Genomic DNA, 72,089 nt, shown 5'->3' with positions numbered 1-72,089 from the left:
TTTGAAACAGTCATATGAAAGCTTGATTTAAAACATTTTTGTACGCAGTACGATTTGAAGTTTCGTATCATGATTACTGAATCACAAAAGGCATCTCCTGGTTTTTAAAGTCATCTAGATAACATAAGCTTAGATGAGAACTGACTTCAGCTAGGAACTGTGTATAGATGGAGGGATGAAATACACGGAGCAATAAGGAAGGGCCTCTAGCTAATACACAGAACCAGAAAAACATTTCCTTGAGGCAGAGCCAGGGCTAAGTATCATACTGTACATAACAGTTATGAAACTGTAAACAAAAACATGTAAATAGGAGAATTTCAAAAGCACATCACACATGATTATGAAAAAAAGATTACACAGAGTATAATAACGTGTATAACTAGAATTTAAAAATTTAGCAGGGTATACTCCAAGGTCAGAAGGAAGGCATTCTATAATAAACTTGGACCAAAAGTGGTGCCACATTTTTCATGATTACTTCTTCAATGGCACCACAGAAAGGTGTTCTTCTAGTGGAAGTAACATCTAATATTAGATTTGGCCTAATCCGATTTTGTACAGGGAGCGATTTATTTAGGAATTTGTAAAACAACATATTGAGGGCTTATTTGTTGAACTTATGAAATAGTAGTATGATGTGAGTACAAAGCAACACGGAAGCATTAGCTGCAGAATTGCAGAAAATCTTAATTTGTAGGGCCAATTTTATATGTGCTGCATTCAGACGTGTACATGTCACAGATAAAAAATTAGAATTATTTCAATCAAAATTGTGCTTGATTACGGTAACCAGTTGCTACCCTATAATATTAACTAACAAAAAACTAATATCTTTCTTTACCAATACTTCCCTCCAAACTTCCCTCCAAGCTAAATAGAAGTTGGCCTCGCATTTTCCGCATGTCCACTGAAACCCCTCACACGCTGACTATCCTCAGTAACACTATTTTCTGTAGCTATAGCACACGACACTATTTTATTATTTATTTATTTGTTTATTTATACAATACTGCAGGCCCAAATGAGGGCCCAAGCAGGAGGGGCAGAATACATAAATATTTACATGTGTACGTATATATATACATACACACGCACACATGAAAAAGAAATACAAAAGCAATGCAACACTTGTAAATATCAGAAGAAAATATAAGAATAAAACTAAAATGAAAGCGATGACTAATAAAATTAAGAGGAGGTACACTGAAGGAAGACAACCCGACAAACATTAGAACAGTAGCACACGCATATATGAGCACTTGCAACCACTATCGAGAGATGAAAAGAAAATACCAAAAATTGAACGAGCGACCATTGCAAAATACTGAAAACAACAGAACAAGGGAGGTCAGGAAAGTATCAAGCGAAATTCACGTGTAAAAAAAGAAAGAAAAAGGAAACAGTAAGAAGGCTTGCCGACATGGCAATACCCCTAGTATTAAAGACACATGCGTTCAATAGAATCGGTGTTTATCGATTGTGATAATGGCAGGCTGTTCCAATCTGTTACAGTGCGTGGGAAGAAGGAAAACTTAAAGAGGTTAGTTCGGGTGTTATAAGGTGTTAAAGAATCAGCGTGACGATGCCGTCTTCGGCGCGCTGTAAGTGGCTTAACATAAGCCTGTGGGTCGAGAGACAAACAGTTGTTTTTAAGCAAGAAAAGAAACTTCAGTCGTTGTATTTTCCAGCGTAGTTGTAGCGTTTGAATATTATGTTGATTCATTAGGCTAGTAGGAGAGTCACTCAGTCGATATTTAGAAAAAATAAACCTGACAGCTTTGCGTTGGACCATCTCTAAAGCGTTAATGTTAATTTTTTTATAGGGATCCCACACAATGCATGCATATTCTAGTTTCGGTCGGATGAGTGAAGTGTAAGCCAGTAATCTAGTACCAGAGGGAGCGTGCTTTAGTTTGTGCCTGAGGAGACAAAGCTTCCTGAAAGACGAGTTACATACGTTAGAAATGTGGCTATTCCAGCTGAGGTCACTGGTTATTGTGATTCCAAGATATTTATACTGACTGACTTTGGTCAATGGTTCAGAGTCAAGTTGCTGTGCTATTCAAAATTTGCCTTTGCTTTGTACCCTCCATTTCCTGTGAAGGCACCAGCAGCAACACCAGAAGCTCGCTCGATGTGTGCGCTGGAGGGAAGGGCAGTGTTGTTGTGAATCAATACATTGCACGGAAGAATTTGGTTACTCAATGCATCACCATAGTTGCTGGGTTCGAATAAGGCACTCCCGATAGGGCCACTGAAAAAGTGAAAAACTTATATAGGCGATTCCCTGGTGTAAACGTTAGATGTGGACATTGCTCTTGAGCCATAGAATTACTGTTTCAATTAGTGAGGCAGCATTTCGTGGACCTCTTCCTGGCACCCTTCACTCCTTAGCCATTTAGATTTGAATGACTTATTTTAACGAATACATACAAACGTTTACGTTTCTTCAAAAGGTTGACAAATTTGTAAATTTATTTAAGATAAAATTGCACAATGTTTGGCCCTAAAAACACTTCTTCTGTATGATGATTGCATATATGGCTGTACATGAGTCACTTATCAGACACACAAAAGCATTAGCATCCAACGGCCAAAAACATTAACTTATGTCACAGAAGTCTGTATGGTTGAGTGAGCGAAGAGTTGAGCAGTAGTTCTGTGAGGTCGCTCAAAATCACATCTAAGAGATAGAGAAATGTATTATAAATTGCCTCCTACAGCTTGTTTTGTCAGTAATGTAATTGGTTACTTGAAGAATGTAACTGAAACATAGTGAGCATTATCAAGCAAAGGAAATGGTCGCTAAATTACCAAACCACCAGAAAATGGAATTTTATATGCATAATTGGTTTTGCACAAGACTGGCTAAAATGGGGCTAATTCACAGGGTGAGTGCTATCCTTTCAGGAGATTGAGTAATTAAAAGGAATGTGAATGAACGCGTAACAATGGAATGGAAGGGTTTTAAAAGAAATGTACAAGCTATGCCACTTGCTTATGTCGCTAGTAAGGCTATTTTGTATTGCAAATTTTAGGTGCATATCGAGCTTTACTCCTTGTAAAGCGTATTGCCAGAAGTAATTATGAAGTCATTGACAATGCGAACGGAAGGAGCCCCAGGAATATGTCCACTGTGTGAGGAAAAGATCATAAAAGCGTTGCCTCTTTTAATGAAGTTAAAAGCTTAATTTCATAACTATTTTCATGTTTCAAAATTTTATGCAGACATTTTTAAGTATGCCATAATGACTGTTCGGTGCCCAATTTGCAACGCTGCACAAAAAAACTAATACCCTAAGCACCGGCTGGGCACAAAACATGTGAACAGTATCTGCTGTGCGTTATAAACAGGGAGAAAGAGTACAAAGATATGTCCAAGTCGCATACTACCAATCCCTGTGTTGTTTTGTGTGTCTGAAGTAATGATGCTCTCCTCAGACAAATATAAAAATTAGTTTCTTGTCTGCACAGATAGCGATGCATACTCTATCCAATTGTCTTGATAAAGGCATTGCATAAGGAAAATATAGTTGCTGTCTCACAGCGATGTTACAAAAGCATATGTGTAACATCTACAAGGCTACAATGAAAGGGCACTTATGAACACCCTGCCTACATTGCAGATAAGAACTGCTATTCAAAATACAGAAGTAGTAACACATAATAGCAAACATGCAGTCACTCAGCTGACATGCAGTCACTCAGCTGAGTGTGGAAGTAAGAACTGAGTGAATCACAACACAGCCTATCACAGATGCATCACAACAGAGTCCACTACCTTCTCTGGTAAGGAATGGCAGTAGTTGCTTGAGTTTAAAGAAGGCAATCCTTTCCAGGTTTGAGCAATGTGATTTCATGTTCCCTCCGTATTGTTAAAATAAGCTTTTTTTCTGTTTCGTGTTTGCACCGTCCTGTGTGTGTGTACATGTGCGTGTGCAAACATGCAAATAAATTGAAGTCGTTAGGCAGCACTCACATCTCAGTTGCCTTTCAAATAGAGATTTACGAATATAGAAACATGCTAGATGGATGGAACATGAATAGTTCAGGAAATAACCCGTGATTATTGAATCAAATATTGATTATTTTATCACTTGTAAATGAAGTGAAACGTATACTGGTGCGACCGTTTCCGTCATGAGTGTGACTTTCAAAGAGAGGCTGGGTATTGCTACGGCATGAGCCGGGCGAGGAGAAGAGGAAGAAGAGGTTAGCTGGTGCAGCCTCGGGACGCCATCTTGATTTCAGCATCAATCTCGTCCATCATTAACCGTAACAGTTTTGTGGTGGAGGTGCTGGGTGCTTCGACCAAGACGACGGAGCTGCTGCAGCAAGTGCCATGCCGGAGCCGACGCCTCGCTCGACTGCCTCCAACACCGCTTGAGATCCCGATGTCCCACAGCGGCGACCAACAGCCTTCTCTGGCTGCTCCAGTGCGAACAACCGGCGCCGGGATTCATCAGATGGAGCCCCGCCCTTTCCCAGGAAAATTCGGTGAGGACGTGGAGGAATGGCTCACCCACTACAAGCGTGTGAGCAAGTACAACGGCTGGAACTCCACGGCTCAGCTCGACAATGTGGTTCTGTTCCTCACAGACACTGGGCTAGTGTGGTTCGAGAACCATGAAGATACCTGCACAACGTGGGACAGCTTCTTTACTCACCTCACAGAGTGCTTCGGCGATTCCATCACGAAAAGGAAGCGGGCGGAGCAGACATTGCTTAAGCGCGCTCAAGTACCAGGTGAGACTGTACTACGTACATAGAGGCAATCCTGAACCTTTGCAGAACGGTCAATCCTCGAATGTCCGAAGAGGACAAGGTTGGACACCTTCTCAAAGGCATAGCCGAGGATGTTTATAATTATTTAATCGGAAAGGAGAGTCTCGCCTCGGTCGCCGACCTCATCAAGCATTGCCGCACATTTGAGGCCTTGAAGCTGCGCCGTACACGCCAAAGTTCGGCAGGTTAGCAAATGTCACAACGGTGGCAAGCGTTGACGAAAGCGACAACTACGGTTTTCAATTTGACCTTGCGGCAACTATAAGGCAAATTGTCCGCGAAGAACTTGAACGACACACCAAAGGGGCGGATGTCGAACAGCTTGGTTGCGCTTGTAGCATGCGGACACAGCATGCATCTGCTGTGTCCGCATTGTCTGCCATGCCAGGCATTGCAGACTGTCGAGTCGATCAGCTGCGACAGCACCGACGTACCTTCCCCACGACATGACGCACAATCAACGAACTCGTCGAGCTACCACAACGAAGCAGAATTCGGAAGATCACGTTTATTATTCGCAGCGTCCCAGGGTTGACCCTCAGGCTTACAACGTCGGTCGTGCATCGCCTGTCTGTCACAGCTGTGGCGCCTCAGGACACATTGCTCGTTTTTGTCGCCGGCGCCGACAGACAACAACATATGGCCCACCACCAACTTGGCCAAATTTTGAACGTGACAGTTATGACGACCGCTGGCCGACAGACCCTGATACTGCCAACACCACAGGCGCGCCACCCCGGAATACCTTCCGTCAATATAGTAGAAGGAGTGGCTCGCCAGCTTCAGACCGCAGCCTGACGCCCCCAACCAGTCGCCAACGCCGTTCACCGTCACCACGGCGACGTGCTACGTATCCACCGCTGCCGGGAAACTAGCCGGCGCGGCCGATGGAGGTAAGGTCGCCGGACAGTCTGCGTCTCTGCGAAATACTCCTCTGCCTATTATGATGGTGAAGAACAAAGTGCGTGTGTTAATTGATAGTATACCTGCAACAGCATTAGTGGATACTGGTGCGACCGTTTCCGTCATGAGTGTGACTTTCAAAGAGAGGCTGGGTCGGAAAGTTATGTTCCCGTGGAATGATGGTGTGACGTTTCGTGGTGTCAGTGGAGAGTGCCTAGTCCCCCTTGGCATTTGTGTTGCAAGTGTTTTATTCGGAGGAGAAGATCTTAAAACAGAATTTCTCCTACTACCGCGGTGTACTCATGATGTGATTCTCGGGATTGACTTTCTTCAGGATTGCGGTGCATCCGTTAACTGTGGCACAGGCGAAATTAATTTGAATAGCGCGCTTCTCGCCACCCTTGCCGACACATCCTTACCAGTAAAAACTATTGTGTTGTTTCGAACGATTTGCTGCTACCGCCTTGGTCGCTGTCACTAATCCCTGTCAATTTCGCTGCTGCCGACCTTTCATCGTTTGACGCGCAAGTCCAGCCACTTACGTCGAGCTGCGCAAGGAAAGATGTACTTGTACCACGCTCTGTCGTGAGAGTAGTGAATGGCGCCTCAAATTTGTGGGCTTTCAATTGTTTATGCGTCCCTGCTGTTCTCCCGCGCGATATGAAGCTCGCCGAATACGACGAGATTACTTACAGCTCCATTACAGTTCTAAGCGAGGAGGAGCAGTCTCATACTAGCGATCCCCACCGAAGCACTTCTGAAGAGCAGATCCTACGGATGATCAACAAGGCGCTACCCTCACATGAGCGTCACGCTCTTGCACAAGTTTTGTGGGCACATCTTTCTGTGTTCGATTTTACACAAGGCGACAAGCAGGCTTCACTCCCGCATTCTCGAGCTCGCCACAGAATTGACACCGGATCTGCGCACCCCATTCGGCAAAAGCCTTACCGCGTTTCTTCAACAGAGAGGACAGTTATTTCTGAACAGGTGAAAGACATGCTGCGGAAAAGTGTTGTTCAAGAGCCCTCTAGTCCGTGGGCAGCACCCGTAATCTTAGTAAAGAAGAAGGATGGATCGTGGCATTTTTGCGTTGATTACAGCAAACTGAATGCGGTCACCAAAAAAGATGTGTATCCGCTTCCTAGAATTGATGATGTCATCGATTGTCTACATTCCGCTGCCTACTTTTCATCACTGGATTTGCGATCAGGGTATTGGCAGATACCCATGCACCCAGACGATAAGGAGAAAACCGCCTTCGTGACACCAGACGGTCTTCATGAATTTAACGTTATGCCGTTCGGCCTTTGTAACGGGCCAGCAACATTCGAACGATTCATGGATACTATCCTCCGAGGACTTAAACGGGAAATTTGTTTGTGCTACCTCGATGATGTGGTTATTTTTGGCAGCACATTGAGTGAGCATAACAGCCGTCTCAGTCTTGTTCTGGATTGTGTCAAACAAGCCGGCTTGATCCTAAATTCCAAGAAATGTCGTTTCGGGGAAACCGAGACGTTAGTACTTGGGCATTTGGTCGACAAAAACGGTGTGAGGCCAGATCCACGGAAGATTGAGACAGTCAGCTCCTTCGAAGCACCGAAGTCAGTGCGGGAGTTAAGGAGTTCCTTGGGCCTGTGCTCGTATTTTCGTCGCTTCGTCCCATGATTCACCGACGTGGTGTACCCCCTAACATGTCTTCTCCAAAACGCCGTCCCTTTCAACTGGACATCGGCTTGCGACGACGCGTTCCGCCAGCTAAAATTTCTGCGGACATCAGGGCCCATATTGCGTCACTTCGATGCATCTGCACCTACGGAAGTGCACGCTGATGCCAGTGGCATCGGCATTGGTTCTGTACTAGTGCAACGTCATTAAGGAGCTGAACACGTTGTGGCTTATGCTAGTCGCTCTTTGACCAAGGCGGAACGCAATTACACTGTGACCGAGCAAGAATGCTTGGCAGCTGTTTTCGCTGTCCACAAATTTCGGCCTTATATCTACGGACGCCCGTTCACTATCGTTACTGACCAGCACGCGTTATGCTGGTTGGTAAATCTCCGTGAGCCGAGTAGTCGACTGGCACGTTGGGCTCTTCGACTGCAGGAGTACGACTTCGTTATTTCCTACAAGTCCTGGCGTCGCCACGCAGATGCGGACTGTCTCTCCCGCCTTCCTCTGACGACGACGGAATGTGACGAAGACAATTTTGATGACTGTTTTGCTACCATTTCTTCTACATTCCCAGACTCGATGACTTTCAAAGCAGAACAGGAAAATGATATTAGTTTGGAACCTCTATTCGTAGCCGCATCGCGTCCTGGAGCCACTGGTCGATCTTGTGTCCGTGACGGCTTGCTTTACAAGACCAATTATTCGGCTAAAGGTGCACGCGTCCTTCTGGTGGTGCTGCAGAGTCTGCGAACGGATATACTGAGAGCCATGCACGGCGATGTGACCTCTGGCCATCTAGAATTCGTCAGAACTTTGAACCGGACACAGGAGCGTTCTTACTGGCCCAGAATGCGGGACACAGTCAAGCACTACGTCGCCAGCTGCGAACAATGTCAACGCTACAAGTGCCCTACGACTGCTCCGCCAGGTCTTCTCCGACCTCTGCCGCTGCCTCGCCTGCCATTTGAACAAGTGGGTATCGATCTTCTGGGCCCATTTCCCCGATCATCTAACGACAACCGATGGGTGATGGTATGTGTCGACCATCTGACCCGTTACGCGGAAACGGCGGCCGTACCTTCTTCAACAGCTGCGTCCGTTGCAATGTTTTTGCTTCGATTCATTATTCTTCGACATGGTCCCCCCCAGTGTCATCATTAGCGATCGCGGTCGTCAGTTCGTTGCGGACGCTGTAGAAGAACTGCTTCGTCTCTGCAGTTCGCAGTTCCGTCATTAAACGCCTTATCACCCTCAGACAAATGGGCTTGTAGAACGTACGAACAGAACTCTAACGAACATGCTGGCCATGTACGTATCTTTCGATCACAAGGACTGGGATGAGGTACTCCCCTTCATCACCTATGCTTATAATACTGCAAAGCATGAGACGACCGATTACAGTCCTTTTATCTCCTTTACGCACGTTCACCGCTAAACTGCATTGACACTATACTACCGTTTGACTTTCACAGCGAGTACTCTGTTGCCAAGATGCTTTATCTTGCCGAAGAAGCCCGGCGTATTGTTCGTCTTCGTACTGTGGCATCGCAACACCGATCGAAAGAGCGCTATGACAGCCGACACCAGTCCGTCTCGTACGCTAAAGGAGACTTGTGTGGTTGTGGACTCCGGAACGTAAACGTGGCTTATGCGAAAAGTTTTTACCCCAGTACACGGGCCCATTCGTCATTGTAGATCGCTTGAGTGACTTGACGTACGTGGTGGCACGCTTGACGTCCGCTGGTCGTCGATCTAGCCGGACCCAGTTAGTACATGTTGCCCGTCTTAAGTGGTTTCACCCCACGCTTTCCGAGTAATTTGGACTTGCCCAGCGGGCTTCGTCTGGCAACCGGGGGTTGCTACGGCATGAGCCGGGCGAGGAGAAGAGGAAGAAGAGGTTAGCTGGTGCAGCCTCGGGACGCCATCTTGACTTCACCATCAATCTCGTCCCTTAAATAAAGCCGGTTTAACGTTAACCGTAACAATATGAAGTCCTGTGGAGTATGTTTGCTACAAAAAGGTAATTACCATTTCATACGTTTAATACATTATGACCTGGATATTATCAGGTGGGAAAAATTTGTAAATGAGAGCATAAGAAATCCGAGCATAGATACTTCATTATGAAAGTGACAGTAAGTAACCAAAGAGCACATCAGCAGAAACTTACAGAACTCCATTTCTCGCTGAAGAAGCCAAGTGCACTACCACGCAGTTCTGAACATTGTCTTAAAGGTATACAAACATGCCGACAATGCCCAAGTAATAAGTTGATCTCCCTAAATGTGTACACAAAATTCGTATGACAGCATAGGAAAATGTGCGCCTGTAAAACAAGTGGACACTACTTGTATAGGTAATCTACTACATGCGTTCGGTCAGCAATTAGTTCAGCTATGCCACATCTGTGGTTCTTCTTTGGTGCAATCATACACAAGTCTTCAGATACATTAGCCTTTCTCTCAGTCAACTGCAGAAATGTTTCGGATCCTTGTTCTAAGAATGAAAGCACTACAGCAGGCTTCCATAAATTCAACCCTTGTGGGGCCGACAACACTCACTGAATTATTTGGCGGGTTCAACTGCGGAATTTGCACAATGAAACCATAAAACGCACAGCTGATTCTTTGGCAGTATGTTCCCTATAACATGCGCCCCCCCCCCCCAAAAAAAAGCACAGCCACAATTTCCGCCTGAAGCAGAACACCAACGTAAAAATTACATGAAAGCTCTCAAACAAAGTAGAAACCAAAAGCTTACTCACTTCCTTTACAGCAGGAAGAATATGCAAGGAACTATTGTGCGTTGTGCAATAATTTCTGGTTTTCTATTATCAGCTTTGCTACAACACATCCATGCTATACTGTAAAGCTTACGACTTCCGTGAAGGCGGTTTTGGTTTTGTGCCGACTTGCAACATGTACACATTTCTTGACGAAAGTTTCTAGAAAAAAAATATAGGCGTACGTTGGAATCCAGTAAATACTATAATGGGACACTGTGTGCTACTGTTACCGCTTGTAAATTTTCCTAGTGCAGTAGGCACTTTTTAGGAAAGATGATGTGTGTTCAACGCACTCACTGTCCCCTAAGCTCCTCTGATGCACAAAGTGCCACTAAAGGAGGCGCTACTGAGGGGACACCATAGGGGTTAGACGTGTGCATTCTTACTGGTGAAGTTCTAATTATCTGGCAAAGGTCAATTTTTGGATCAAAATAACCGAAGGTTGGCCCCAATAAAATGCAAGGTATCAGGCCGAGACCATTGGTCAGAATCATATTACCCGAGTCAAATGAACGCAAGTGTACTGTATTCCACAAGTGCCAAGAGTGAACTGCAGAAGCGAATAGTAAGGATAATTCAGTTCGCACATAGAATTTGTAATGTTTGCCCATGTGCACTTGAATAATGCTTTAGTGTTGCTAATGCGAAACCTCCAACTGCATTTTTTACTGAAGTTGTAGCTTGCATACTGGTCAGAGGTGTAATGACAAACATCTACCTTACAACTCACGCAGGTGCTACCGGCTGACTACATTGCAGCAGAAGAGGCCCCTACAGTAGTTATTCTAGCTGATACCTGCAACAACACTGAGACTCCATGCGAGCATGCAGAGGTAAGCATGAAATGTAAGAAAGGTGACAAGTGAGCTGATGTGTAATCTATTCTAATGCAGGTGCAGGGCATTGCATCAGGAAGCAGGCAGGCTAGGGATGACCAAGGTACAAGTGAAGACTATGCACCAGACCAAGGGCATCCAAATCCACAGGTTGTTGAAACCCTTAACAATCAGGACCACACATACTCCACAAAAGAAAGCCCTAGGACAAAGGCAAAGCGGCTGGGAGAGTCCCTTAAGGAAGCCAGAAAGAAGGTAAACGTGCTTGAAGCAAGACGAAACCGCTACTGTGAGCGAAGCCGTACCCTGCAGAGCATGATTGATGAAATGAGGAGCAAATCTTTGATTACAGAGGAGGCACAGACAAAGCTGGAACAATTCGGAAACCTACCAGTCGAAATATTGAGTAATTGGTGCAAAAATGCAACCGAGCAGCCTCGAGGCAGGAGGTATAGCATGGAAATGAAAAAATTTGCCACGACACTACATTATTACTCTCCTCGTGCATATGACTACATGAATTCATTGTTTGCGATGCCTAATGAGCAATCCATACTGTAGTGGCTCAGAGTTGTAGGAGGCTGGCCTGGCTTCACAGCTGAAGTGCTAACATCACTCAAAGAGCAGCACAAGAATGACACGAAAAGAGAGCGCCTGTGCTCCATCCTTCTTGATGGAATGAGCATAAAGAAAGCATGTGAACTAGACCATTCAAGCGGGCGGCTGATAGGGTTCGTGGATCTCGGAAATGGCCAGGAACCACACGAGGCAGACAATATCCCCCTTGCCATAGAGGCACTTGTATTCATGGTGGTAGGGTTGGCAGCACCGTGGAAGATGCCCTTTGGATACTTCCTGAATGCTGGACTTTCAGGAGAAGTTCTCAAGAATTTGCTGCTCGAAGCCATCCACTGCATAGATGAATGCGGACTGAAGGTGACAGCAATTGTATGTGACTGCCTTATGGCCAATGTGGCAACTGTGAAGCTTCTTGGGTGCCGGGTGCATGAGCTCACATATGAAAACTTAAGAACATCGTTCCCACACCCGCAGGATAAGGAAGAAGAAATTTTCGTGATATTTGATGCGTGCCACGCACTCAAACTACTCAGGAACCTTTTGGGTGACAAAAAAACTCTATGGAGTGCAACATATGGGGTAAGCGTTTTCATGCAACATAATAATTACGCTTATGGACTGTAATGTGACAGTGCCGCCATAGTAGAGGCATTAAAGGGAAGCTGAAGCGGTTTTCAATTTCCATGAATTGCTGGGGTTGGGAAGAACAGACGTATTCATTTACGGTTCTGAAATTTTTTTCTTTGTTTTGTTAATATAAGGGGCAGGAATAGCTTTCTAAATCCCCCCGCGGACACGCCCCCGTCGCTTCCCGGAGCGCCGGGTGAGGTGGTTGCCAGAGGAGAGAACCGGCGAGAGTGACGTCGCTCGCGGGGACCGTACTGCCGGAACGGCATGCTGGCATGTGCTGGCATGTTTCTTCCCGTCCTGCGCTTTACTAAACGACGCTACGAGAGATATGCCGCCGCTCACGTTTGTTTTCTTTTGCGATTGTCGTGAACTGTGCTTCCTTTCTGTGCTGCATGAGTGCCTACAGCCAAGGGCGCCCAGCATGCCCTCGCTCTGTGCAGCATTCGGCTGCGCGAACACAAGCGGGCGAGACGATGTGGTGCTTCACATGTTCCCGAAGGACAGGAAACTTGCAGCGCAGTGGGTCCGTGCGGTGAGGAGAGATAATTTCGTGCCGACGAAATCAACTGTGCTGTGCTCGGAGCATTTCCGCGACAGTGGTTATCATCGGAGCTTGACAACGATGCGGGCAATCGGTATTCCAATTAAATCGGCGCGACTGAAGCCCGGCGTTGTTCTGTCTATATTCTCCCACAAGACAAACACCTCGCCACCTCCAAGAGCGGCCTTCGCCAAGAGGAGAAAGAGTGAGGTAAGGGTTTTAATGTGCACGCGGGGAATTTTTTAAACGCATGATGGCCTGAGTATCGAACAAACGGCCTTACAGCGGCCTTTGACGAAGCGAGGTGGAGGCACAGCCGGGAATATGCACATGCGTGCAAAGTGCTTGCCGTTTTCATCCTGTTTTTCCCCTCCGCTGTGTCACGGAACACTGTACTACAGCTGTTTGTTCGGTGCTGTTTTGTTACGGTGAAATAACTGACCGGAGGTACGCTTGTGCAATACGTGGTATTAATATGCTATACGTCCTACCTCGCGGTGCCGCCCGCAGGTTTGGCTGTTCAGCATTCCTGTTCAAATCGCACGACATGAGGCGTTACGGTAATATTTTCATGCTCGCGATACACTAGTTGAACTCGGCGTGTAAAAACTTCGTTCCGTAGATTTCGCACTCGCAGCTTGCTACCAGCAGCGAAATGCCGCAAAAGCAAGCGTCGGCACAGCCGCGCCCGTGGCAAGGTGGACGGGCTCAAATAATGAAGTAACGTTGTGAGGTATTGAACTTGTCAGCGTTCGACGTCGTCTAGCCCAATACAGGCATCGCTGCTGCAAAAAAATGTTTTCTTGCCTTTGTACCTAGAGAACTAGCTATGTATAAGGCATGTCAAAATTATTATTTGAAAGTAAGTATATTACATTACTCATTACTTTCTTATTACAATCATCGATTTGAATTACATTACCGATTACCGCTTTCAAAAATCGTATTACTTTACGATTGCTTCCAAAAAGTTTTCATGCATACAAGAAGCAAAAAGCAAAGTTTAAAGGGACGCCAACCTTTCTTCAAGGTAACATACACTTGCCAACATTTCATGCCCTCCCCCCCATGTTCCTCCACGACACCTCACGACACTACCAACGTTCTGGCACCGTACACAACTTACTGGTGCATATTTAACGCAATTATCAAATTACTTCAGCCATGAAATTAGATACCAAATAATTCACATTGCTAAATCACTAGACAACTAATCCATCACGTAAATTACTGAAAAAGTATTTCAATTACTGGAAGTAATCCAACTGTTGTCATGTTTGCTGATATGCATGATATGCTGAAATTCATGACATCCATGCCTTCCACTCTTTCAGGTTCTAGCAGAGCACCTAGAGAACCGAGCCCCTGAAGAACCTGTTCCACAACCATCACCAATCGAAGAGTTTGAAGCAGCCAGTGTGACACAGGCAGATAATGTTGAAGAGCTTGAAGTTGCCAAACGCGGCACTTATGTTCGCGATCGTGTATCAACACGCAAAAAACCACGGAACTTTAGACAAGCAGCGGCAAGGTGTTTGACATCGCGTAATTGCACCCGTGTTTACAATCTAATGAGAAGTTAGTGCTTCGGCCTTCTTCCAGCAGCAAGTTCCCAGTGACACATTAGCGCATTTTTTCTCGAGTCATTGGAACGTGCAGCTACATGAAAAAAAAAACATACGTACCAGCTAAGATTTCCAACGCGCGAGAAGGTGCACACATCGCTCTCGCTGTTGGCACATCGTCGTTGCTGCCATCGTTTTCCGTATCGGCTGTCGGTTCGAACATGTTCGGCGAAAACACAAGCTGTCCAACACAACGAGAACGTTCCATAATGCTTACAGCTCAGCCATAGAATAAAGAACAACTTTGACTCAGCTATGAAGCCAGAACAGAACAGCGTGCTACGCTCTGAAACGGCGGCGCCGACCGGGGACTGCCGCGAATGTCGTCACAGCGGCCCCGACCAATCACGGGCAACAGCGGCGTTCGCGCGATGCCCTGAGGCGCTGGTGCGCGTTTTCTTGGAAAAACAGCCGCTTGCGTTTGTTTCCGCCCTTTTTGAACCAGATATTAGTGTTCAGGGGACTCAAAACTGTAGAATGCCGCAGAGAACTCATTTTTTTCGAAAAGTGTTTCAGCTCCCCTTTAAAGGCATGAAAGTATATAGGCACTCTCATTTTGATGCAGACATGTTAGCTATGAACTGAATACAAAATGGATGCACAATTCTTACACCTCATGATCGGGACCAACAGGAAATTGTTTTACGCTAAATGTGTAACCACCTTGTACAAAAAGCATCCTTTTTTGTGATCCACATACATATGAGGTAGCAACTACAATTAAAACTTGATCTAACGAAACCTGACTTTACAAAGTTCTTGATCTTATGAAGCAAGTTCCATTGTCCTGCAAGTCCCTGTACAGTTCAATGTTGTCATAAACCCGAAATAACGAATCCAACTTGGCTGAACTCGATTTAACCAACTTGTTTCTGAAGCTAATGAGTGAAAAAAGGAACAATGTCTTTCTAATATTCACACAGAGAGGTTTTGCTTCGAGGATGCACTCCAAATGTGTAGCGTTATAACAGGTAGGTACCCTAGTTGCGGCCCTTGCTCTGTTTTGGCCAGGCTGCACGCATGCATGGAGCAGCGGACTGAACACCGCCTTGGTATGGCGGCAGTGGTTGCTTTCATTATTCCATGGTTTATGCAACAGTTGGCTGGATTAGTGGCTAATGCAATTCGGCAGTAGCTTTTGCGTGGCGCTACGTTACAATTTCAAATTTCGAATGACCGGAAAATTCTTTTCTTGATTTTACAAACTTCCAGATTTAACGAAACAATTCAAGTGTCTTCACTACTTCGTTAAATCATGTTTGAACTGCATCCCATTTGACAAATAACTAAATCCTTTCATTGCAGCTGGAAATTGAACAGCCAGACAGTGTTTTCACCAGAAATCCCAATGCATGATTAACAAAGTGCCATAAACACTTGTGTAAGGACACAGCCTCAACTTGGCAGGCCAGAATTTGGAAAAAAGAAAAAAATTGCAAATGGAGAAGTTGTTGCGCTTTGTGAATTTTCGCGCGCTGCTTATTACTGCATGCCGCTGTTAGATGGTGAGAGCCAAGGTGTGCACAAGTCGCTGGCTGCGCTGGCAACAGTTTGACTAAAGGGTGTGATCCTGTGCTTGGGCTGTACCTCATGAAATTGTCGGGAAAAAAATGGGGCCCTTACACGACTGTATACGGTACGTACACACCTGAAAGGTTTCTTTAATTCACACATCATGAGCCAATGGCAAAGCTCAGGCGTAACGACACTGACTTAGGGCACACCAATTCTGTGGAAATGCTGATTGGTGACATAATTTCCAAGATATCTGTCCCCTCAAAGTGCAATGAAATACATAAACAGTTAATTTTTGATGTGCCCTGCAAAGCATGAGGGGGGCTTTCGGAAAAACGAGTGAAATGTCAATGTCTTTCATAGAACCTTTCAATGAGAAAATAATACTTTGAGGCTACAGCTAGTTTCTCTATACGTATAGTAGGCTGCAACTTTAACCAGCTTTAATTCTGCAACTGCAGTTCATACTCTAAAGGTATGAAATCAGAGTCAATTATTTTACAATAACTTTAACCATTATGGAATGCGCCTTGCCATTTCTCCTGCATGTGACATACCCATCTTCTTAAGTAATCTATTTGGGCAGGTTAAACTGCACCACCCTCAAAACAAAACTTTCGCGAAAAAAAAGGAGGAGCAAAGGTATTGCAATGTGTACAGATAAGAGACAAGGGATTATCAGTGCTTATCAAATGTCAGCTACTGATGTGTTCCTTCATTCTATCACAATACATTTATTTTAGGCAGTCATTGTGCGCACGACTTTGGCCCACAACTGCTAGGACTGTCAGTGTCGTGGCTAGGCAACTTCATTGTACCTCGTTTCCACGTACACCATTGTATTGCAGTTACCTCTCACTGTGTTTATGTTGATATCTACTGGCTTCCCAATGATTGCTATTTTTTACAACTTGTTTTTAATTGGTTGCAGAAAGTATTTCCCATAACATAAGACAATTCATGGTTCAAGATCATTTATAGTAAATAATAGAAGAGCGCTTTAAAACTGTCCCAATAAAACAGCCTCAAAGGCACGGTTTATTTGTGATAAAATTGACATGTGCACTGATGCTGCCAATTCCGTATGGAAAGCACCTTTTGTCGTAAGCTCATTTAACGTGAATAAAATTGACGCGGCAGACAAATTTTAGAAGGTGTACTTCAATAATTTTGGGCATCCTCCACACTCATAAGTCATTGCAAACATTTTTGTATTTTTGTGACATATTTGGCATCCACATTTATAAATAAAACAGTGCTGTGGAATGTAGCGTATGCACAAATGTGCGAGGAACCAGTTGCACATGTGAAAGGCAGCCTGTGAACTGACAGTTGACATTGCAGGGCTACTTAGTTGTGCAAGTTGACCTTCATCACGGCCACAATAACTGGATATAAGATCATGAAGACACCCAAGATAATTTCACATGACAAGTTCAGTGGCTTGCTAGCAGGATATCAGACACACTTGAATGTGAAAAGCTGGCCACAAATGGATGCACGTAGACATCTTAGTGAATTCAATTACAACCCGATGAATTTTTTCATTGCAGGCAATTGAATGGAAATACATTGTCCTTCTTCATGAGCTGCAAGAAAGAGAAGGTCTCCGAGCAGGCAACAAGCTGTCCCAGGCTCATGTGGAGTACTACAGGCAGGTAAGATATGCGTGCAATGTTAGTTGCTTATGATTTTGAAAAAAATAGATATGGTATGGAGTTCAAGAGTGGTGTGTCCATGTAGTACAGGTTTTTTTGTTGCTTCCAGATCATGAAAGTCAAGCTGGCAGCACAGACATTCAGTGCCTCAGTGAGCAAAGCGCTTGCTTTTGCTCTGGAACTTGGTGAACCTGGGTTTGATGCATGCCATGGAACTGCTGAGTTCATCAGCATGATTGATCGGTACGAACTTCATCTTTCCGTATCCGTACATTCTAATCAACTAAGCAATGAAGCACCTACTCTGTGTGATCCTATTTAGTCTGACGGTGTAATGGTAAAAAGATTGTGAGAATCAAACTAGGAAAATGAAATCATAATGGCAGTATAAACACATATTATAGGAACGCCAACCATAAAGCAGAACAGCTTCCATAAGGACAAATGAGTGTCTAAAACGTGGCTCTTTTTGCACGTTCAGTCTTACTTTACACTGTGAACCAAGTAGCCCCGCAACAAGTGTCCTTCTTTAACATACACTGCCTCTCTTTTCTTTTTTTGCAACCAGTCAACATGTATATTATGGAGGAAGGTTACCTACTACCCATTCTTTTCGGTTTGCTTACCTTTCTCAACCCAGACTATTGTGTACTGCCTAGGGCCTTGAGGGAATAAACGAATTAAACACCACTGAATACCAAAGTGTGCAATCATGACTAAATCGATTACTGTAGACAACCATCATGATGGCAAACCACCATGTATTTCATCCAGTGCATGCACTCAAGCTTGAATTTATCATGCATTGCTAGTTCAGGAGTAACTGATGCTTAAGAGATGAGTTCAGCTCTTCAACTTGTATAAATCTTATCCAAACGATGGTGTCCTACACTTCACGATGCTTTGAAATTCTGACGCAGCCAAGAAAAGCAACATTAGATTGCATGTGCAAAAGGAGACTGCTACTTCCCCCTATTCCATACATTGGATTTCACCATAAGAAGGACAGCACTGTGCCACCAAAGAAGATGCCATTAAATTTTAACAGTGCTCACAAACCTTTCCAGCAATGAGGGCCGACCAACGTAACAATTATCCCACTCCAGTGGCTGAGTACGCACTCGCACATTACTGGAGGACATTAATGCAAAATTTTCTCCAGGAAATCATTGAGCCCAAATTTTTATCAACCGTTTCATTGGATGGGGACTCTTGCCTTTCACTTAGGCAAGCTAAGAAAGAGCCCCGGGCAGAGGTACATTCGTGCGGTAGTATCTGATGATGTCTGAGGAGTGTGGGTGGAAACATTTGCCTTTTCCTTTTTGTCTTCATTTTCACTTCTGCACTGCTGGGAACTTCTACTGTCTACACAATCCTGTGCACACCACAAATTATACTCGAGTGCTAATTAACCTGTAAACATTTTCATTCATTAGAATATCATTCCATGTACATGTCATGCTGATTAAATCACTGTTCCAGAGAGATAGGCATAAATTTAAACAGCGTGACGAGCCACAGGTATAGACATCATTTGTTGTCAGCGTGCTCCATATATATAGCAGACTAAAGTATATGCCAAGTGCTTGCAACAGAAACTGGAAAAGTCATATACCCGCAATGACAAAAGACGGCTAATAAAAAAGGAACTCCTTCCTTCCCACTTGAAATGTGGTAATTTAGGTGCTTTTATGCTGGAACATTCAATTTGAAGGTGTATCATATATACATATACCATATATACATATACCATTATACATTATAGTTTATACAAATCAATACTGTTTTGAATGGAGATAAAGCAGAAGGAATTGCCGAGAGATTTCTTGAGATTAATTATGCCTAACCTCAAAGGAGCACCACTAGAGTCATGAATGAAATAGATGATCACGTATTTTTAGTACACACACTTAGAGTAAACAGAACATAAATATATGCTCCCAGCTTCTAACTTCTGCACGTTACATGCCGAGAGAAAAAATTATGCACATTTGCTGTCGTGAACATTACCTATAGCAATGCCCAAGCTAAAGCGGGGGGGGGGGGGAATTGTGGCTTTGCAGATGTGAAAACAGATAACCAGCCATAGTGCTAGGAGCATCTGTTTTTACTAACTGCAGTAGTCGCACAAGCAACCCTTACGTACTCCGCGCAATAATTGTCAGGTTGGGGAGCATGACCAAGGCCTCGTCATACTTAACTGTTTTGTTCGATCCACTTTTACGAGTAAGCAAGATGGTCAACCAATATGCCTAAACCTGGCTCTGGCTGTACAGTATTTCTCCAGTATTGCACTGTACTGCAAAGTAATGAATAAAGGCATTTGCACAGGCAGTGTTTAATAGCGACAAAGAAGACTGTTCACAAAACTTCGGCCAGTCTCAGATTGAACGAGTGCTCTTCAGGGAAAACTCCACGTGACAATAACGATTGCTCCTATGGGCAGTCAACAAGGGGAAAAAGTAAATGTACACTTGATATCAGTCAAATGCAAGCGTCAAACCTGAGCGTGTACAGATGTTTGAGACACAGTTAGAACTACGTAGAAATCTGATCAAAACATCCCAACTGAGGCGACCATGTCTTCACTGCTGCTGTCCGCTAATAGTTTGGTTGTCAAGTCAGCCAAAGCACAAATTTTTATTGTTTGTTCGGTGAAGTGCTTCGAGCGCTGGAGACCAGTTTTGACAGTACCTCTTGTGATATTATTACGATATCATCGAGCGATGCTCAAGGGACGAGCCACTGCGAGGACGACGACGAAGTGGGTCTGTGCCCTTGGCGCGAGCGAGTGTCGGCCTGGCGATCTGTCTCCAGTGTAAATAGCCTGTATATAGCCTCTTTAATCTGTGTCTTTCCACACGTAACATTCTGGTGGAGGTCGGCGATCCCCGTCCTCACCTCGGAACTCCGGAGTGGTCGGTACATCGAGCTTGTCACCATGCCTCCCGGTGACGAGACCGCCTCTGCAACGGCTTCGGCTTGTCCGACTGCTCCATTCATCACGGTTGCCCAACATCACGACCCTGGTGTGTTCTCTGGCCTGGAGGGAGAGGACGTTGACGAATGGATCAAGCTGTATGAACCCGCCAGTGCTAATAACAGGTGGGACCCAACGATCATGCTCGCCAATGTCATCTTTTATCTCGGCGGCACCCCACGCATGTGGCACCAAACGCATGATGACGAGATAAACAGTTGGGACAGTTTCAAAGAAAAGCTCATGGAACTGTTTGGCAACCCCATTGGGCGCAAGGCTGCCGTGAGAAAGGCTCTTGCGTCTCGTGTTCAGACATCTACAGAGCCGTACGTTTCATACATCCTCGACGTCTTGGCGCTCTGCCGCAAAGCTGACGATACTATGTCTGAAGCAGATAAAGTATCGCATGTGCTAAAAGGCATCGCCGACGATGCTTTCAATTTGCTTGTTTTCGGCCACATCTCGACTATCGACGCCATCATCAAAGAATGTCGTCGCCTTGAACAAGCTAAGAACCGCCATATCACACATCACATGACGCGGCTACCCAACACTGCTGCTACATTCACATATGAGGGTCGACCGCGTCAGACCACCCCCTGTGGTCTTGACCTTGCCGCCGGTGCAAGCGCGATGCCCATTTACAATCATCTTTCATCGCCACTATCACTGCTCCGTCGCGAATGTCTTGGTTACGTCGAGTCGGTCGATTCAACACGAATTGTCTCCGTCCTCGACGAAGTGCCTTCTACTGCCGCTCATGAACTGAGTGCCCTCGCCAAACCAGACTCAATATCGACTGGTGTGTTCAGCCCATTCATCGCTGAAGATCTGACGCCTTCGCAGCGATATCAACTTCTCGCAATCCTTCAGCACTTCCGCCGTTCTTTCGACATTGCGCAAACTTCTCTTGGCCGTGCATCGACAGTCGAGCATTACATCGACATTAGCGCTCACCCCTGTGACAAAAACCATATCTCGTGTCCGCTATGGAACGTCGCGTCATTGCAGACCAGGTCAATGACATGCTCCGTCGAGGCGTCATTCAACCTTCCCAAAGCCCATGGGCCTCTGCCATGGTCCTCGTCACAAAGAAAGACGGTTCCATCCGCTTCTGTGTTGACTTTCGACGGTTGAACAAGATCACGCTGAAGGACGTCTACCCATTACCACGCATCGATAATGCTCTGGACTCTTTGCTGGCAGCCGAGTTCTTTTCTTCACTGGATTTGAGGTCAGGCTACTGGCAGGTTCTGATGGCAAAGGCCGATCGCCCGAAAACTGCCTTTGTTACACCAGACGGCTTGTATGAATTCACCGTCATGCCTTTCAGACTTTGCAACGCACCTGCTACCTTCGAAAGAATGATGGATAATCTTCTGCGTGGCCTCAAATGGAAAATATGTCTGCTATATTGATGACATTGTGGTGGTCACCCCTGATTTCGCAACACATCAGCTCCGCCTCCAGCACGTACTCATTTGCTTGACCAACGCCGCGTTGCAACTTAACTTGAAGAAGTGCCGATTTGCTGCTCGTCAGCTAACAATTTTAGGCCATGTCGTGTCAAAGGAGGGCATTCGCCCGGATCCCGAGAAGCTACATGCTGTTACTGCGTTCCCAAAACCTACTACTATGAAAGAGCCACGCAGCTTTTTCGGCCTCTGCTCTTACTTCCGGCGATTCGTTCAAAACTTTGCGTCAATTATATCGCCTCTCATGCAGCTCCTTGGAGGCGCTAGAGATCTCTAATCATGGTCTCCAGAGTGTGACAACGCCATCACAACCTTGCGCCGTCTTCTCACGACGCCACCCATTCTTCGGCATTTTGACCCTCAAGTGCCAACCGAAATCCATACCGATGCAAGCGGTGTAGGCCTTGGCGCTGTGTTCACACAGCGTCAATCTGGCCACCCAGAATACGTCGTCGCATACGCGAGTCGCACGTTAACCAAGGCGAAGACCAATTACAGCGTTACAGAAAAGGAGTGTCTGGCCATTGTGTGGGCGCTTGGGAAAGTTCGGCCATATTTATACGTCCGATCTTTTGACGGAGTGAACGACCACCACGCACTATGTTGGCTGTCGACGCTCAAAGACCCATCTGGCCGCCTTGCCCGCTGGGCATTGCGAATCCAAGAATACGACATCCGCGTGGTGTACCGTTCCGGGCGAAAGCACTCCGACGCCGACGCGCTATCCCAATCACCACTTACCCCGAAGGCCAGTCACGACTCCTCCTGCGAGTGCACATTATCCTCTCTGGACGTTGACACTATCGCTACTGCACAACGTAATGATCCCTGGACTGCATCTCTGCTCGACCTTCTCTCGGATACGTCGAACGTTCCAGCGTCACGTACGCTTCGGCGCCAAGTGCCTCATTTTGCGATTCGAGACCAGCTACTATATCGACGCAACTATGCCCCAGAGGGACGCACCTGGTTACTCGTCATTCCGAGAATCTTGCGATCAGAGTTCTGCTCCTCGTTCCACGTCGACCCTCAGTGTGGCCATGAGGGAGTCTTCAAGACCTACGAAAGATTTCGACACCGCTATTACTGGCGGGGAGTGTATAATTTCGTTCGAAAGTTCGTCCGCTCTTGTCATGAGTGCCAACGCCGGAAAGCGCCACCGCACAACTCCGCCGGTGAGCTCCAGCCTTTACAATGCCCATCCCGACCCTTTGATCGCATAGCATAGAGATCTCTACGGGCCACTTCCGTTGACTCCTGCCGGCAACAGGTGGATAATCGTTGCGGTAGACCACTTAACCCGTTATGCGGAGACTGCTGCTCTACCAGATGCTACAGCGCAGGAGGTCGCCTATTTCCTACTTCGCCGTTTTCTCCTTCGTCATGGACGTCCACGTGAACTTTTAAGCGACAGAGACCGTGCCTTCTTATCTGAAGTCATCAAACAACAGCTTGCTGAATGCGCTATTGTTCATCGTAAATGCACTGCTTATAACCCACAGACTAACGGTACCACGGAACGCTTTAATCGAACTCTTATCGACAGGCTCGCCGTGTACGTCTCACCTGATCACTCTAATTGGGGCCTAGTTCTTACATTTGTCACCTACGCCTATAACACCGCGACTCAGGCCACTACCGGATTCTCACCCTTTTACCTTCTTTACGGCCGTCATCCTTCGCACACAATCGACACCATTCTGCCCTACCGACCGGACCCATCCGAATGCCTGCCGATCTCGGAAGCCACCAGAGAAGCTGAGGAATGTCGCCAGCTGGCCCCCCGATTCACCTCGGACGACCAGAACCGTCAAAGAGCCGTTCGCGATGCCCAGAACTTGACTCCCACTTTTCTCCCGGGCGCTCTCATCTAGTTGTTAGTGTCACACCGCACGCCTGGGCTCGCTTCAAAACTCCTTCCGAAGTACGACGGGCCGTACCGCGTTCTCGAGAGAACATCACCCGTTAATTACCTGGTCGAGCCGCTAACGCCGCCGTGCGACATGGGACGTCGTAACCGCGAAGTCGTTCACGTTCAACGTATCAAGCCGTATCACCATTCTACCGTACTTCCAGAAAACTAAGTAGCCAGGATGGCTCCATTATTTCCGCGGGGCCATTGTAAGGAAGATAACGAACGTGCACGCTGTCAGCAGCATCGGCAGCATCAAGCGCGCAGCAGAGGCTAGAGCTCGGGGACTGTGCATCCTAGAACCGGCTGTCGCTACGAACCCCAATAAATCTCCTTTATAATACGCTCGCTCTATTTCGGACCCACCTAGTTCCACATTAATCACCGTCCTTCAAATCCGATCAGAAGCACGCTGCCCGGTATATACTCTCTCATTACTCTCGCTTCGCCAGCCTTTTTTCAATGAAGGCGAATTTAGGTCTACGGACACTTTGGTCACGCCGCAAGTGCTTCCGCTTAAACCTCTATTGGAACATTTGTTGCACTAACCCAACACTTGAAAACGATCTTATCGTCCCTGCGGATTACCTGTCCTCTCGGATCGATCATAAACTAAAGGTTAAGATTAGTTTACGCAGCATTAACACTTGGCATGCCTCTATTTTGCAGCAAACAAGTAGTGACGGGAACAACCTTCCCGCCTCCACCACTGGAATCGAAGACCCTGCCGACTTTAAAGTTGCCATTAATAATTTATTGTTAGAACACTCCCCTCTGTAATATCCACGGTTCCTGGTAGTATGAAAGTAAATGGATAAATAAACCACCGTGCCTGCGGGGATCATATTGTTTCACACGGATTATCCGACCCGAAGTGGAACAGATGCCCAAACAATTTAGAGAAATCAGAGCGCTGCAGATAATCAAAATATATAATTCATGTTGTCTTGGAGCTGCAGATTATTCGCTCTCTCTGACACTTAGAAAAAGCCTACAAGCCGCCGCTTGCGGAGGTTAGATGTATCGACTTCATCAATAAAGCCTGGCGCCTCAGGCGCGCGCAATGTTTTAGGCACGACACGAAAGCAAATTTTGAATAACTTCCAACCCTCGTACTCTTGTGATTGAAATTTCGAAATTTGTAGCTCCACAACCTTCCCGCAGCATACCAAGGTTATGAGCGACTGATTTCGCATGTCATATAAACAGCTTTACTGGTAATTGTATCATTCCTTCTTTTCTTTTCTCGTTCAAGTGCAAAGTATCAATATAACTTCGCTACAGGAAAGGGTGATTAAACATTCTTTCTCTAGATTTATAAGCAGTAGCCCTATTTTTTCTTTGTCACCACCATATGGATCTGCAACCCAATGTTTTTCGCTCCGCTCAACAGTGCGGTTAGCTAAAACATGCTCGGCGCATTCTTGAAATGGTAAGGCTGGGCGGCAGCGCATAAGCTGAGTGGACTTGAAATACAGCCCGCTAGAATTCTCGATTACAGCATTTCCATTCGTGCAGAAAGAATCAGCAAGTAGAAAGCCACCTAGTCTGCTGCAAGGAAAGTGGAGTCTAACATTAGGCGCTGAACAGAGAAGAGCTTATGCGCTACATTTAAAGAAAGAAATTAAGGAGTCTCTTAGCCATGAATTCCAAGTCACGCTTGTCGTTCCGTGAGATTATGCACCGGTATTTAGGTGAATGCTGTACGCAGTTACTGCGTACGATATGGAAACCTTATTTAGTTTCCGAAAAAGTTTATGCTGCAGTGAATACCCTTATGCGTTAATGCTTTCTGATACAACGACTCCTGTTCAATTCCCAATGCATCATTGGGTACATCTGGCTGAGAGAGAAGGTGCCTTGGAAACCAAAGTACGAAACCACAGTTACAGCCACTCTGATTGCGTAACTTGTGTAGCCTTGTTGCTGCAGGCCACCGGCAATACCTGGAATTTGGAAATGTCCGCATGTGGCAGTGCACCGGGATTAGGCATCTTAGGCACCGGAGGCTGGCAGCCTGATACTGTCAGGTAGGTGACGGTGAACTGCTTGGCACGCAGGCAGACAGAAAAAGACAATGCATTGGCGGTAACCTTAAAAAAAAGAGAATTTATTGGGCGAACTTTATAGGGCCCTAAAGCGAGCGAACAACTCGGCGACGGCGAAAGCAGCAAGCGCGCCTAAGGCGTTCGTCAGACTGAGACAGCGTAAGCGGTAGTCCCGTATTCATACATTTCGCGTCCATGATCGAAACGCGTCAAGCGATGCCGCTTGCGTCGCAGCGACACCGGTCGCGTCACTACAAGCCGAAATAAACGCACCTAGCAATACGAAAGGCATGCAAAGAGCTTTAAAACAACTATTTACCGTGACCTGTCACCATGCACTTAACATTGCGAATTTACAAAGTTCAGAAGTCACAAGGTTCCTGCTAATGTTATACTATAGGAAGAGTTCGTTATAGACGTCCTCGAGACATTGTGAAAAACTCTAGTAGTAACAGGTCTCTTTCATTATTTTCTCGTTGAAGTGCAGAAAATATGCATTTGCATTACGAAAAGCCGAATTCAGTTTAAGAAACGCCTGAACGGACATTAAAGGACCAAGCACGTAGGCAGGGGGGGGGGTGACAGGGAGGTCGGCACCCACCCCCTACCCTAAATTTGTCCAGTCGGCCATTAACGCAAGAGAATAGAGGCACAAGTACAAGTAGTGGGGTGCGCAATTACCACTAATGAAAAACAAACGAGAGTCAAGGGCCACACTAAAAACAGCTATCCAAAAACCTTGATACGGAAACAACTTGAATTCCAAATGTACAGCTGCGCTCGCCGAGAAATTCAGCGTCCGCCCCCCAATCAACACCACAACAGAAACACTTCACTCTCCCATACATCCGTGGCGCTAGCGAAACCATCGCCCGTATTCTCAAAGAAGGAGGCGTCCGAGTGCCTCACAAGCCTACGAGCACATGTTCTCTACCTATCGCCAAAGACCGCCCACTGAGGGAGAGAGCCCAAGGCACTGTATACAAATATCTTCGCGCTGAATGCGACGCGAGCTACATCGGCGAAACTAAAAACCTCAAAGAAAGACTGCTATAGCAAAAGAATGACCACAATTCGCAACCCGATAGCCGAACATTCCCAGGACAGCGGCCACCGTATCAATCATCCTGACACAACGGTCATGCCAACTGAAACCAAGTGGGATCATCTCTTAGCTCGGTGACTCCGTTGAATGCAGCGCCACTGAGATAGTTCGCTCACTTGAAGAGTTCATGGACACGTTCCTAGACAAAACAACAGAGTCCACTGCTCATTGCCTCCATCAGCGAATCTGTTCACTTAACTTTCTTTTATGCCTCGCTCTTAGTAAAACATTCCTATAGGCCTCACACACCACTTGTCTGTGTATCGGCAGAGCCCATCTATTGACATGAGCATTGCCTTGTAGCAGGGTGACCTGGTGCTGACAAAACTCGAAGAGATGGCCACTAACGTGGAGGCAGAATTCCACAAAATATTTTCTCTATGTCAATATAGAGCGGCCGAGTTCGGCGGGAAGTGCGAGATTCCACAGGTGGTAGGGACACAGAGATACCGGGAAAACTACTCTTGTAGTTCTGCGGAAGAATACTACAGGCGAGCCACGTTCATTCCATACATAGATGACCTGAAAGCTTCCATCAGATGGCGGTTTGGAAACCACTCGAAAACACTGCAAATTTTGCCATTTGCATTGCGAAAGCACGCCTCCAAGCGCAAATTTGAATCTGTGCAGCGCCCTTTTATTTTTACCTCAGAGATATGACAACCGCGCGTATTCTTACACTAAACAGTGAATGAGAAATCTGGAAAACTATATGGCAAGCCATGCAAGAGGAAGAACATCCCCATTTTGCGACGAGCGCTTGAGCTGAACGCGACAAAGCCCTCTTTCCGAACGTTCACACGCTCCTCAAGAAATTGGCAACGCTCCCAGTGTGTACAGCTGCTGCAGAACGCAGCTTGTTGACACTGAAAAGAGTAAAAACATATTTGAGGAACCGCACGGCTGAAGAGCGGCTTAATGGCCTGGCTCTCATGTCCATTCGCCGGATGCAGGTTAATGTTGGCGAAGTTATCCCTGTGTTTATGGAGAAACCACGATGTATGAAAACCGCTCTTTTCGGCCAAGCTAGACGTTCGGTTTTTTTTTCTTTTGCATTGAATTTTACTATATTGTAAAACCATTCGGGATGCCATTCTTTAAGATTGTTTGCTGTAGAAACAAATGTTAGTGTTCTCCATCTTTTGTGTCGTGAAAGCATCCGAGTGTTGGTTCTTTGTTGTCCAATAAAATTTTTTCCCAAATATGCCTCTTTTTTGTTTTAGAATTGCTGTCATAAAATGGCTCACATTCTTCTCGAAGGCCTGTTGTTGAGACAGAGAGCCAGAAGTTGGGTAGAGAAAGCGTCCGACAATTTTTTTTATTTGCCACACATATCCGTAAGTGGACGCCTGATTCCTTTGCATTCCCCCTCCCATTTAGTTTGTCACTCCTCTTTTCGCCACTGACGCTGTGTGGCCCTATTTGCAGATATAATTTGGTTGAAAAGTACTCGTTCTGGTGCACACGCAATAGTTTTATTGTAGTGTTAAAAACTTACTTTCCATCTCGGATTAACTCGCCTCTTGTGCTGCATTCTCCTTTGTTTTCTTTCTCTTCTAAAAATTAAGCACCTTCTATATTCCCAGGCAATCTTTTTTTTCTCCTTTTTTTCGCCATGAAAACAGATTCTTTCGAACAATTAGACCTTGCCCCCCCCCCCTAAAAAAATCTTGGCTACGTGCCTGAAAGGGACATAAGCTAGCTTGGTAGATTGCATGCATCTCCAGAAGTCAATGGCCTGAAGTTCGCGGTGATGCGAGGAATGGTCGCACAGAAATGAGGCAAAAGGACTAGTAGTTTCTTTGGAGATGCAATGTTTTGGCAACAATGGTTCTTCTTTATATATAATTTGTACAATTTGCCATTACTGAAACATATATTTTTTTGTTATTTTTGGCCATTTCCGACTGTTATGCGATAGACGAAACTTCAAGCAAGGTCTGGTGACAGATCCTTTAACAAAATATCACAGTGGAATGTTTTTTCCCGCTTGTTAGGTTTGCCATGCAAAACGTAACAGTCGTCATGACGGGTTCAGATAGCTGTGAGCTTTGCGATCAAAAAAGAAAGCGAATTAAAGCATGGCGTCAAAGGCTCATTTTCTGAAGTGGTCGCTTCGTGAGTGACATCTGCGGCCTTCGGCTGGCGAGATTGACTTCCCGCCAACGAATCAATGGTCATGATATATCATGATGATTGCTAATGACAAACTCTTTGAATCGGGCCGACGAGAAACATAGCTGCATGAGCTAAGTAGTGTTACTAAATCTATTGCAATCAGCGCCATTCTGTGTATCTCTGCTTTATCTGGCAAAAGCTTAATCACGGCCTGTAACAAACCACGTAATTACCGTGTCTCCTCTGGTTTTAGTTTTTACACCCATATTCCGACCTTTGTGTTGCTGATCTTATGCGTCGTGCTTGCAGCGCCACACACTCCATGCGGGTGGCCTTCGTGCTGTGCTCTTCGCTGGTCACCGTCACCGCAAGCCAGTGAAGCGCCATCACCATCCCCTTCAAGGAAGCGCTCTTCGCGAACCGCATCGTGTTCACAAAGGCATATATGGGCCACAGTGGCGACCACCATAGTCTGGATATGGCAAATCAGTTCTGCGCAATCCCGCAAGGGTTGGGGAGAAAAGTTCATGAAAGGGAAAATTGTCATCCATCCGAATGTATAGCATGAAGCTACAAAGGAAATTAAACCCATGCGGTTATGTCCTGCTCAAATAAAATGATAACACTTTTTTGTTTTTGACGTAGTAGTTCCGCGGTAACCCGCAAGGTGGAGAGAAGTAATTACTAAAGCGAAACCAAACATCCACGCGTTCGTAGCAATTGCTACAAAGGAAACCCATACGGGGTCCTCGAAAGAAAAGCCTCAGAGTTGAAAAAAAATTCGTACTGGTCCGGGACACGAAACCGGGACCACCGCCTTTCCGGGGCAGCCGCTCTACCATCTGAGCTAACCACGCGGCTAGTAGATGGCAGGGCGAAGGCAAATTTGCCGACAACACACGGAGAACTACTAGGTCAGACACTTGCCTTTGCTTCATGTGTTGTCGACAAATTCGACTTCGCCCTGCCATCTGCTAGCCGCGTGGTTAGCTCAGATGATAGAGCGCCTGCCCCGGAAAGGCGGTGGTCTCGGGTTCGAGTCCCGGACCAGGCCGAATTTTCCTTCAACTCTGAGGCTTTTCTTCCGAGAGCCCCGTATGGGTTTCCTTTGTAGAAATTGCTACGAACGGGTGGATGTCTGATCTCCCTTTAAGTTTTTGTTTTTCTGTTTGGAATGCTTGTAACGGAATTTCCGAGCGGCAGTAGAAAGAGTGCTTCGCTTGACTGCACAGGGAAAACCTGACACCAGTGCGATGTCTTGGTGGGCGAGCGATTGCTGGAACCCCATGTACCGCATGGTCTGTTGGAGTGGAGCGGCACAAGACTTCCCCTGGCCCGTGGTCATCGTGCACAGCGCCGTCCAGGTCATCGCGCGCATCGTCTAGGTGTGCTCCTCGTGACAGAAGTAAAAGGCGCAGCGTAGCCTATAATCGTTGTGCGACTTTTTCACTCCCTAAATGTTTCCGAGAAAACCGCGAAAAACTTTCACGCTTCTTCTTCTTCCCTCGAGGTTTCACACGCAACTTTCTCATACAAAATATTGAGCTCTATTCTTTGTAATTGTTGTTTATCAACTTCACATCGAATGGAAGGTAGGCAAAATTGAAGCCGGTTTCAGACACACAGTCGAGAAATGCGCATGTACATGCCACAAACACACAAACTAAATCTGCAAAAGAAAAATAATCGTAAACACGAGAAAACATACTAAACCAGAAAAAGCGACCCATAGGCCCCCTCGGTAATAAGAGTTCACATACACGGTACAATGAAAACATTATGCGCACATCTCACGAATTATGATGCTCAATAAAGACATCGAATAAAGCTTCTTGTTTTGATAAAGGCGGTTTGTCTCGCAATATGTAAACGTTTTCAATAATATTGACACAATGATGTGGAACTCCCGCACCACGGGACGGCGAGCGCAATGACCGGTGCCATGAAAGACGATGAAGTACGTAAGCTGCACGCTCTTCGTCTGCCCAGCTATTAAAGAGAAGCGTCTATTTTGTAAGACTCGTCTTCAATCTACGTTACATTTTTCTGATGGAGATGCTGGGTACATGCTACCACTCCCAGATCGAATACCAACTACAAGCCCAGTATGATTTACGGTCGCGCTGACTCCTGTTCACGTACGGACAAGCCGACGACTTCAAGAACAGCCACCTGAGCACGAGCATCTACCCAATCGAGTCGGAAAGATGAGTACATCAGTTCCGTCTTCTTCCTAAACGGCACCGAACGAGGTCGTCGTTAACCAGCCGCGAATCCTCACATCCTTCCATGGGGACACCTTCGAGGATGTTGATGACTGGCTCGACTACTTTGAGCGTGTCGCAGAATTCAACGGCTGGACTCCAGAGCGCAAGCTACGCAACGCTTACTTTGCCCTCGAGTACTATGCGCAGACATGGCTTGAGAACCGTGAGGCGGCCTTATCGACCGTCATCATACACAGGGAAGACAAACAGTGTCGTCTTTTCCTGTTTGTCTTCCTTGTGTCCGTGTCAGTGCGCGGCTTCACCAGCAAGGTATGATGATCACTCACCAACTAGCCCAACTTTCCACTTTACTGGCCTTATCGACATGGGCCGAATGCCCACGCCAGCTAATCAGCACATACGCCAGCCTCGATCGCAAGGAGCGAGCTTAATCTGCAATTCAGGGGAGAGTACAGCGGCCGAACTAAAGCATCGCAATGTTCGTAGAAGATATGTGCCGACTTTTCCGACACATGGATCCATCCATGCCGGAAGAAAAGAAGGTCAGGAACTTGATGCGTTGTGTCAAGCAAGAGTTATTCGGTGGCCCTATATGCCTTTTTTACCCTGGATGGAGTGTACGAATTTAAAGTACTTCCATTCGGCCTGTGTTCTGCAACGGCCACATTTCAGCGAATGATGGACACTGTTCTGACGGGTCTGAAGTGTTACAGCTGTTTAGTATACTGAGATGACATCGTCGTGTTTGCGGCGACCTTCGAAGAACATCTGACGCGTTTAGAGGCGGTACTTGAGGCGCTCCGCTCCGCTAATCTCACACTAAAGGCAGAAAAGGGTCACTTCGGTTACGAAGAGCTGAAGTTTCTTGGCCATGGTCGAGAACGCCGATGGCGTCCAACATGACCCAGACAAAACATCTGCTGTTGCTGCTTTTCCGACTCCCCGTGACAAGAAAGCAGTACGCCGCTTTCTCGGTCTGTGTGCGTACTATCGTCGCTTCATCGCTAATTTCTCGCGCATCGCCGAACCACTCATACGCCTCACGCGAGAAGACACACCCTTCGTTCGGACGGATGAGCAGGACGCAGCTTTCACCGAGTTACGGCAGCGCGTGCAGGAATCACCCGTGCTCGCTCACGTTGACGAGGACGCTGACACCAAGGTGCATACCGATGCAAGCAACATTGGTCTTGGCGCTGTACTCGTTCAACACCAGGAAGGCGTCGAGCGAGTCATCGCTTACGCCAGTCGCACTCTTTCACGCGCCGAAATCAGCTACTCCACCTCCGAGAAAGAGTGTATAGCGGTTGTGTGGGCAACCATGAAATTTCGGCCTTATCTCTACGGTCGCCCTTTCAAGGTGGTGACAGACCACCATTCTCTGTGTTGGTTAGCCAACTTAGGAGGCCCATCCGGGCGACTTGCTCGATGGAGTCTCCGTCTGCAGGAGTTCGATGTTACCATCGTCTACAAATCGGGCCGCAAACACGAAGATGCCGACGCGTTGTCGCGCGCTCCCGTCAAAAATTGTGATAAGGACATGGACGAAGACGGCGCATTTCTTGGGGCCCTCACCGCATCTGACTTGATCATACAGCAGCGCGAGGAAGCCGAAATACGCCCTGTCATCGATAACCTGGAAGGCAAGAATGCTACAATCCCGCGACACCTTTCTGGCAGTCTTTCGACCTTCTCCCTGTGAAATGGTGTTCTGTACAAGAAAAACTCGAGTGCGAGCGACAAAGAGTATCTATTGATTGTACCTGCCGCCCTTGGTGATGACATTCTCTTAGCCTGCCAGGATGATCCTACGTCTGGACACTTGGGATTTTCACGCACTCTTGCAAGAATACGCCAGACGTACTACTGGTCCAGACTTTCTACCATGGTGAAGCGTTACGTACAAAGCTGCCGTGAGTGTCAACGAAGGAAGTCGCCGTCTTTGAAGCCTGGTGGGTTACTCCAACCCATCGCACCACCTAGCGCGCCGTTTGATCAAATCGGCGTGGATCTTCTGGGACCCTTTGCCTGGCCAGCCAGCGGAAACAAGTGGATTATAGTCGCCACGGACTACCTAACACGCTACGCCGAGACGAAAGCTGTACAGTGTGCCACGGCCTACAAAGTTGCCAAGTTCTTTATCGATCACATAGTCCTCAGACATGGTGCCCCATCACATGTCGTCACGGACAGAGGCACGGCCTTTACAGCTCAACTCGTAGAGGACATATTCGAGCTGAGCTGTACACAGCATCGCAAGGCGACTGCCTATCATCCGCAGACCAACGGACTGACGGAACGACTAAACAAAACCATTGCTGACATGCTGTCTATATATGTGGACGTCCAGCATAAAACATGGGATCAAGTCCTGCCGTACGTTACATTCGCGTACAACACCACCATGCAGGAAACCACACGATTTACACCGTTCCGTCTTGTCTACGGGCGCGAGGTCCAGACAACGCTAGACGCTATGCTCCCGCACGACACCGACGCATCACTTACTGCTGACGCCGAGCAACTTACTCAACACGCAGAGGAAGCTCGTCAACCTGCGCGCATACATATCGCGAAGCAGCAGAGTACAGACGCACGACGCTACAGCCTTGGACATCGGCAAGTCGAGTACCAGCCAGGTGACCAAGTCTGGGTGTGGACTCCAGTCCGTAGCCAGGGGTTGTCTGAGAAGCTGCTTAGTAGATACTTTGGACCCTACAAAGTGATACGCCGCGTTAGTGAAGTGAACTATGAGGCCATTCCCGACGGTGCCGCGTCGCCTTGGCGTCGACAGCACCACTCAGAGATAGTGCATGTCATTCGCCTCAAACCGTATTTCCCGCGTTAAGGCGACGTCAATCCGATCTCATAAGACTTCCACACTTCCTTTTCTAGTTTAATAAGCATCGGGTCGATGCCTTTCTTTTGGTGGGGGAATAATGCCGCGAGGTGTCACGAGCCAGCGCTGAAAAAGAAGTTGGGACTGGAACGCGCGCTCAGCAAGAGACGGGCACTGGAGTAGAAGTAGAAGCTGAGGACGCCGGCTTGAATTTATTGCATGCCATCTTGTACAACCATCTGCCTCGACGACGCCAGGCACATCTTACATTGTCTTTTCGTGACAATATGAATGTTTCATTTATTGGTACGACATACACCAGAGCCGTGACCGACAATATGAAAAACACCGGCTCAGCAATGGGAGGTGTAGCTTTCACAATTTTCATTGCACATATGTGAATGAGGATCCACTCGGCCAGACAGCCTTTCGAGGTTATTCTTGTCGTGCATCGACATCCATGCATTTGGGTCGATTACTGTGAAATCTACACCGGTGGGAATGCTGCACATGAATGCCATAAAACGTCGCGGAATTCCGGCAGGGAAAGTGCGGAGTAGCTCAGATCTGTATGCGCTGACAACCTATAGACTGGGTGGTGCGGAGGGCCTTTGGAGGAAGGTAAGGGAAGGACGATAACTCAAGACATTCTCATAAACGTTACTAAATAGCTTTGATTGAGTTAAAAAAAATTGCTGTGGCTTAGCTAAGGTTAAGCCCAGGATGCGAAGCATACTAGCCTTTATTTTAGCTGTTGAACCACTGTTTAGCCTGGTGAACTGTTGTTGCTTGGCTATATTTGGTTCGGCTAGACGAAGAAACAACTCATGCGTTACTCTGCTTCGCCTTCAAGAGTGGAACGCGACAGCGTTCCCGTCGACCCGCCAAGGGGTGTAAGACAATGGGCTACGGCGCAGCGACTACGCGCCCCGCATTGGACGCCGTGAGCGTCGAGCAACGCAGCGTTCGGCGCGGCAACGAAATGTGCGCCTGAGCAAGCGACGCACGCCTGAGCCTTAGAAACAGCTCGTTTCCAAGGCAACACCGCATTCACTAGAGGCGCTTTTGTACCGCTTTGACGCATCGTACTCGTGGCTCAGTGGTAGCGTCTCCGTCTCACACTCCGGAGACCCTGGTTCGATTCCCACCCAGCCCATCTTGCAAGAGTTGAGCCAAAGCCACCTAGAAACAAGCGCAGCTGCTTATATACCGCCGCGAGCGACGGCGCGAGTTGGAGCCCCGTTTCTCCTCTGTCGTGACGTCACGGTGTCACGTGGTATTGAAGGCGACACCGCCGCGCCTGAGGAGCTGGGTTGAGCTCTACTAATATGCTTCACATAAAAGAAAGAGAGCAGTAGCGCCCTTCTGACAATGGCTGTGAAATGTCACCATAATGAATCTGACGCGTGAAACCGTGACGCGTTTTGCCGCCGTGAAAACGAGTTATCTGTGAAGTTCACTGCAGCAGCATTACTCTTTCATGCTTCCCTAAGAATGCCTGGCGCCATCTGGCGACACCGCACAGAAGCCTGCGCGTGGCCGCCGTAGCGCATGGCGCGTCGATGCCTGCCAACGCTGAGAAACGCGTCACGCGGCAGCCAGGCTCCTCTCTCGCGCTCCTTTCTGGACACGCTGCGCCATATTGTGGCACTGCCGAGAATTCCTCACGTGAGCTCCGAGTCGAGAACCGTGGCGATGTAGGGCGTTTGCGGCATTGACAAGGCACGAAAGAGGCGATATACTTGGCCACGGTGGAGGAGCCAGGCTAACAGAACCGGCTTCGGATAGGCTCGTACGTCTTGATATCCAACGTGCGCTGCCGTTGTATCGTCGTGAAAAGCTTGTAGAACGTCGCTTTTAAAAAAACGGGGAATGACGAGGACCCATTTGTTGCCATATGGGTGATAAATTTTGCGGCATAGGGCGCCGTTCTGCACGCTGTTGCGCAATAAGAACGTCATGAGGATCACCTTGCCACACTGTTGCTATTTGTAAAGGGGATGAAGAGGGCTCGCGATACGGGCTATTTTGTGGAGGCGTAGGCGATGATGCGAGAGCGGAAGCGGGCAACGGGAGAGAGCGTCGGTGTCTTGGTGCTTCTCCCCAGACCTGTACATTTTGTAGAGGCCACGACGACCCGGTAACTTCTACAGTGAGGAGAGCCGGCACAACGCGTGGTCTGTAACGACCGTGAAACGCCGGCAGTGTAAATCATCATCATCATCATCATCATCGTCAGCCTGGTTACGCCCACTAAACTTCCTAATCTCATCTGCCCACCTAACTTTCAGAAATGTCGCCCCCTGCTACGCTTCCCTTTCATAGGAATGCACTCCATAACCCTTAATGACCATCGGTTATCTTTCCTCCTCATTACATGTCCGGCCCATGCCCATTTCTTTTTGTTGATTTCAATTAAAATGTCATTAACGCGCGTTTGTTCCCTCACCCATTCTGCTCTTTTCTTATCCCTTAACGTCACACCTATCATTCTTCTTTCCATAGCTCGTTGAGTCATCCTCAATTTAAGTAGAACCCTTGTAGTAAGCATCCAGGTTTCTGCCCCGTACGTGAGTACTGGTAAGACACAGCTGTTATACACTTTTCTCTTGAGGGATAATGGCAACCTGCTGTTCAAGATCTGCGAATGCCTGCCAAACGCACCCCAGCCCATTCTCATTCTTCTGATTATTTCACTCTCATGATCCGGATCAGCAGTCACTACCTGTCCTAAGTAGGTGTATTCCTTCAGCACTTCCAGTGCCTCGCTACCTATCGTAAACTGATGTTCCCTTCTGAGACTGTTAAACATTACTTTAGTTTTCTGCAGATTAATTTTTAGCACCACGCTTCTGCTCTGCCTCTCCAGGTCATGAGCATGCATTGTAGTCGGTCCCCTGAGTGAATAAGCAAGGCAATATCATCAGTGAAGCGCAAGTTACTAAGGTATTCTCCATTCACTCTTATCCCCAATTCTTCCCAATCCAGGTCTCTGAATACTTCCTGTAAACACGCTGTGAATAGCATTGGAGAGATCGTATCTCCCTGCCTGACGCCTTTTTTTATTGGGATTTTGTTGCTTTCTTTATGGAGGACTACCGTGGCTGTGGAGGTGCTATAGATATCTTTCAGAATATTTACGTACGGCTCGTCTACACCTTGATTCCTCAATGCCTCCATGACTGCTGAGGTTTCGACAGAATCAAACGGTTTCTCGTAATCAATGAAAGCTATATATAATGGGTGGTTATATTCCGCACATTTCTCTATCACCTGATTGATAGTGTGAATATAATCTATTGTTGAGTAGCCTTTACGGAATCCCGCCTGATCTTTTGGTTGACGGAAGTCTAAGGTGTTCCTGATTCTATTTGCAATTACCTTAGTGAATACTTTGTAGGCAACGGACAGTAAGCTGATCGGTCTATAATTTTTCAAGTCTTTGGCGTCCCCTTTCTTATGGATTAGGATTATGTTAGCGTTCTGCCAAGATTCCGGTACGCTCGAAGTCATGAGGCATTGTGTTTACAGGGTGGCCAGTTTTTCTAGAGCAATCTGCCCACCGTCCTTCAACAAATCTGCTGTTAACTGATCCTCCCCAGCTGCCTTCCCGCTTTGCATAGCTCCCAAGGCTTTCCTTACTTCTTCCGGCGTTACTTGTGGGATTTCGAATACCTCTAGACTATTCTCTCTTCCATCATCATCGTGAGTGCCACTCGTACTGTACAAATCTCTATAGAACTTCTCAGCCACTTGGGCTATCTCATCCATATTAGTAATGATATTGCCGGCTTTGTCTCTTAACGCATACATCTGATTCGTGCCAATTCCTAGTTTCTTCTTCACTGTTTTTAGGCTTCCTCCGTTCCTGAGAGCATGTTCGAATCTATCCATATTATACTTCCTTATGTCAGCTGTCTTACGCTAGTTGATTAACTTCGAAAGTTCTGCCAGTTCTATTCTAGCTGTAGGGTTAGAGGCTTTCATACATTGGTGTTTCTTGATGAGATCTTTCGTCTCCTGCGATAGTTTACTGGTATCCTGTCTAACGGAGTTACTTACCGCCGACTTCTATTGAACACTCCTTAATGATGACCACAAGATTGTCGTTCATTGCTTCAACACAAAGGTCCTCTTCCCGAGTTAAAGCCGAATACCTGTTCTGTAGCTTGATCTGGAATTCCTCTGTTTTCCCTCTTACCGCTAACTCATTGATCGGCTTCTTATGTACCAGTTTCTTCCGTTCCCTCCTCAGGTCTAGGCTAATTCGAGTTCTTACCATCCTGTGGTCACTGCAGCGCAGCTTACCGAGCACGTCCACATCTTGTATGATGCCAGGGTTAGCGCAGAGTATGAAGTCTATTTCATTTCTAGTCTCGCCGTTCGGGCTCCTCCATGTCCACATTCGGCTATCCCGCTTGCGGAAGAAGGTATTCCTTATCCGCATATTATTCTGTTCCGCAAACTCTACTAATGACTCTCCCCTGCTATTCCTAGTGCCTATGCCATATATCCCCACTGCCTTGTCTCCAGCCTGCTTCTTACCTACCTTGGCATTGAAATCGCCCATCAGTATAGTGTATTTTGGTTTCACTCTACCCATCGCCGATTCCACGTCTTCATAGAAGCTTTCGACTTCCTGGTAATCATAACTGGATGTAGGGGCGTAGACCTGTACAACCTTCATTTTGTACCTCTTATTAAGTTTCACAACAAGACATGCCACCATCTCGTTAATGCTATAGAATTCCTGTATGTTACCAGCTATATCCTTGTTAATCAGGAATCCGACTCCTAGTTCTCGTCGCTCCGCTTAGCCCCGGTAGCACAGGACGTGCCCGCTTCTTAGCACTGTATATGCTTATTGTGGCCTCCTAACTTCACTGAGCCCTATTATATCCAATATACTGCCCTCTAATTCTTCCAATAGCACTGCTAGACTCGCCTCACTAGATAACGTTCTAGCGTTAAACGCTGCCAGGTTCATACTGCATTGTCGGCCTGTCCGGAGCCAGGGATTCTTAGCACCCTCTGCTGTGTCGCAGGTCTCACCGCCGCCGTGGGCAGTTGATTCGCAGCTGCTGGGGACTGAGGGCCGGGGTTTGATTGTTGTGTTCATGCAGTGTAAATACGGGTGGAATTTTCGCACAGCCAAAACAACAGCGAGGCATTCCTTTTCAGTAATTGTATAATTTTTCTCTGCTGTCGACAGGCAACGCCTGGCACAGGGCAATCACGTTGCAATAAAACAGCGCCTGTGCCATGACCGCTAGCGTCCTTGGGGACGATGGTAGGTGCAGCCGTTTCAAAATGGCATAATACCGGCTCGGCACCAAGAACCTTTCCTGGCACCGATGACACTGATGTTGAAGACTGGCTTCAACTATATGAGTAGATGAGCGCTAGCAACGATTGGGACCAATGCTCGCGAATCTGATATTTTACCTCGCGGGCACGGCACGCATCTGAGTTCAGACCCACGACGAAAAACTTACCAGCTGGCACATTTGTAAACAGAAGCTCAAAGATTTGTTTGGCAAACATGTTGGACGTCAGCGCGGCCCAGAAAGACCTCGCTTCGCGTGTCCAGACGTGCAAATCCTACCTCACGTACTGCCAGTGCATGCTCACTCTGTGCCGCAAAGTGGATCAGAAGATGTCTGAACCTGATAAAGTTGCACATGTCATTAAGGGCATAGCAGATAATACCTTACATCTCCTTGTGCAAGCAATTCTTGCATTGTGCAAGCCATTATTACCGAATACCGGTGGTTTGAAGAAGCCAAGAGTCGCCGCAATGCCCAGCCATTTCCCCGCCTTCACATCACGGCTGCTACGTCCACCTGCAAAGATCTCCGCAGTCCGCCCACGCCCAATCGCTCTGATGACATCCTACAGATCATGCGACGTAAAATAGAAGCCGCATCTCCTGTCATGACCCCAACCCATGGCCCCGACAATTGCCAGGTGCCCGTCTCATTGATCCAGCCCGTCGTTCGCCAAGAATTCGCCAACGTTGGCTTGACCAACGTCTGCTCAGTTAATCGGCCTGACTACACTCCATGCAGTAATGTACTAACGCACCCGCAGCCTGAATGCCCCAACGCGGTATCGCAACCCGGCCCAATGGCATACTCCAGATGACAGGCGTATATGCTTCACTTGTAGCCGTATCGGCCATATTTCACGTCACTGCCGGTCTTCGTGGAATTCGACCCCCTGGTCCTACCTCCCATCCCACGGCACATATGGGTTCCCCCCGCAGACGCAACCAGTAAATTATGGCGACGCTTCTCTTTCTACGCACTCTAGCCGATCTCCTTCGCCACGTCACCGCTTCTGATCGCCCCTATCCCGTCGACTACCGTCCCCTAGCTCCTTCCGGCACACCCTTCCGCAAAACCGACGGGCGCAGCACCTGGAGGCGATGCTGGCAAACGAACCCGACGCAAAAATCCTCTTTTGATCTTGCCCACACATCGGAACCTCATTAAAGTGAACGTGGATGGTGTACTTGTTACGGCTCTTATTGACACAGGCGCGCACGTATCTGTGATGAATGCTCAGCTTCGGAATCGTCTCAACAAAATCTGCACTCCTTCCCCGTCACCTGTGGTCCAAGTCGCGACGGTGGATCACCAGCTTTTATTAGCATGTGTCCGGCTCGCGTGAGTGTCGCCGGACATGATATATCTAGTTTATTTTATGTTCTAAAACACTGGGGGCCCTCACGACCTCTTCCTGGGCCTTGACTTTCTGTCTACACATTCCGATTTGATAGACTGTTCTGCTGGTGTTGCGCAACTCACTCTACCTGCTGCTCTATAGGGAGGGTACCTACTGCTACCCTCCCTATAGTGCTACGATACGGCTATGTTTCAGAGAGCATATTCGTTCCCCTCACCATGCCGTTAGCTACATAGATGTCTCCCCTGTTCCACCTGTACTAGACGATGACTACATCGTATCCCTTAATCCGGATGTGCTGCTCTCACATTACGTCGCTTTTCCTCACACCGTCATTACCATTTCGGACAACACGTCCTGCCTTCTGCTTGTGAACTTTGGACTTTGTACATAAGTACTCCCGCGCGGAATATCTCTGGCGCAAATAACCCCAGCCAGAGACTACCACATTTCGGATTTAACTTGTGACAGCTCCTCGTGTTCAACTCTTGCTTCGCCCCCGGTCCCTTCACACTTGAATGCCCTAACAAAAATGATTGCTCCCGACCTTCCGCCCCATTGTGCTGAAGGACTACGTTGCTCCTTGCCTCACACTGGGACATATTCAACCTTGGAGAGCGCCCTCTAGGACAAACACCTGTCATATAAAACATCGAATAAACACTGCTGATGCGAGCCCGATCCATCGGCGACCTTATCGCGTCTCGCCTACTCAGCGTCATATCACCCAACCTTAAGTTGAGAAGATGCTTTCTCGAGAAATCATCGAGCCTTCTTGCAGCCCATGGGCATCCCCTGTTGTACTAGTTAAAAAGAAGGACAACAGTTGGTGATTTTGCGTCGATTATCGACACCTCAACAAGGTAACAAAGAAAGACCTCTATCCGCTACCAGGCATTGACGACGCCCTGGATTGCCTGCATGGAGCACAATATTTTTCGTCCACCGACCTTCGCTCCGGCTACTGGCAAATTGCCGTCGATGACATGGACCGCGAAAAGACAGCTTTTATTACTCCCGATCGCCTGTATCAGTTCAAGGGGATGCCCTTGAGTTTATGTATTGCTCCGCCACATTTCAACGATTGATAGACGCCCTCCTACACGTTTTCAAGTGGTGCATCTGCCTCTGTTAGCTGGACGACATCATAGTTTTTTCTCCCACTTTTGCGACCCACCTCGAACGCCTATCGATGATCCTCTCTGTTTTCCGTCAGGCGGGGCTACAACTAAATTCGTGCAAGTGTCACTTCGGTCGTCGTGAAATTTTTGTGCTCGGGCGTCTCGTCGATTCTTCTGGTGTACGCCCAGATCACCATAAAATAGGGGCAGTGAAAGACTTTCCCATGCCAACATGTGCCAAGGATGTTCGCAGCTTCTTGGGCCTTTGCTCCTAGTTCCGTCGGTTTGCCAGCAAATTTGCGAACGTTGCGCGCCCTCTCAGTCAGCTCCTCAACAGAGACGCTGCATTCATTTGGGGCCCTGAGCAAGCTGGTGCTTTCATCAAGTTGATTGGGCTGCTTACGTGGCCGCCAGTTATAGTGCACATTGATGCGTCTGCTCCAACAAAAGTCCGTACCGATTCCAGTGACCACGGTATCGGAGCGCTATGCGTTTTCCCTGATCCTGATAACATTTATTGGTACTTAGCGTGCGTGCTCTCTCTTCGAAGGTGTCACAGAGTGGTCGCAAGGAGTGAGCAAAGCCTTCTAGAGAGCTCAGCAAGTCTACAGCAGTTGAAATGTCTAGGCCTGGTTTCTGAACTGCTACGCTCATTTTGTCGAAGCGCTCCAAGATTCCACTCCAGGAAATCGCCATGAATGCAGTCTCTAGTTTTGTAATTTTCTTGAAGAGAGAGTGCGTTTTGTTCCTAGTGTCACCGTTTTCTTCCTCGTTCTTGGATATAGCTCCAAGGCAACACAAGACTCCTCTGAACTTTTTCAGAATGGTCTTACATGGTTCAGCGTGTCTTGACCACCTGGTCTCAGAGAGACTTTTCAAAACAACCTGCTGGCCACTTCCGCCCATGCTGTCCAAAAGTACCTCCATCGCTTTGGTGAGGCAGCAAATAACACATACAGTATTTGAACTACAGTGAAAATTTTGACTGCCTCAAGGCAACTGTCAACGCTACAAGCGCCGAATAAGTCCAGTGAATGACCAGCACACAAGGGACGTAGACTGCCAACTCGTTCAGGTGTTTGATTTGAGCTTGCAGTCCTTTGTATTTTTCTGACATAGTACTCGCATTATCACAAGCTTGGCCCCTACAATCATCAATTGAGATGCCCTTGGTCGTCAAGAGGGAGATCACGGTATCAAAGAGATACAAGCCGGTATGCAGTTGAATTGGAACAAATTCAAGAAAGCATTCGTACATTTTCCAATTACAATAGTATCGTAAGACAACTGACAGCTGATCAACGCGAGTAAAGTCTGGAGTCGAATCAACAATTAAAGTATTTTGCACGTTTCACTTCCTCAACGAGACGTTCCTTGAGAGCCTTTGCCATATGCTCGATAAATTTATCACAAATCGTTTTTGACAGATACGATGGGTGACCTTTCCCTTTGTTCCCGTAGCGTTTGATGTGCTCCTCTAGAAAGGGATCAAACTTGGCAATAGCCTCAAGCACTCCCATATAATTGCCATTTCTCTGTGAACAAAAATCTCCTGACTGCCCCTAAACGCTAGGTTGCGCTCAGGTAGAAGCTTAACTACAACGACTACGTGCTGCAACACCTCTGTCTAGTAAGCGGTCTGAGTGATAAGCTGCTTAACCAGCTCCTTGTCAATTGTGCTGCTCGAGTTAGTGCGGGCGAGCCATGCTGCCACGTAGTTCCGGTGCTCGCCGCTACTTTTATGTGCGCAAACCCTTTTTCTGCTTTTCTTCCAATCAGAATAGCCGTGCGTGGTGAAAGCACTGGGTTTGCTTGAAATCGAAAATAGTTCGCACATGAAACAATAAACGGTAACTTTGGACTCCGAGTACAGTAACCAGTGTCGCTCATACGCCTTCCCATTTACAGCCTTTTGCACGAAAAGATGAGGTGACATATAGCATTTCTGACTTTCGCATTGCCTTTCGGTAGACGGAAAATTTCCTGCCCAATTTTGAAGATACAATGGCCCTTTGTCTAGGCATACACTCCTAAAGCTGTCGGTAATAACGTCCGGCCACATACTTAGCAGGGTCAGTTCAGAGAATCTCGCAACGTACCTCTTGCTACGGGGGTGTCGGTACATCTCTGTTGGCGCAACGAGAAGCCGTCACATTCCTCCTCTCGAGGCGCACTTTGTGGGTGGGCACGTTGTTATTTGAAGCCAAACTAACCGGAAACAAGTGAGTCAGTTCTGGGAGTGTTGTTTCCTTACGCTCGTCAGTAGAAGGAGGCTCATCGGGGAGGTTTGGCACCTGTTGATCAGCAGTAGTAGAAATCGGGCGTGGCGGACCGGGCATCTGGAGCTCTGTGGCAGGGACCCGGCCGAGTAGCATATACGTTGCTGACTGAGGAACAGGACAGGGCTCCGTTAGCGTCGGTCGCTCAGAAATGTGGACCAGCGAGGTTGGCACCGTTTTCACAGGATCCAGACAACGAAGATTAGTCTAACCATGCTTGCGCGAGAGAAAATCTGGGGGCCTTTGCTCCTTGAATATCTGTCTCAGCCTAGGCGCTATGGTGGAGGAGTACTTTGCGCGTGTTGCAAGCGTTTTCCCTAGGCATGCCGGCATTTCGTAGTAAGGTCGAGTTTACGCTCGGACGCTGCCTGTCGGCGCGGTGAACCACGTGAAGCAGCGGGCACTGATGCCCCATTTCGAGATCGCTGAGTGTGAAGGTGCGTCGGATGTACTTCCTCACGCGTTGGGTGCTGGTGCTGAGTCAGTCATGCCGGATTACAACTTCATCGCGGCTTACGGCACTCTAACTTCAAAATAAAGAAACCCACGGATTTTTCCGGGGGAGTGCTAGGGGCAGTAAGAGAGGCCGGGACTGCTCACCTGGAATTTTCAAGAGCATTTATTTATGAGTGAAATAAATGTATAGCGCCTTAGCAACTCATGGAATATATACGTTGGACATGCAATTAAGAACGCTAATCGCATGCTTGGATTTCAACGCCGATATGTTTACTCCATTCCCTCCGATTTAAAGAGTACATTTCACGCAACTATAGTTAGATAAATATAAAATACGCTCGCTCTATTTGGGACCAACCTAGTTTCAAATTAATCACCGCCCTTCAAATCCGTTGAGAAGCACGCTGCCCGCTATGTTCTCTCACATTACACTCGCTTCGCCAACCTTTTTTCAATGAAGGCGAATTTAGGTCTACCGACAATTTGGTCACTCCGCAAGTGCTTCCGCCTTGTTGAAAACCAGGAAGCGGAGCCGAAGTAGAGAACGTCTTCTTTATTCGACGCTTGCAAAAACAACTCTAAAAAAAATGCAGGTGCACTCGGCTCCACGCTCGTTTCTCACTTCGTCTTCTTCTCTTCTTCGGAGCATAATATTCAACAGCTCCCGGCCGAACAATCTGCGTATGCTTGTTTCTTTTCAAGACGGAGCTTGTCCAGCAGATTCTAGGTGGTACCGCATCTGTGCCGGTCTCCGCAACGTGTTACCACTAGAAGTGCGCACTTTGCATGAGCGAACTTTGCCGTCGGCAAAGCCGTCGGCACCATGAGCACTTTGCTGTGCTTGTGGTGGAACCATTGCTGGTATGTGTCTTCCTGATGGGCGAAGGTGCCGCAGTGGAAGTCATCGCAGCCACCATTGCTGACGTGCTGCTGGTGCATGCGTCGGGTGTTATGTGACTGGCCTGCCCTGGCCCCGGACCAGACAGCATTCCTAGCCTTCCAGGGGTTAAAGGTGGTGGCTGCTGGGGTGAAGGTAATTCCTTTTCAAGGCCTGGCGAGCTGTTGTGGGCGGCCATGGCTTGAGGCTGTCGTGGAAGTGGCATTCGCTCCACCTGGCCAACGGGGGCCAGCGTGTGGTTGCTGCGTTTTAGCCTTTTCACCCCACTGCTGTGCCTCGCTGACAGTGAGGACCCAGATGAAGCCTTTGCTGTTGACGACGGGCGCCCGGCAAGCCCGCTCGAGTGTCGCAGGGCGGAAGACGATAACGTTGAAGACGACGATGAGGACGACGATGACAAGGAGCTGTGCCCCGAGGACTTCCCTCCACCCGCCGGTTGGAGCACGAACGTGTCAGCAGTGTCGTCACCCCTACCAAAGGTGTCGTTGCTCCCATGCCGCAGCTCCAAGTCATTTCGCAGAGCGTGTGGTTTTGTGACTTGGTTGCATATTTCACACACAACTAAATAGAAATCATTCCACGCTAGACAAAATCCGAAAAGTCCCATATCCTCTTTTCTTAATTTCATGGCATCGCTTTCTCTTTTCTCTGTCTCTGGCTCTGTATCGGCTTCTTCGTTTCCTGGACTCCTGAAGCAGATAGTTTCGGCCCAAGAATTCCATGACTGTCCTTGAGTAGCCGACGCACTATTGGTGGCCGCCTTTCTTTGAAGACCTTTCAATAGTTTGGCAGTAGAAGGACATTTGTCTTCTACCAATTGGAAGTGGCGTCGCAGAGATGCAGCAAGGAGGAAGGGACTGCTGCAGGCACAAAAAGGAACCCTTGTCATGCGCAGTTCTTCAATATTGGAAGACCCTTCTTTAAACCAGAAGTAACGAAACGCGTCTCGGTCTTGTTCAGCCCGCGATAGTTGAAGAAACGCTTTTTCGATATCGGCGGAAATTATAATCTTGAAGCTGCGAAACTTCAGCCGTAAGTCGATGATGTTGGGGTTCAAATTCGGTCCTGTCCACAAGACGTCGTTGAGTGAAGGTGACTCCGGAGCATGAGAAGAGGCGTCGGATGCCACTCGTACTTCAGTCGTAGTTCTGTCGCGTAGCACTACTGCTCGGTGTGGCATATAGCACGTGATATGTTCACTCGTACTGTCCATTGCGACCTTCTCAGCGTAGTCTTTGCTATAGTAGCTCCTAATGGCAGTGTCATATTCCTTCTGAAACTCTGGTACTCGATGTAGCGTTCTCTGCAAAGACTCCAGCCTCTTTAACGCAACATCGCGGTTATCTTTAAGCTGGGAACAATTGCTGCGCCACGGCAGTTCAACTTGATAGCGACCATTGTTTCTAACAGTTGTTTCCACGAAGTTCTTCAGGATGTGTTCGTCATCTTTCGAAAGTCTGTCTTCGTTAGTCAGCCCCAGATGTTCTACTTCCCAGAAAGACCTCAGTTGCTGGGAAACGTTGGCTTCCGTTAAGCATATATTGAAGTTCCTTATGGTTTCCCGCTTGTAGAACTTAGGTGGACTTCTCGTATCTCCATGAAATGTCCATCCTATGATAGTTTCGATGGCTGTCAAGGAGTCGTCCAGTCGATGAATTCTTCCGCTGACAAGCTGCCAGTAATAGTCTGCACCTATAAGGACGCTTATTCCAGGCTCAGGTGAGACCTGAACTGCGTTGACGTCAGCCAAACGGTAGTTTTTGCTTTTCAACTTTACAAGTACATTTGTCTCTGTTAATGCTGACAAGTCATTGCATATTTCGGGAACTTCTATAGCCTCTACTTCAAGTGAGTTTGAGTCGTACTGGCTATGTAGCCTGACTCGTACTCTCCTATAATATTTCTGCGGTGCTGAAACGTTTCCAAATCCCGAGATTGTGAGCTGCTCTTCGGCTAACACAGTGGCTTTAAGCTTCCTAGATAATTCTTCCGTGATGAAGCTGCGTTGACTGCCACCATCAATCAACATTCTCACAAAGCATTTGCTTCCAGTGCCCAGAGCCCAAACTTGGGCGGTCTGCAGAACTGTGCACGTTGGCGAATCTGTTGACGAACTGGAAACAGTTGTCTGCGTTTCCTTATTCTTCTGCTTCCATTTCGGGTCGCACATTGTGGTGATATGTCGCCCTTTGCATTTCGCACAGCTTAGTCTCTTCCAGTTTCGGCATTCCTTAGCTTTGTGAAATTGTCTAGCGCAGCGGAAACAGCACCCTAATTTGCGTAGTTTGTTTTTCTTTTCGTCTAAAGTTAGTTCCGTTGTGCAAACATCCACCGAGTGATTTTTGTCTCCGCATAATATACAACTCTCTGGAGTCAGTTTCACGGTTAGCATAGATGCAGAACCTTGGAAATGCTCATTAGATTGTCGTCTTGCTGTTGAGGCTTGTTCTCTCTTGTCAGAAGTCATCATTATAGTCTGTTCCCGGCTTCTTACTTCAAGACTCAAGAAGTCTAGAAGGACCGACATTTCATTTAGCCTGTCACTAGTAACGCCTGCATTTGTCGAAGACAAGATGCGCTCATTATAACGGAGTACCATTTCTTGCGGAAGATATTGTATTATAGCAGTTTTCAGAAGAACTCCATATTCCTTTTCTTCGACGCCAAGGTTATGGAGAGATCTCACGCGCGTCTGCACTTCTTCGTGCAACCTTTGAAGCCCTTCGAAATCTTCGCAAGAACGTACTTTACGTAGGTTTAGAAGACGACGCATGTGGTCGTTAACAATCAGTGACTTCTGACCGAATCTTTCTTTGAAAAGTTCTATAGCTGTGCTATAGCTCTCGTTAGTTGTCGACAGGCCGCTGATGACACCTTCCGCTTTACCCATCAAGTAGCTCCGAAGATATTTCAATTTGTCTACGTCGGTAATATATCGGTTCTCGTGAACAGTAGACTCAAATTGATCCCATAATTCTGGCCATTTAATTGGGTCACAATGAAACTTCGGTACATCGAGCTTCGGTAGCTTAACGTGTGCGCGTGCTTGACGAAAGTCATCGTGAGATTCGCGCGTAGTCGTTGTTTGCTGATCGGATAAAATGCGTTCAGCGCGGGATTTCGCGAGGACGATAGATTCTTGATACTGTCCGACGCTTTGAAGCTCATCCCCTAGGTTATCATCGGTAACCTGCTCTTCTACTTGGTTATCAAGGTCCGTAAGCATAGTTTCCTTTATCTTCAATAGGTTAAGATGGTCGGTCAGCTCACCATATGGCGTTGGTTCCGTCTGCATAAGAGTTGTCATGTCGTTGATGATCCTGGTGACCGCCGCTCGCACGGTAGCACGCTTCCGTCGTAGTCTTTCCATGTCGTCACGTCGGGAATGGTAGGCCTCGTGATGACGTGGATCGTTCTCCGATTCTGTCGCAGCGTCGTCGCGTTGATCGCGTCGGTCGGTCGTCCTCTTCAGGTAGCTCGCTTCATCGTCAGGGGTCTTCAACTGTAGATCTGATATCCTGGTCACGGCACCATATGTTGAAAACCAGGAAGCGGAGCCGAAGTAGAGAACGTCTTCTTTATTCGACGCTTGCAAAAACAACTCTAAAAAAAAAATGCAGGTGCGCTCGGCTCCACGCTCGTTTCTCACTTCGTCTTCTTCTCTTCTTCTTCGGAGCATAATATTCAACACGCCTAAACCTCTATCACAAAATTTTTTACACTAACCCAACACGTGAAAACGATCTTATCCTCCCTGCAGATTACCTGTCCTCTCGGATGGATCATAAACACAAGGTTAAGATTCGTTTACGCAGCATTAACACTTGCCATGCCTCTTTTTTGCCGCAGACAAGTAGTGACGGGAACGACCTTCCCGCCTCCATCGCTGGAATCGAAGACCCTGCCGACTTTAAAGTTGCGATTAATAATTTATTGTTAGAACAGACCCCTTTGTAATACCCACGGTTCCTGGTAGTATGAAAGTAAATGGATAAATAAACCACCGTGCCAGCGGGGATCATATTGTTTCACTCGGATTATCCGACCCGAAATGCAACAGATGCCCAAACGATTTAGAGAAATCAGAGCGCTGCAGAAAATCAAAATATATAATTTATGTTCTCGTGGAGCTGCAGATTATTCGCTCTCTCTGACACTTAGAAAAAGCCTACAAGCCGCCGTATGCGGAGGTTAGATGTAACAACTTCATCAATAAAGCCTGGCGCCTCAGGCGCGCGCAGTGTTTTAGGCACGGCACGAAAGCCAATTTTGAATAGCTTCCGACCGTCGTACTCTTGTGATTGAAATTTCGAAATTTGTAGCTCCACAACCTTCCCGCAGCATACCAAGGTTATGAGCGACTGATTTCACATGTCATATAAACAGCTTTACTGGTAATTGTATCATTCCTTCTTTTCTTTTCTCGTTCAAGTGCAAAGTATCTATATAACTTCGCTACAGGAAAGGGTGATTAAACATTCTTTCTCTAGATTTATAAGCAGTAGCCCTATTTTTTCTTTGTCACCACCATATGGATCTGCAACCCAATGTTTTTCGCTCCGCCAAACAGTGCGGTTAGCTAAAACATGCTCGGCGCATTCTTGAAATGGTAAGGTTGAGCGGCAGCGCATAAGCTGAGTGGAATTGAAATACGGCCCGCTAAAATTCTCGAATATAGCATTTCCATTCATGCAGAAAGAGTAAGCAAGTAGAAAGCAACCTAGTCTGCTGCAAGGAATGTGGGGTCTAACATTAGGCGCTCAACAGAGAAGAGCTTATGCGCTACATTTAAAGAAAGAAATTAAGAAGTATCTTAGCCATGAACTCCAAGTCACTATGTCGTTCCGTGAGATTATGTACCGGTATATAGGTGAATGCTGTACGCAGTTACTGCGTGCTATATGTAAACCTTATTTAGTTTCCGAAAAAGTTTATGCTGCAGTGTATACCCTTATGCGTTAACGCTTTCTGATACAACGACTCCTGTTCAAATCTCAATGCATCATTGGGTACATCTGACTGAGAGAGAAGGTGCAATGAAAACCAAAGTGCGAAACCACAGTTACAGCCACTCTGATTGCGTAACTTGTGTAGCCTTGCTGCTGCAGGCCACCGGCAATACCTGAAATATGGAAATGTCCACATGTGGCAGTGCACCGGGATTAGGCATCTGCTTCTCACTATATGGAGGTTATCACCGGAGGCCGGCAGCCTGATACTGTCACGTAGGTGACGGTGAACTGCCTGGCACGCAGGCAGCCAGAAAGGGACAATGCATCGACGGTAAACCTAAAAAAATAGAGTTTATTGGGCGAACTTTATTGGGCCCTAAAGCGAGCGAACACCTCTGCAACGGTGAAAACAGCAAGCGCGCCTAGGACGTTCGTCGGACTTAGACAGCGTAAGCGGTGCTCCCGTATTTATACATTTCGCGTTCATGATCGAAACGCGTCAAGCGATGCCGCTTGCGTCGCAGCGACACCGGTCGCGTCACTACAAGCCGAAATAAACGCACCTAGCAATACGAAAGGCATGCAAAGAGCTTTAAAACAACTATTTACCGTGACCTGTCACCATGCACTTAGCATTGCGAATTTACGAAGTTCAGATGCCACAAGGTTCCTGCTAATGTTATACTATAGGAAGAGTTCGTTATAGACGTCCCCGATACATTGTGAAAAACTCTAGTAGTAACAGGTCTCTTTCATTATTTTCTCTTTGAAGTGCAGAAAATATGCATTTGCATTACGAAAAGCCGAATTAAGTTTAAGAAACGCCTAAACGGACATTAAAGGACCAGGCACGTAGGCAGGGGAGGGGGGGCAGGGAGTTCGGCATCCACCCCCTACCCTAAATTTGTCCAGTCAGCCATTAACGCAAGAGAATAGAGGCACAAGTACAACTAGTGGGGTGCGCAATTACCACTAATGAAAAACAAACGAGAGTCAACGGCCACACTAAAAACAGCTATCCAAAAACCTTGATACGGAAAGAACTTGAATTCCAAATGTACAGCTGCGCTCGCCGAGAAATTCAGCGTCCACCCCCCAATCAACACCACAACAGAAACACTTCACTCTCCCATACATCCGTGGCGCTAGCGAAACCATCGCCCGTATTCTCAAAGAAGGAGGCGTCCGAGTGCCTCACAAGCCTACGAGCACATGTTCTCTACCTATCGCCAAAGACCGCCCACTGAGGGAGAGAGCCCAAGGCACTGTATACAAATATCTTCGCGCTGAATGCGACGCGAGCTACATCGGCGAAACTAAAAACCTCAAAGAAAGACTGCTATAGCAAAAGAATGACCACAATTCGCAACCCGATAGCCGAACATTCCCAGGACAGTGGCCACCGTATCAATCATCCTGACACAACGGTCATGCCAACTGAAAACAAGTGGGATCATCTCTTAGCTCGGTGACTCCGTTGAATGCAGCGCCACTGAGATAGTTCGCTCACTTGAAGAGTTCATGGACACGTTCCCAGACAAAACAACAGAGTCCACTGCTCATTGCCTCCGTCAGCGAATCTGTTCACTTAACTTTCTTTTATGCCTCGCTCTTAGTAAAACATTCCTATAGTCTTGTCCTATAACCACTTGTCTGTGTATCAGCAGAGCCCATCTATTGACATGAGCATTGCCTTGTAGCAGGGTGACCTGGTGCTGACAAAACTCGAAGAGATGGCCACTAACGTGGAGGCAGAATTCCACAAAATATTTTCTCTATGTCAATATAGAGCGGCCGAGTTCGGCGGGAAGTGCGAGATTCCACAGGTGGTAGGGACACAGAGATACCGGGAAAACTACTCTTGTAGTTCTGCGGAAGAATACTACAGGCGAGCCACGTTCATTCCATACATAGATGACCTGAAAGCTTCCATCAAATGGCGGTTTGGAAACCACTGGAAAACACTGCAAGTTTTGCCATTTGCATTGCGAAAGCACGCCTCCAAGCGCAAATTTGAATCTGTGCAGCGCCCTTTTATTTTTACCTCAGAGATATGACAACCGCGCATATTCTTACACTAAACAGTGAATGAGAAATCTGGAAAACTATATGGCAAGCCATGCAAGAGGAAGAACTTCCCCATTTTGCTACGGGCGCTTGAGCTGAACGCGACAAAGCCCTCTTTCCGAACGTTCACACGCTCCTCAAGAAATTGGCAACGCTCCCAGTGTGTACAGCTGCTGCAGAACGCAGCTTCTTGACACTGAAAAGAGTAAAAACATATTTGAGGAACCGCACGGCTGAAGAGCGGCTTAATGGCCTGGCTCTCATGTCCATTCGCCGGATGCAGGTTAATGTTGGCGAAGTTATCCCTGTGTTTATGGAGAAACCACGATGTATGAAAACCGCTCTTTTCGGCCAAGCTAGACGTTCGGTTTTTTTTTCTTTTGCATTGAATTTTACTATATTGTAAAACCATCCGGGATGCCATTCTTTAAGATTGCTTGCTGTAGAAACAAATGTTAGTGTTCTCCATCTTTTGTGTCGTGAAAGCATCCGAGTGTTGGTTCTTTGTTGTCCAATAAAATGTTTTTCCCAAATATGCCTCTTTTTTGTTTTACAATTGCTGTCATAAAATGGCTCACATTCTTCTCGATGGCCTGTTGTTGAGACAGAGAGCCAGAAGTTGGGTAGAGAAAGCGTCCGACATTTTTTTTTATTTGCCACACATATCCGTAAGTGGACGCCTGATTCCTTTGCATTCCCCCTCCCATTTAGTTTGTCACTCCTCTTTTCGCCACTGACGCTGTGTGGCCCTATTTGCAGATATAATTTGGTTGAAAAGTACTCGTTCTGGTGCACACGCAATAGTTTTATTGTAGTGTTAAAAACTTACTTTCCATCTCGGATTAACTCGCCTCTTGTGCTGCATTCTCCTTTGTTTTCTTTCTCTTCTAAAAATTAAGCACCTTCTATATTCCCAGGCAATCTTTTTTTTCTCCTTTTTTCGCCATGAACACAGATTCTTTCGAACAATTAGACCTTGCCCCCCCCCCCCCCCCGAAAAAAAAATCTTGGCTACGTGCCTGAAAGGGACATAAGCTAGCTTGGTAGATTGCATGCATCTCCAGAAGTCAATGGCCTGAAGTTCGCGGTGATGCGAGGAATGGTCGCACAGAAATGAGGCAAAAGAACTAGTAGTTTCTTTGGAGATGCAATGTTTTGGCAACAATGGTTCTTCTTTATATAAAATTTGTACAATTTGCCATTACTTAAACACATAATTTTTGTTATTCTTGGCCATTTCCGACTGTTATGCGATAGACGAAACTTCAAGCAGGGTCTGGTGACAGATCCTTTAACAAAATATCACAGTGGAATGTTTTTTCTCGGTTGTTAGGTCTCCCATGCAAAACGTAACAGTCGTCCTGACGGGTTCACGTAGCTGTGAGGTTTTCGATCAAAAAAGAAAGCGAATTAAAGCATGGCGTCAAAGGCTCATTTTCTGAAGTGGTCGCTTCGTGAGTGACATCTGCGGCCTTCGGCTGGCGAGATTGACTTCCCGCCAACGAATCAATGACCATGATATAATATGATGATTGCTAATGACAAACTCTTTGAATCGGGCCGACGAGAAACATAGCTGCATGAGCTAAGTAGTGTTACTAAATCTATTGCAATCAGCGCCATTCTGTGTATCTCTGCTTTATCTGGCTAGCTTAATCACGGCCTGCAACAAACCACGTAATTACCGTGTCTTCCCTGGTTTTTAGTTTTTACACCCATATTCCGACCTTTGTGTTGCTGATCTCATGCGTCGTGCTTGCAGTGCCACACACTCCATGCGGGCAACCTTCGTGCTGTGCTCTTCGCTGGTCACCGTCACCGCAAGCCAGTGAAGCGCCATCACCATCCCCTTCAAGGAAGCGCTCTTCGGGAACCGCATCGTGTTCGCAAAGGCGTATATGGGCCACAATGGCGACCACCATAGCAAATCAGTTCTGCGCAATTCCGCAAGGGTTGGGGAGAAAAGTTCATGAAAGGGAAAATTGTCATCCATCCGAATGTATAGCATGAAGCTATAAAGGAAATTAAACCCATGCGGTTATGTCCTGCTCAAATAAAATGATAACACTTTTTTGTTTTTGACCTAGTAGTTCCGCGGTAACCCGCAAGGTGGAGCGAAGTAATTACTAAAGGGAAACCAGACATCCACGCGTTCGTAGCAATTGCTACAAAGGAAACCCATACGGGGTCCTCGAAAGAAAAGCCTTAGAGTTGAAAAAAAATTCGTCCTGGTCCGGGACTCGAACCCGGGACCACCACCTTTCCGGGGCAGCCGCTCTACCATCTGAGCTAACCAGGCGGCTAGCAGATGGCAGGGCGAAGTCGAATTTGACGACAACACACGAAGCAAAGGCAAGTGTCTGACCTAGTAGTTCTCCGTGTGTTGTCGGCAAATTCGACTTCGCTCCGCCATCTCCTAGCCGCGTGGTTAGCTCAGTTGATAGAGCGCCTGCCCCGGAAAGGCGGTAGTCTCGGGTTCGGGTTCGAGCCCGCACCAGGACGAATTTTTCTTCAACTCTGAGGCTTTTCTTTCGAGGGCCCCGCATGGGTTTCCTTTGTAGAAATTGTTACGAACGGGTGGATGTATGATCTCCCTTTAAGTTTTTGTTTTTCTGTTTGGAATGCTTGTAACGGAATTTCCGAGCGGCAGTAGAAAGAGTGCTTCGCTTGACTGCACAGGGAAAACCTGACACCAGTGCGATGTCTTGGTGGGCGAGCGATTGCTGGAACCCCATGTACCGCATGGTCTGTTGGAGTGGAGCGGCACAAGACTTCCCCTGGCCCGTGGTCATCGTTGCACAGCGCCGTCCAGGTCATCGCGCGCATCGTCTAGGTGTGCTCCTCGTGACAGAAGTAAAAGGCGCAGCGTAGCCTATAATCGTTGTGCGACTTTTTCACTCCCTAAATGTTTCCGAGAAAACTGCGAAAAGCTTTGACGCTTCTTCTTCTTCCCTCGAGGTTTCACACGCAACTTTCTCATACAAAAAAAAATTGAGCTCTATTCTTTGTAATTGTTGTTTATCAACTTCACATCGAATGAAAGGTAGGCAACATTAAAGCCGGTTTCAGACACACAGTCGAGAAATGCGCATGTACATGTCACAAACACACAAACTAAATCTGCAAAAGAAAAATAATCGTAAACACGAGAAAACATACTAAACCAGAAAAAGCGACCCATAGGCCCCCTCGGTAATAAGAGTTCACATACACGGTACAATGAAAACATTATGCGCACATCTCACGAATTATGATGCTCAATAAAAACATCGAATAAAGCTTCGTGTTTTGATAAAGGCGGTTTGTCTCGCAATATGTAAACGTTTTCAATAATATTGACACAATGATGTGGAACTCCCGCACCACGGGACGGCGAACGCAACGACCGGTGCCATGAAAGACGATGAAGTACGTAAGCTGCACGCTCTTCGTCTGCCCAGCTATTAAAGAGAAGCGTCTATTTTGTAAGACTCGTCTTCAATCTACGTTACATTTTTCTGATGGAGATGCTGGGTACATGCTACCACTCCCAGATCGAATGCCAACTACAAGCCCAGTATGATTTACGGTCGAGCTGACTCCTGTTCACGTACGGACAAGCCGATGACTTCAAGAACAGCCACCTGAGCACGAGCATCTACCCAATCGAGTCGGAAAGATGAGTACATCAGTTCCGTCTTCTTCCTAAACGGCACCGAACGAGGTCGTCGTTAACCAGCCGCGAATCCTCACATCCTTCCATGGGGACACCTTCGAGGATGTTGATGACTGGCTCGACTTCTTTGAGCGTGTCGCAGAATTCAACGGCTGGACTCCAGAGCGCAAGCTACGCAACGCTTACTTTGCCCTCGAGTACTATGCGCAGACATGGCTTGAGAACCGTGAGGCGGCCTTATCGACCATCATCATACCTTGCTGGTGAAGCAGCGCACTGACACGGACACAGGGAAGACAAACAGGAAAAGACGACACTGTTTGTCTTCCCTGTGTCCGTGTCAGTGCGCTGCTTCACCAGCAAGGTATGATGATCACTCACCAACTAGCCCAACTTTCCACTTTACTTGCCTTATCGACATGGCACGAATTCCGACGCCAGCTAATCAGCACATACGCTAGCCTCGATCGCTAGGAGCGAGCTTAATCTGCAATTCAGGCGAGAGTACAGCGGCCGAACTAAAGCGTCGCAATGTTCGTAGAAGATATGTGCCGACTTTTCCGACGCATGGATGCATCCATGCCGGAAGAAAAGAAGGTCAGGAACTTGATGCGTTGTGTCAAGCAAGAGTTATTCGGTGGCCTTATACGCAACCCACCAAAGACCGTTGCAGAGTTTCTCGCGGAAGCCATATCAATGGAAAAGGCACTGCAGCAGCGAACAAGGCAGTACAACCGCGACGTGTCGACCCTATCGCGGGACCCTCTCGCAATACCCTCAGCAAATACTGACGCCTTGCGGGAGCTCATTAAGCTTGTCTGAGAAGAGCTCCAAAAGCTTCAGGTGGCTCCGGTATCGGTACCGCGACTCGGTCTGGCTGAGATCGTCCGGGAAGAAATCAGGCAGGCAGTACAAGTCCCGAAGCGAAGCGAGGCACCACAGCCCGAGGTACAGCAGCCACAACTTCGCATGTCTTATGCGGAAGCTGTGCAAAGTTCGTTGTCTCCGACTTTTCACGATGCGCGCGATGTCCCGGACTTTCATGGTGTGCGCGCCGTTGAACAAGCAACTGCCGACTTCAGGACTCGCCGCACGCCATTCATGGCTGAAACACGACCACCGGCAAGAACGACGTATGGTGCACTGCAGACCGGAGATCCTTGTGTTTGTCATTGCGGTGAAGCCGACCCCCTCTACAGGGTGTGTCCTTACCGCCGAACTGGGCTCCGTGGATTCTCACTCAATGCGCCGTGCCCGCGCAATGGTGAACGCCCCCTCGAGATTGAAGCCTATCTCGCGGACGCCAGGAGCTCGTTTGGCCCATGATTCCGTGACCCCCGATCACCGTCACCTGCCCGATACAGGTCTTCCAACCCCATCTTCACGCCGAGCGCAACCAGGCGTTGCTCCCCCAGCACTGCCTCCCGGGAAACTGAGTCCAGCGACCTGCGGAGGTGAGGCCGCTGACGTTGCGAACGCTGCAGATCCTCCACTACGACGACCGCGAAATTACATAATTGAGACGCAGAGAAAGCAGTGTAGTTCGGCGTCAGTATCTTACAACCTACCAGTTATCATAGATGACCACGAAGTCACGGCGCTAATCGACAAGGATGCGGTCACGTCTGTTATGAGACAGAATCTCGCGTGCACACTGAACAAAGTTTTGACGCAATGGACCGAAACTCAGATTCGTACTGCAGGAGGGCACCTCATAACTCCAATGGGCCGGTGCACGGCACAAGTCAACATTCGGGGCTTCATGTACATCGGCGACTTCGTCATTCTTCCTGAATGTTCAAAGGACCTTATACTCGGCATGGATTTCCTTCAGGCGAACGGTGCCAGCATCGACCTGCAAGAGTCCAGAGTTAGCTTCGCTACTACGCAAGCCATAGCGAACAGTAATGACAACGACAGTGACATCGCGCTTCGCGTAGCTGATGATAACGTCACGTTGCCACCCAAGAGCAGCATGCTTACTCTTGTCCGATGCGACATGGAAGACGACGCCGAAGGAGTTGCTGAGGCCAACATCACCCTGCTTCGTGAGCGCCACATTCGCATAGGCAGAGGGCTTCTTCAGGTGCGAAACAAATGTTCAGTCGTTTTGCTAACAAACTTTTGCAACGAGTATCGGCATCTACCGCGAGGAACGACAATCGCATTTCTTGGCGAAATCACTGATGTTACTGACATTGCCACATTGCAAATCCAATAGTCTCAGCAATCTGAGTTACCCAGCCTAAAAGAACGGATTCACGTTAACGCTGCTCTGCCAGACCATCAGAAAGACCATCAACCCGCCGTGGTTGCTCAGTGGCTATGGTGTTGGGCTGCTGAGCACGAGGTCGCGGGATCGAATCCCGGCCACGGCGGCCGCATTTCGATGGGGGCGAAGTGCGAAAACACCCGTGTGCTTAGATTTAGGTGCACGTTAAAGAACCCCAGGTGGTCAAAATTTCCGGAGTCCTCCACTACGGCGTGCCTCATAATCAGAAAGTGGTTTTGGCACGTAAAACCCCAATTATTATTATTATTTATTATCAGAAAGACCGTCTGCTGAGTCTCGTGAATGAATTTGCGGACCGTTTTTCAATGTCGTCCAAAATACGGTGCACGTCCATCACAAAGCACCGCAATATTACGGACGAGTCTGCACGTCCTGTTCGTCAGCATCCTTGCAGAGTGTCTCCAGTGGAAAGGGAAGTCATCAAGCATCAGGTGAAAGAGATGCTTCAAGACGGCGTGATTCAGCCGTGCACAAGCCCGTGTGCCTCCCCTGTAGTGTTAGAAAGAGAGATAACACACTACGGTTCTGTGTAGATTATAGAAAGTTGAGCAGTGTCATCAAGCGCGATGTTTATCCATTGCCCCGCATCGATGACGCATTGGATCGTCTACAACATGCGAATTTTTTTTCTTCGTTGGACCTTAAATCAGGTTATTGGCAAATCGAAGTTGATGAACAGGATCGGGAAAAAACAGCGTTTATGACAGCTGACGGGCTTTATGAGTTCAAAGTTCACCCCTTAGGTCTCTGCTCCGCACCTGCCACCTTTCAGCGGATGATGGATACCGTGCTTGCTGAACTGAAATGGCTAACCTGCCTTGTATACTTGGACGACGTCGTCGTGTTCTCAAGCACGTTTGACGAACATCTCGCACGACTCGAGAATGTCCTCGCTGCGATCCGTACTGCCGGGCTCACCATCAAGCTTGAAAAATGCTACTTCGGCTTAGAAGAGATCAAATTTCTTGGCCATGTCGTTGGTCCTAAAGGCGTGCGACCAGACCCCGACAAATTAGCTGCTGTAGCCGAGTTTTCGCCACCCACAGACAAGGCTGTCCAACGCTTCCCTGGTTTGTGCGCATATTACAGGCGCTTCGTCGAGGGATTCTAGAGAATTGCTGAGCCTTTGACACGGCTCACATGCGACCATGTGCCTTTCATTAGGTCGGAGAAACAGCAGCAGTCGTTTAATGAATTGCGCAAGCGCTTGCAAGCGGCCGCGATACTTGCTCATTTCGACGAAGACGCTGACATTGAAATTCATACTGACGCCAGCAATACGGGTCTCGGCGCAGTTCTTGTGCAGTGGCAAGCCAGTGCGTAACGCCGCATTGCTTATGCAAGCCGCAGTCTCACCAAGGCTGAGAAAAACTACTCAACCACTGAAAAAGAATGCTTAGCGGTTGTATGGGCAATTGGTAAATTCCGACTCTACTTGTACGGTAGAGCCTTTAAGGCTGTCAGCGATCACCGTGCCCTGTGGCGGCTTGCCAACCTCAAAGATCCTTCAGGCAGACTAGCCCGTTGGAGCTTGCGCTTACAAGAGTACGACATTACAGTTGTCTACCGATCTCGAAGGAAGTACTGCGACGCAGACTGTTTGTTACGCGCACCATTCCCTACGACGTCCTCGAACCCTGACCATGACTTGCCATTTGTCGGCGTTATTGATGCCATAAAGATGGCTGAGCTGCTGCCACTGATCGAGCACCTTCAAGGAGCTGAAGGTGTCTTACCTCGGTCGCTCGTGCGCGGCTTATCACCGTACTCGTTGCACAACAACGTCATTTACAAGAAAAACTCCGGAAGCGGTCCAAATACGTACCTCCTTGTTGTGCCGTCAGTGCTGTGCCAAGATATTTTGCAAGCCTGCCATGATGAGCCATGTGCGGGACACCTGGGATTCGCTAAGACATTAGCAAGGATACGACAGAAGTATTACTGGTCCCGGCTTTATTCTTCTGTGCAACAGTACGTGAAGACCTGCCGTGATTGTCAGCGCCGCAAGAGACGGCCAGTTAAACCCGCTGGCTTTCTCCACCCTGTGGACCCTCCTCATGCACCGTTCCAACAAATAGGAATGGATATACTTGGGCCATTCCCATAACCTCTTCGAGCAACAAACGGGTAGTCGTCGCTACCGACTACTTAACCCGATACGCCGAAACCGAAGCTATTCCGCAAGCAAACTCATATGAAATGGCCAAGTTCTTTGTACGCAACATCGACCTACGACATGGTGCACCGTCTGTTGTCATCACCGACCACGGTACAGCATTTACAGCCCAACTTATAAAGGACGTTCTCCAGCTAACCCATTGCTCTCACCGCAAGAGCACTACATATCACCCTCAAACCGATGGTTTAAAGGAACATCTGAACAGAACGCTGGCTGATATGCTCTCCATGTATATCGACATAGAGTACAAGACGTGAGACGAAATTTTACCTTATCTGACCTTCGCGTATAACATTGCTGTACAGGAGACTACGTAGTATACGACGTTCGGGCTTCTATTCGGGCGCCACGTCAAGTCCACACTTGACGCCATGCTACCTCTGGCTGATAATAGCCCCGACCAGCGAACACGTAGAAGAGTTCGTACAAAGAGCTGAAGAAGCCCGCGAGGTTGCTCGGCATCGTATCCGGAGCCAACAGCATGCAGACACCGTTCGGTACAATCAGGGTCGACGCGACGTCCATTACAATACCGGCGCCTTCGTGTGGATATGGACGCCCATCCGTCACCGTAGACTCTCGGAAGAGTTGCTGCGCCGGTATTTTGGTCGTTACAAGGTTACACGCCGCCTCAGTGACGTTACCTACGAAGTCGTCCCCTCCATTTCTGACCTCGGATCGCCCCGTCGTCGTCCTCGCGCTGAAGTTGTTCATGTAGTTCGCATGAAATCCTACTATGCGCCTACGTGAACGCCGAGATGCATCTGAGGAGCTCCATTTCTTGTCGGCGCTGAAAGAACTTTTTCATGCGACCGAGCCGTTGGTTTCGCATGGGGAGCAATTGACACAATGATGTGAGCTCGCGCACCGCGGGACGGCGTGCGCAGCGGCCGGCGCAATGAAAGACGACGAAGTCCGTAAGCTGCACGCTCTTCTTCTGGCGCGCCATTAAAGAGAAGCGTCTATTTTGTAAGACTCGTCTTCAATCTACGTTACAATATTCTCTCAACGCGTAACACCATAAACCAATGCAAACTGCAACATAATGTGCACGGGCGCCCAAACTTCCCAGCATATGCCATGGTATGATATGATGCGCGTGACGCATTCACGGAGACTGAAGCAGTGAAAATGACGCATGGCGTGCACGAGGAGGACATCGCGCCCTTGGCACTATCGGCCCCACTTAGCAGGACGATCGAGTAAGGTTCGTGTTTTGGGGGCTTAAAGGGTTAACGAAATTCGTCACAATTTATGCCCTCGATCGATCCTGTTTTCCTTTAGCTCTACTTCTCAGTTGCAGCGTTTCAGCTGTTATACATCGTGGCAGCCCAATAATTCATTGCAAGCTCCACCCGAAAAACCGCACTGCAACTGCTCTTCGTGACTGCGCACAGTTCTCGACAGTCGCCGGCATGGAAAGAAATTCGCCTCGGACGTGACGTTACGAAAATGAGCAGAAGTAATGTGCTGGAGAACCTGTATACAAGTTAGGTCTTACTTGAACAGCTAGTACGTTTCCCGCTGCATTCTTGGGTTGTTGCCGATATAGGCACGCACCTTTACCGGAATGAGTTTAGGGAGCCTACATAGAGACACGCTCAGCGGCTGGCTGGGTGTGGGTGTGACGGAGCACTTCTCGTAGTTTCGGACGCACTTGTGGCACGTAGCAATGTCTAAAACTTCTCCATCGACGCGCCACTGCCACTTTTGTTTTAGTTTAGCGCCCACCTTTAATCGGGCCAAGTGGGAGGGAGGCGCCGCTCCCTGATTTGTCGACACCTGTGAGGTATTCTGTAAGAGTCCACCCAGTGGACTTGCCCATTTCGTCGGCTGCTGAAATGCTGATTGGCTGTGGTGCCCCGCTGCTGTGGATGCGCAGCCTACCAACCTCACAAAATTTTTTTTCAGAAAGTCCATAGACAGTCTATGAAGTCTATAGACTGTCTATAGACATTTCTTTAGACTAGTCTATAGACAGTCTATAGACTTATGGCCATACTTTTTACAGACTCGTCTATAAAAAGTCTGAGTCTATAGACTGTCTGGAGTTATGGCCATACACTTTTTATAGACTAGTCTCTAAACGTCTGCGTCTATAGACTGTCTCTAGAGTGTCTATGGATTAATTAAAATTCATGTTTGTGGACAGTTGTCTTCAGAATGTCTATGGACAAGTGTATAGGCTTACAGTTCTACTTTTGTATATATACCCGCCGTGGTTGCTCAGTGGCTATGGTGTTGGGCTGCTGAGCACGAGGTCGCGGGATCGAATCCCGGCCACGGCGGCCGCATTTCGATGGGGGCGAAATGCGAAAACACCCGTGTGCTTAGATTTAGGTGCACGTTAAAGAACCCCAGGTGGTCAAAATTTCCGGAGTCCTCCACTACGGCGTGCCTCATAATCAGAAAGTGGTTTTGGCACGTAAAACCCCAAATATTAATTAATTACTTTTGTATAGTGAAGTCTATAGAATGTCTATAAAGAAATGTCTATAGACTGTCTATAGACTATTCCTATAGCCCAGTCTATAGACAGTCTATGGACTTATAGCCATATACTTTTTATGGACTAGTCTATAAAAAGTCTGAAGTATGGACTGTTCGTAGGCTGTCTATAGATTAATGAAAATTTATGTTTCATACAAATGTCTGCAGAATGTTTATAGACAAACGCATATAGGGTTATGCAGTTCTACTTTTGTAGACTAAGTCTATAAAATGTCTGTAGAGAGTCTATAGACATTCTATAGACTTCAGTCTACAAAAACAAAACTATATAATCCCATACACTTTCTTCTTTGATATTCTGCAGACATTCGCGGGATCGAATCCCGGCCACGGCGGCCGCATTTCGATAGGGGCGAAATGCGAAAACACCCGTGTGCTTAGATTTAGGTGCACGTTAAAGAACCCCAGGTGGTCAAAATTTCCGGAGTCCTCCACTACGGCGTGCCTCATAATCAGAAATTGGTTTTGGCACGTAAAACCCCAAATATTATTATTATCCGCAGACATTTGTCAACAAACATGAATTTTCATTAATCTATAGACAGACATTTTATAGACAAGTCTACGAAGAGTGTATAAGGCCATAAGTCCATAGTTATCTGCTATTTACAAGTTAGTTTACATTTTTGTTTACATGTGGTAGCAATAAAATTTTGAATGTGTTATGCATGTGCTCCTGTTTCTTTTAATCTGCACTTATGCATTAATCTTCGTAGATTAATAGTGCTCCTGAACCAGCTCTACTCTCATATATGTTGCATAAACAGAAAGAAATGAGTGTTGAATCATGCAGTGCAAAAAAGAAAACAGATGAACCGGCAATGAATTAACTGTTCTTATTGCGCGATATAATAGATCAGTTTCTTAAAATACATGTCTTATGCTATTATGGAAAAAGACTAAATATTTACACTACTTCTCCTTGGCAAGCATGGTCGCCAGGCTGGCCTTGACCTTTGTGTCATTAGACCCAAAGGTGATGCAGGTGTATGCTGCGAATAAGTAGATGCAGCATTATGAGGCAACAATAACAAGTGTGCATTCTTTGTGTGCTCATTAAGCAGCTTAATATATTTGCGCAAACCATATAAGTCAATACTTCATGCGGTTAAACTATGATTAATGGCTGCTTGTCAATACAATCAGTACCATTATACAATGTTTTATTTTATGGTATGCTGAACAATTATACAGTCACAACTGCTGTTCGTGCCAGCAACAGTATGTTCCCTTTTATGACAAGTTCATACATGATGCTTTAATGTACTTGTCCCAAATGATATCTATATTTATTGCTGAAACGTTACCCAGTTGGACTGTCTGTACATTTTTTGGCTGGTAATTAAGTATGCCCGTGCAGAGGGATATGCTCAGAAGACGTGACTGGAGTATTAACAGTATCATGCCAAAGATTGTAATTTATTTTGCTTAATACACATTTAAAGGTCTTTCTCCTCCTCTTAAATGAATGGGTGTTTGGCTCTAACTTTAACAGAAGGCAGATGGATTGATTGTATTGATATGGTCACTTAGTTCCTTACAGGTAATGAGGCCTCTTAGGCATGCTAACAGGTTTCCAAGTGAGGTATACCACATGAGCACCCGAAATACCACGTGGGCACTTTGTGTCATGGCACGACAGGCATGCACCTCCTAGGAAACAGAACTGATACTATGGTTGAAATGAATTCTATTACAGTAAATTATTCAAGGTGCTTTCAAAGATGAAAATGTTTTCTAGGGTTTCGAGGTTGAGGGCTTTTAGTTAACGCAAAAAAAAAAGATAAATTCAGTAAATGCCATGTCAGTATGGTTGACTTTCATTTTTTTCTGAATATATGGGCAAATTTCCCTGAAGTTTTTATGAGGTGAAACGTTTTAAAAATATATTTACCAGAGAGATTCTCTAGAAACATTGTATGACATGTAACAAGACAGCATACCTATGTGGTCATTTTAAAACTTCACGATCTTTTTCCAAGCCTTCCCTGGCTGTTTTCATGAAAATTTTCTGGCAATCTATGACGCCCGCAGCTTAGTTGCAATAAAAAATTCTTGTGATTTAATGCTTGCCAAGTACTGCCAGTCCGTAATATTTAGATAGAACGAATAACACGTCGGTAACTTGACATGCAGTATTAGATCCAACTGACTTGAATCCCTTGTTTAATAATGCTGACAAGGGCTTGGGCAAGTTCGTAATTGATGGCCACACGAGTACAGCACGGAAGACAAGGACACAGAGACACACTTAAAGCAAATGCTACAAGGTGAGGGAAAACTATTCAATGAGTTATTTTTACGGTTCAATAGTAGTTTTCTATATAATTTGCTCTCATCACTTTTGCTTCTAGTTAACTTTGTTTACCTCTGACTAAAGATTACATGGCAATATGAATCAGTACCATTATGACGTTTCGTTATGTTACAGTATGATAAGCAGTTAGACAACCGTAATGGTCGCCGGTGCCAGCAACGGTATGTTTCCTTTCAAGACAGGTTCATGTGACACACAGTGTACTTATAAAAATAAAAGAAATGCGAGAATCCCAGACGATTCCTATAATAATAATTGTTGAAACAACGATACCCGGCTGGACTGTGCACATTTTTAAGGTGTTAATGCAATATGCCCGTGCCGAACGAACATGCTCAGCATAGTGACTGCAGTTATGAACAATCAAGTTAAGAATAGCAATTTATTTCCGCTTTGAACAGTCTGCAATATCTCTTTTCTCATACTTCGAGATGAATACATTTGCCACACTTTCAGTAGAATGCACATGAATGGGGACCTATTGATAAGGTTACTTACCCACTAAAACGTGTTACGATCTCTTAGGTGTGTTGATAAGGGTAGAACAAATGTAATGTCCACTAAATTATTTGAATAATCTGTGCGTTACCTACTGAGAAAAGACCACCAAATTGACAACATGGCTCTTTTTTCTTTTGTACAGCCCATATAGTATACACTCTGTCCAAGACGACGGCACTACATGCAGCAGTAATGAAAACCGGAACACTTATTACGCACGACTAGGGCTTCATACCATGCACGACTGGCACAATGCGAATCTGCGCCAGCAGCTGCCTAGTGATTAACAGCACGTAAGCTGCATAACGTCGAAGCATCGAAAGGCGCTTAACGCTTTTCACATAGCCCTAAAGATAACTTCTGCTGCTAAACTGTTTAAAAAAGAGACAAAACCAAATCTTCGAACTACCGTCAAACGCAATGCCTTCAGTTTGAAACTTGTAAAGGTGCTTCCCGGAGCGTCTAATTTATTGTTCTCTAATCTTTTCGCCTAAGCTGCGAGTAATGGAGCTTATCGCAGGTCTCATGCTCAAAAAGCGATTGTGGTTGCATATATTTAGATAGGGCGAATCTAGATATTTCTGCTAGATATTTCTTCAAGTCTCGTGTTTTGCTTGCGGTAACTAACCAAAATTATTTAGATAGGTTGCCAGGAAGCTTAAAAACACTGCTACTTTTAAACTATGCGAAAACGGCAGCGCACACACTGTTGATTCATACCCCGCAAACACGGCCTTTCATCCGAGTACGCTAGCAGTTATTCAACTATACGTGTCTGTTTGAAAATTCTTCATGGTAACACAATTTCGAGATATATACGGAAAACGTGTCGCGAGAATTTCACTACACCTGTGGCGCAGCATTCATCGCGGCTTCAGCCCCCCCCCCCCCCGAAATTTTTTCGTGCTGTACATGCACCACCGACCAAAGCAACCCCCGGTGCCGGAAATCATCATGGATTTTGTCTAGAGCTCTTTTTCACACTCGAAAAGCCATTTAACCGTGAAAATTCCGAACTCGGGCTGGATTTCGCGGCTGCGCCCATGCAGCGGGAGTGTACATCGGGCACCATGTACATCGGGCCATACAACGAAACAAGCCAAATCAACGCACTATCAGAGAAGTTGACAAAGCCCGCAGCGAGGCCCGCTGAGACGAAGCGTCGTGGTGGTTCATTCGTGCCGTAATGTCAGATAAAAAAATATCAACATTTTTTTTCACCCGCGCCAAAGCCTCCAGTGAAGACACTAAAGCCAGACAAGGTAACTACGTTATTTATTTTTTCTACTTTGACTTTTAATCGCGAGGACACATTGAGCCGCTTCAATTTTTTCGTTCTCGCTCCCCTACCCGCGGGCTGCCAGAGCCAGCCAGGGCACATGCGTTTTTCTCGTGTTGCCCCGATCACCGCGCGGCGCACTTGGGTTCGCGTTCGGTTTTCTCTGGCCGAGTGCATTTTCGCCTGGCAGAGCTTTGGACGCTTTCTAACTAGCAGACGAGAAAAAGAAACAATGGTCGCTAGCCGCAATCCCTCTGGGGACTCGACGGATTGCACCACGTTCACTTGAGCGCAACCTCTCCAGAAAGTCTTGTCTCGCCGGTGTATGATACCGAGCAGTATGCGAATGGTTCTTGGTGGACCAAGCTTCTCGTGTTTTCTTCGATATTCCTTTAATAGCCACATTAGTTGCCTAAAGTAGGCGTTCGGTTGTGACCAACATACTCTGCGTTTTTTTTTATCACGGTGCCCCTGCTCCACAAAAAGAAAAAGAAAGCGTTGTTGCGGTGCAGCGAAATGTCGCATGGTGAAAGTTCTATTTTTTTACTTCTTTTGCGGAAAGTACTGGTCCATGGGACGCTTCAGTTGCCGGACACTCTTATTATATTATTGCGATAGCAATTATATGGCCACTCTAGGCGCATTCCCGCTGTCACCGTCGCCCTCATGTTCCGCATAAAGTCCAAGGGCGATAACATCGGGACCCCGCGCCGCATGCTGTATGTGTGATTGAAAGCGGGGGGGGGGGGGGGGGTCGGGGGAATGGGTGTGCCGACGATGGTAGCTCAGTCCTTTGTGCGCAAGGGAGAAAAGTGAGGAGCAAGCGCGCCGCCTTCTGTCGTGCGCGATACATCGAGGTGAGTGGATGACATGAGGGCAGGATCTAGCATTCTGTGAATCTGCGATTGCGCATCATGTTTATTTGCCTTGTTTGACGCATTATATACCGTGACTTTTTCTTAGTTACGTAGATTTATTGGAGACTTACTTACACGTATGTTTACATATCTTGTTGCGAGGTTTTGTGTATACGTGCAGTGAACTTCAATTCTTTCCAGTGGCACTTCCTTGCCCTTTATCGAGCTGTATCTTCGCATTTCTATACTCCATGTACCTCCGCATTTCTAACGTACGAGGGCGAGTCAAATGAAAGTGAGCCTACCCACCCCGCGCAATTGTGGTTCTGTTCATTATCTCCAAGGCCCGCGCGTAGCACACAGGCATCTCTAATTTACAAAAAGTGACACGCAGGTGTGAGTATAAATGTTTTATAATGCTCTCATACACTGGGTTGAACATGGCTGCGTGCCGTAATGGACGCTCCTGAAGTTGAGCAGCGTGGTGCCGTGAGGTTTTTGACAGTTGAAGGTGTTTCCCAAAAAGAAATCAGTCGCCGTATGGCTGCCGTGTAAATTGAACATTGCATTTCATTGGCCACTCCGAAGCGTTGGAACAAACAGTTCGAAGAAGGACGGGAAATTTGCAAAGACGATGCCAGCCCGGGCAAAACCCATCGTGCTATCACCCCTAACAAAATTGCAAAGGTTGATGAGCTGATAAGACAAGAACGGAGGATGCGAATCGATGAACTGGCAGAGCGAGTGAGCATTGGTCACAGTTTGGTTCACGCCATAATTCATCAACATCTAGGTTATCGTCTCTTGCGTGCGCAATGGATGCGCAAGATTTGAACCACTGCCAGAATACGGAGAAGATCGGCGCTGCCTTTACTCATCTGATCCGCTATCACAATAAGGGTGACGATTTCTTGCCTGCAATTGTGATCGAAGACGAACCATCATGCCTCTACTACGAGCCTGAAACTAGTCGGCAAAGCTCACAATGGAAACATTCGAATTTACCACCCCTAGAAAAAGGAACGGCCGTCATTTCCGCCGAAAAGATGATGACTTTCTTTTTTCTTTCGTCAGGGGCCATAACAGATACAATTTGCTAAATCTTGAGAGACTATTAATTGTTTGCGATATTGTGAAACGCGGGATTGGCTGCGTGTCGCAATCAAGATTCAGATACAGATACATGTAAAGCCTATTCAGATACATGTAAAACGCAGAAACGCTTTTCTGAGATAACTCTTGGATCGCTTTTAATGAAATGTGTTGCATTTGAGAGAGCAAGTTAAATTCTAGTGTCTGTTGGAAGCGGAATATCGATTTAGGGCCTGAACTTTGTTTAGGATATTTTGAAAAATTCGAAAGTTCGAAAAAAAATAGAAGCACGAAGTTTACAAATTAATAGTTCTGCATGAGGAAAGATATCGCGGTTCTGTATTCGGAATCCATTACACCATTCAAAGCGGACAAATTTGATGTGTCAATTTGTATCTTACGTCAACTGGTTATGTTCTGTACAAGGGTTCTGCAAAAGCGGTATTTCCATAATACTTATATTTTTTAGACACATCTGTAACATATCAATTTTGTCCGCTGTAGATGTACTATTATGTGCAATTCATAGAATTGTGATGTCAATTTTCAAGGATGATTTACAGAGTTGTAAACTTAATTGTGTCGTTTTCTGAAAATTTTTGATTTTTGCCACTTTACAATAGAGCATTGATGACCTAAATAAAAAATCCGAAACAAACAGTCACTAGAATTTAAGTATTTCTTTTAAATGCAACAAACCTCGTCAAATTTGGTGCAGCGGTTGCCGAGAAAAACAAATTCTCCTTCTACATGTATTTAGATAGCAGTATCCGACCTGATGTTTTCTCTTAAGGAGTAGGCCGAGCTGCAACGTAACCCCCCCCCCCCAAACGAAATTTCTGGCAACGCCACTGCTAACGTCAATGATGCCTTGAGCCACGCCAATTCTGAGGGTAAGTAGAAGGGAGACGTTGCACTCTGCGAGTACTTCGCCTTCGCATATGGCCTTGTATGTTATCGGAATCATTACACTAGCACGAAGTGGTATCGTGATGCTGTCGTCGGAAATTCGAGGAGCGGCTCATTGGCGACAGACGTCTCGTGACGTCCCTTTCTTTGTAGAGAACGAAATACAGTGTCGGCAGAGGTTAGGTGATGGTGCCATAGTCTCGAAGAAAGTCTATTCCAAGTATCAATTGACTGGAGCATTCTTAGAGAACAAGGGAACTGATCGGAAACATTCAATATTGAATTTTTACATAAAATTTGCACACACCAAATGGTTTGACGACATGTCCACCAGCTGTCCGTACGTGCGTCCCTGTGCAAGGCGTGATAACTTTCTCTAAACTGCTTGACAGTTTTCCTCTGATAATCGAGTAGTCCGCGCAAGTGTCTATTAACGCAGTAACATTTCGACCGTCGATCAGCACAGGTATGTTCATTGAAAAGTTGTCTCCAGCCTGAGACATCGGTGTCGTCAAGTCTCCGCCGGTCTGAGGTCGCGTCGATTGGAGATCTTGCGCACGTTGAGTGTCAGCAGCCTCGCCTCGAAAGGTCGCTGACGTTAGTTCTCCAGGCGAGGGCTCGGCGATCGTCCTTGCGACATCCGACTTGTACCTCTCGGGTATGATGATCGTGGTGACGGCGATCGCGACTGGCGCCTTGATGAGGGTGGCACGCGCTGTCGAGCGATACAATGTTCAATCTCAGGTCCGGTGTCCAAAACGTGGTCGGGCTGAATTAACAGTAAATCCCTGGAGTCCAAGGCGGTGGTATTGGCACTCTCGGTAGACATGACCCGCCTCACCACAGTGGTAACAGAGCAGTTGTCGGTTGGGCATGCGCCAAATGTCCGATTTACGTGTGGCTCGTCGAGCCTCTCCAAAATAAAGAACCGGCTGCGCTGAATGAAGCATGGCATACGGGATGACGGCAGGTATCGGCGCTGGTGCAGGGATAGGGTGCCCGAGTGCGTCGGCATAAGTCGCACGCTGGTATTCGCTCATGGTAGGAGATGTCGCCGGTGGCGGGACGGTGCCTCTTAAAACGTCAGCGTATGTTGTGCGGTGTGGTTCAGTTGAAGTTGTGAACGCCTGAAGTGTTGGAGCAACCTGAAGTGCTGGAGTGGCCTGAAGTGATGAAGCGGCCTGAAGTGGTGCTTCGTAGCGTGGTACGCCGAGCGCATGCTGTACGTCGTCACGCACGACACTAGCTATTATGTTGGCTGAAGGCTGCTGCAACTGATGCAGCTGTCGCAGCTAGTCGCACACTACCGATCGAATGAGCTCGCGAAACGACTCGACGTCAGCCATGAGAGCTCCTAGTCCACTAGTAGCAGAGGAGAGATTCACTTGCCGATCGTACTGGTGCGAGCGCTGTTGCAGGGCATCCTCCAAGCTGACGGTTTCAGTCAGAAACGCTGCAACAGTTTTTGGTGGGCTACGAACGAGTCCACCAAAAAGCTGTTCTTTCACGCCTCGCATCAAGTGACGCAGCTTCTCGTCCTCAGAGATGGCAGGGTCAGCTCGCCTGAAGGGACCCACCATGTCTTCCACGTACTCAGCCTCTCTCCATTTCATACATATCTCTCTTTCATACACGTACATAAGCTCTCTGTCGTTCCTACATGATGTATACCTCCCAAGTCCATTAGTAGTCGGGAGTTGAAAGTATAGCGTCTGTTCTCTCTTAGATCATGCGTGCATTTGTTTTTCGACGTAAGACGTCTGGCCTTTTACAAACTTCAAGGTGCACTTA

The sequence above is a fragment of the Dermacentor variabilis genome, chromosome 3, assembly GCF_050947875.1.
Source record: "Dermacentor variabilis isolate Ectoservices chromosome 3, ASM5094787v1, whole genome shotgun sequence".
Classification (NCBI taxonomy): domain Eukaryota; kingdom Metazoa; phylum Arthropoda; class Arachnida; order Ixodida; family Ixodidae; genus Dermacentor; species Dermacentor variabilis.
This window is presented reverse-complemented; position numbering follows the sequence as displayed.